Source organism: Babylonia areolata, chromosome 1 (genome assembly GCF_041734735.1).
Source record: "Babylonia areolata isolate BAREFJ2019XMU chromosome 1, ASM4173473v1, whole genome shotgun sequence".
Classification (NCBI taxonomy): domain Eukaryota; kingdom Metazoa; phylum Mollusca; class Gastropoda; order Neogastropoda; family Buccinidae; genus Babylonia; species Babylonia areolata.
In genome coordinates this window covers 41,857,305-41,920,311 of record NC_134876.1, presented here as the reverse complement: position 1 = coordinate 41,920,311, position 63,007 = coordinate 41,857,305, and the positions used below count along the sequence as shown (strand labels likewise).

Below are 63,007 nucleotides of genomic sequence, written 5' to 3'. Positions count from 1 at the left end.
GAATGAATGAATAAAGAAACGAAAGAAAACGACAGGTTTGGCATCATTATAGAATGACAGACATAAAAGCTAACACGAGGGAGGGATTTTAAGAAATTGATAACCATTCAAGAGAACAGATTACTCATGTATGTTTACGTCTTAACTTCTAGTTATGATGACATCCGTCACATATTCAGTATATACATGTATCAGGACAGGACTTCATATAAGATTTTCTTGTTGTCACTATTCATCGATATCTGTGTTGTATCGTGACATGTTCCAAATAAAATACTGTTTAAACCCAGGAGAACAGATTCCCACAAACATCCACTTGCATGTATAAAAATGGAAAATAATAAATCCAGCTTTCTGTGGCTTTACCTGAACACAAAAGCACTTGATCAGAGCTGTCCAGGGCACGAAATCCGGCTGGTGTGAAGTTGCCGTGAGCAATGTTACTGTCATCATAATGTCACGTACTCCGGCAAGCATGCCTGCGGAACTGGCCATAATAATTATAATTCTCCAAACGCTCCTGTAGCTTTCGATCGGCTTGGCAGAGCTATACGTCCGATGCCGTCCCTCTCACAGGCGCCCAATATTGTTGTTTTTGTGTTGTTTTCTAGTTTGTTTGTTTGTTTTTTAAGCCGATGATTATGGCTCGGTTGTATGACTGATCTTAGCGGCGCTGATTTTCCTATGTCTATGGAATTTCCATAAACATACGAACATTCTTAACGCCTGACAAAACTTGTAAGCGTTGCAAAGATTGTTAATGCACACCAGACCCGATCTTGTTTGGTTTTGTTTTTGAGAGGGTAGTGGTGGTATGCGCTTTTTTGGGTGATGGTGGTAGTTGTGCGTGAGTGTGTGCGTGCGCGCGTGAATGTGTGTGCGTGCGTGTGTGTGCACGCGCGGTGTGTGTGTGTGTGTGTTTGTCAGGGAGTGAGTGTGTGTGTGTGTGTTCGGGGAGGTATAAGTTGTGGGCATATAATCATACTCTGCAAAAGAATGAAGAAAGAGAGGTTGCAAAAAGGGGTGTACAAGGAAGGAAGGGGAGAAGGAAGAAAGAAAGAATAAATGAATGAATGAATGAATAAATTACACATGATTTAGCACTATTCAATCTAAAGTGGATGCCATATGAAGCATTGTTCATACGATGATGATGTAAAGATGTGGAAACAACCACTGAACACCACCGAAGTGACTCAGCAGCAGTGCAGGGTCTCCTCTGGTGTGTGGCCTCCTGGCGACCCAACATCGATGGTTCCCTGTGGACTGCCGACGCTGCAACTGCGACGGACGAACCCGGGTGTGGCCGTGTACGGGGGAATCTGAATGAGCGGCGTGGGGGTAATGCCACTGAAACGGTGCAGATGATGGGGCAGCAAAAAAAAAAAAAAAAAGATGTGGAAACAAAATGCACTGTGTACACGTTGACTGGATGTTTCCCATCTCTTTTTGGCCAATCACTGTTCACATATTATTGACTTAGGGATGTAGATACACTGCACTGTGGCTCTCTCGGCCCACTCAGTATAAGTTATTGTTATTGATGTCATTATCATCATTATTATTGACATTCTCTCTCTCTCTCTCTCTCTCTCTCTCTCTCTCTCTCTCTCTCTCTCTCTCTCTCTCTCTCTCTCTGAAGGTCAATCGTATGTTCACTTGATGAAGAATGGTTCTGTTTACAGTATTCGTAAACTCTGCATTTATATATTTAATGCCCTGAAGATACGACAGGAAATCTGTGACAACAATGATGAAAGTTAGAATTAATTTACTATGCACGAGAAGCACTTTTGTTCTACAGGTTAAGTTAGTACGTATTTTACATTTTGTTGTGGCTGAGTAATCACCATATTGTGTACTTCTGACCTCTTTCTAGGGGCCGGAGATCTGGAGATTCAAGTTTTGTTCTTGTTCTTGTTCTCTCTCTCTCTCTCTCTCTCTCTCTCTCTGAATCCCTTCTTTTCTCTTTCCCTTTCCCTGAGTGTGCGTGATTGTCTTTCCTTTGTTTTGTCGGTCAGTTCGAAATCAAAAGAATAATCGATACATGTGCAACACAAACCTTAATGTTCGTGATAATGATATGAGCTTCATTATATGTGCTATATATGTGCTACTTTTTTTTTCTTTTCTTGTTCCTGTGTTACACATGTTGTACTGTATGCAACCAAATATATATATATATGTATTTGTATTTATATTTCTCATTTTATCACAACAATATTTCTCTGTGTGAAATTCGGGCTGCTCTCCCCAGGGAGAGCGCGTCGCTACACTACAGCGCCAACCATTTTTGGGTTGTTGTTTTTTTTTGTATTTTTTCTTGCGTCCAGTTTTATTTGTTCTTCCTATCGAAGTAAATTTTTCTACAAAATGTTGCCAGGAACAACCCTTTTGTTGCCGTGGGTTCTTTTACATGCGCTAAGTGTATGCTGCACACGGGACCTCGGTTTATCGTCTCATCCGAATGACTAATTTCCAGACCACCACTCAAGGTCTAGTGGGGGCACGGGGGGGGGAGAAAATATCGGCGGCTGAGCCGTGATTCGAACCAGCGCGCTCAGATTCTCTCGCTTCCTAGGCGGACGCGTTACCTCTGGGCCATCACTCCACACACACACGTATATATATATATATATATATATATATATATATATATATATATGTGTGTGTGTGTGTGTGTGTGTGTGTGTGTGTAAAAAAGGGGGGGGGAGACAGAGATACATACAAAAAGAGAGACACACACACGCGCGCAAGCAAGCAAGCAAGCAAGTAAGCAAGCGCGTGTGTCCCTTTTCCTTTTATATCATAAATACGAGTGACTACACACAATGCCAGTGTTTATATTTGATTTATCAGACATTTTTACGAGAAGCTTGATTATGTTGACAAGACTAATAATCTTAATCTGTGCATTAATACGCTTTTGTATGACTGAGCATTAGCCTAGTGATTAGGATTCTGTTTCGTGTTGGTGTGCCGGAGACAATTGGCTCACGGAGAATTCAAGAACACTTCTGTTTCCAGTTGACAACAAGTGGAATTCGAGGAACATTTTTTTTATTGATTAGTTTACTGACCAGCGACCAGTAAACGAATGATTAAATACATCGATAAGCAAAAATAAAGAAACAATGAAATATGTAAACCAATGAGTGTGTCAATAATGTACAAATCTCTCTCTCTCTCTCTCTCTCTCTCTCTCTCTCATATTGCACTTTTATATTATTATATTTATATACATTTTTGTCATTGCATTATGATTATGTACCTTTAAATGTTTACTGTGCATTTGAGTGTATTTGAATGTCATGTGTGTACTTCTATAACCTTTTGAGTATTTTGATTTCATTTTTCTTTGCCCTGAGGGCTGGATGTAAAAAAGCATGTGTATGCTTATTCCACTTCCCTCATTTAAAAAAGCTCGTTTGTTCTCTCTCTCTCTCTCTCTCTCTCTCTCTCTCTCTCTCTCTGTCTTTGTGCATGTGTGTGTGTGTGTGTGTGTGTGTGTGTGTGTGTGTGTGTGTGTGTGTGTGTGCGCGCGTGCGTGCTCGCTCGCGTGAGTGTGTATTTCACGTTTAATTGTCAATCAGTGCGTGTCAGTACACGTTTTACGCCAGTTTCCTTTTCTGTGTGTATTTGTGTGTCGATCCATGATTATGATGTCACTGATACACTGATCATCTACACAGTGGCACTGACCTATTTATGGAGGAAGGAGGAGAAAAGAAGACCGGAGTCCTGACTTTTCAACAACCCAAGTTCACAAATAAATGTATCGTATCTTGCTGCCATCAACTGTATATGAAACGGCGTAAAATTGAAAAAGAAATTTAATTTCTATTGTTGATAGTACATAGACAATGTGTATAAGTACATACGTAAGGGTAATAATAATAATACATATTTTTTCTATGACGCGATATCCAGCGGTTGCCGTTGATGGAAGATGGAGAGAAAATAGACGAAGTTCGAAAAAAAAAGGACAACAATGAAAAATACGTTAAAAATATATTGAGACAGACAAAATGCGATTGTATCAGATGAAATAAGATAACATGGAATGGGGTGAAAGAAGAGAAAATAAATAATCAAAGTAAAAAATAATACGTGGAAATTAAAATGATAAGAATAAGTGCGACAAAACAAGTGAACGAAAACAATGCAGATTCGATCTTTTTTTATTATAAAAAAGATATATATATATATATATATATATATATATATGTCAAAAACTAAATCAAAATAACTGATCATAAACACAAATCAAAAGCAAAAGTAAACAAACAAAAACAACAAAAAAACAAAAGGGAAAAAAGTCAAGCGCCTACGCCTCCCAACTTTTCAACATTAGTAGGGTATCGTCCCTGTTGATCGTTTTATTACAAATCAGTCTAAGTCAAAAAGTTAAACCAAATTAACTGATTATAAACACGAACCAAAAACAAAAAAAAAAGCAAAAAGCTACAACAACAACGACGACGACGACAACAACAACAACAACAAAATCAAGCGCCTACGCCTCCAAGAGTTTCTTTTCAACCTCGGAAACGTACGTATCGTCCTTGTCGCCTTCAGACCTTGTCTGTATGATACAAGTCTGGAACCTGCCGGCCTGCTTCCTGGTGCCCATCGATTCTATCTGCAACCCGGTCGGACAAAATCAATACTCTGATCTTCTTTTCCGAATCCCCACCATGCAGCTCGTATTATGACTGATGGTTTGTGGTACCTGCATGGCTTAGTTTGGCGGTTGCCGTGTGTATAGGAGCAGCATGATCGATTGTTGTTGTTGACTGAACTGAGTTCGGGTGTGTTTGTTTGTTTTTGTTTGTTCGTAGATCTACTTATGTTTTGTTTCGTTCGCTCGCTTGTTCTTTCGTTTGCTTGTAAGTTAGCTGATTCGTTTGCTAGTTGCTGAATTAGTTACTAAGTCAGTTGTTGGTTTGTGTATTCAGTCATTCATTCACCCATCCATTCATCTATCTACTTATCTATTTATTAATTTTGTATGTCCTTCCTTCTCCTCTTTAATTCATCATACATTATTCTATTCATTTTCATGTCTCTGTTTATTTAAGCCTTATTTGTTCTAATGGAGAGAAGAAAAAAAGAATATTATAGTGTGCATGTGGCTTTGTGTTTTATCAGTGGTTTGTTTCTTTGTTTCTTTGTTTTTTGTTTGTTTTCCATTTGTATGTTTGGCTGGATGGTTGGTAGGTTGGTTTGTTGGTTGGTTTAAAGGCTGACATGCAGAAGTAGATAGATAGCATTCTGTGCAACTTGTTTTGTTTCAGTTGATTATTTTCCCAACAGGTTTCAAATTCACTTCTTCATTTCTTTGTCCGTTTGTTTGTCAGTTTGCGTTTTTGCTTGTTGCAGGTACACCACAAAAAAACCCCGAAAAAACAAAAACAAAAAAAAGCCAAACAAAACAAACCAAGAAAAATTAAAGAATTCCGCCACTAATGAAGAGTTGTCGCCGGCCCGTCTTTTCTTTTTTCTTTTTTTTTCTTTTTTGTTTGTTTGTTTGTTTGTTTTCCCCCTTTGCCTTTCCTTATTTCTTTCTATCTTTCTTCTTCGGTGGCTTGCTTGCTTGCTTGCATTTCATGAAGGTACCCCCCAACTCAAGCTGATGGCATTTGCTTGTCTGGCAGAGTTCTCAGTACGAAGCTTGGACAATGAAAGTCACAGAAACACCCAGTGACACAGTTAGCGCCAACAAAGAGTCGTGCAGTCATACACGCGAAAGCACTTCAGCAGCGAGACAAAAGCCTCCATTAACTCACCGTACATATCCCTTTTTGAAAAACAAAAACAAAAACAAAACAAAACAAAAAAAAACATGGGTCGATGCCGTCGACAAAAACACATCAAATCAAATCACAAAAACTGCACGCCACCCCCCCACCCCCTCCCCCCGCCCCCCTAGCCCTCCCCCCTCCTCCCTCCCCCTCCCCCCTCTGCACTGCAGTCTAATAGGATATTTCTTAGTGTTGAATTATTTTAGCTGTTTTTTTCTTTTTCATGTTTTGCTTCTGTTCCATACCCTGACGGCAATCAGTCAGGGGGAGAGAGGAGTCATGACCCGGGGTAGTCGAACTTGAACATCACATTGATTTTTTTTTTTTTTTTTTTCCTCAGTGCATGACAGCGGCATGAGCAAAAAAGGCTGTTGATAACGATGGGAAGTAGTAGTAGTAATTGTTGTAGTAGTAGTAGTAGCATGTTTAGAATGATTCGAGTTTTGCCCCCAGCATGACTTGCACGGTAACCGACGCGCCCAACGGACTTCAGCGGATGATCGATTATTGGTCAGTCTGCGCGCACTCTAAGTGTCCGCGATGCTGTTTATACACAAAATATCTACACACATATTCTCAGTTTCAAATGCTGCGTTGTACTTATATATATATATATAGGTTTGATATGATTTTGCGGTGGTTCAGTTGATACCGTAAAGGGTGTATGTGTGTGTGTGTGTGTGTGTGTGTGTCCCTTTTTGTGACATTTAGAGAGAAAAAACAAAACAAACAAAACAACACCAAAAGACGAAGACGATGCCATTTTCTCTGCCAGATGGCTGCCTTACAAATTATTGATCACAAATGATTAGTAACCTGTTCATGATTAACGAAAATTAACCACCCATGTCACATCTCATGACAAGTAAGTGCTCAACCCCCTCGTTCGCCCACCCCATCTAGCTAGAGAGCAGTGTGGGTTGTGCGGTTGGCACGAGATTTTCAGTCTGTCTCGGTCTCAGTTCAGGCTGTCACTGAACTGAGATCAGCCTCTTCCTTGTCAACGAATGACAAGATTCTGGGCTTTTCGCCCGCGACTGTCAGAGGAGGCAGCCGTGCCAGTCTTTGGCTCTCTTCAGGGCTGTTTGCCCGTCTGGACGCTTGTAGTGGGGATCAGTTTCCTCCGAGTGGTCGTGGTCTCTGTGTGCTCTGTGTGAACTTCCAGCTTTGGGGTAGTGGTACCTCTTCTGGAAGTGGTTTCAGTGTTCCCACTTTCGTGTTTATCCACGGACTTCCCTACTCTTCCACTGACCCTCCACTGTCTCCCCGGGAACCCCTCTGCCTGCCTTTGACTTCCTTGGTCCAGGCCTCCGTTGGCTGCTGCCGCCTGCCGCTGGCTTCCGTCGCCAGCGTTCTCTGGCCTGGCGCTCAGCTGTCTGGGTGTTCTGCCCTTCGTCTTCGTCGTCACTGCTCTTCGTCTTCGGCGTCACTGTTCGTGTTCGTCGTCGCTGTTCTTCGTGTTCGTCGTCACTGTTCTTCGTGTTCGTCGTCGCCGTTCTTCGTGTTCGTCGTCGCCGTTCTTCGTGTTCGTCGTCACTGTTCTTCGTGTTCGTCGTCGCCGTTCTTCGTGTTCGTCGTCGCCGTTCTTCGTGTTCGTCGTCACTGCTCTTCGTGTTCGTCGTCACTGTTCTTCGTGTTCGTCGTCGCCGTTCTTCGTGTTCGTCGTCGCCGTTCTTCGTGTTCGTCGTCGCTGTTCTTCGTCGTCGTCACTTACTGTTCGTCGTCGTCGTCACGACAGCATTAACGTTGTGCTTGTTTCCTTATCTTAAAGCTCTGTTTTTGTTGTGTGTGTGGGTTTTTTGTGTGTGTGTGTGTTATATTTATCCATTGTTATTTAAGTGTTGTTGCAGCTGGGGTTGTGGTTATTGTCTGTGGGCAAGCTAGGCTGTGTGATTAAACAAATGTATGTGAACCCCGGATTGTTGTAGTCTGTGTTTGTGTTGTCTGGGTGTTAGTGCTGGGCTGGGTGGGGGTTTCTAGTCCGCTCTCTTATAGAGCGTGACAATTTGGTGGAGATGCGGGGTACGTTAGGTTAGAGTGGGAGGGGGGTTGGGTGTAATCGTTTTGTCTGTTACATGTGTACATATCCTGTATGATATCTGATTAAAATTATGCTGTGTCACTGGAAGAATGTTTGGGTGAGGTTATGATAGACACCTTACCTGTTCAAAAAGTTAGCTGTTGTTCAGGCACTTGATTTGGCTGTTGATTTTGGCCGAGTTTGGTTGGCCTTTCTCGCACTCTGCGAGGGAGAGAAAAAAAAAAAAAATGCCCACTCGGCGACAAACGGCTGCGGCCGTCACTCCCGGGTCAAAGTCCCAGAGGGATAAGTCGAGTACCTCTACTCCTTCTCAGATAGATAAGTCAGGTTTGTCTGGATGGATACGGGGTCAACTGAAAGAGGATGACCCAGGTAATCTGTCTGATGATGGAAGAAAAGGGGACACTGTTCCTCTATCTCACCAGGATCCTTACACAAAATTCAAAGCCATGGGTGCTGACATGGGTTTGACTGGTGAGGCCCTTGCACGGTTTGTGGTCGATGCTGCTGCTAAGGAGGAAGAGCGCGCAAATAGGGAGGAAGAGCGCCGTTACAGGCGCTGGAGGGATCACAGGGAGGATGAATATAGGGAAGAGGAAAGACGGTATAGGGAGAAGAGGGATGAGGAGGATAGGCAGCGGTTTGAAAGGAAGATGGAATTAAAGCAAGAAGAGGTCGAGGCTCAAATAAGCCAACCGTTTTCCCTTGCTCCATTTGACGGGAAGGACGACTTCGACGATTTCCTGACCCATTTTGAGAGGGTAGCGCTTCTCAATAAGTGGAAGCCAAGTTCATGGGCGGCTCGCTTGGTAACCTTGTTACAAGGTCGAGCTAGGGACGCTTGTCTGCGAGTGCCTCCGGAGCGACTTCATGACTACGAGTCATTGAAAGCGGCTTTACTCCGCGAGTTTCGGCTAGATGCCCATGCGTACTGCAAGCGTTTCCGATCGATGCGGAAGCTTGCAGAAGAGACCTTTATCCAATTTCTAGAAAGGCTTAAGGTCTGTCTGTCTCGCTGGTGCACAGCTGCCGGTCGCGATTACGACAGTGCTGAGGACCTAAGGGACTTGTTCCTCCAAGAACAGTTCCTAGCTACCCTTAACCCTGACCTCGTCAGTGAGGTAAAGCGTGAAGAACCAGATAGGGTGGAGGAGGTAGCACGCATTACCTCGAAGGTTGTCGGTGCCAGGAGAGCGGGACGGATGGCTGAGGGTGAGGCACGAGCCTCCAGGAAATCCAGAGATCATGGTCTTGGTGCCAAACCTCATGCGGAGCAAAAGGCCGCATCTCTTGGACAGAGTAGTTCCGCTCTTAGCGACAGCTCAAGGGGTGTCGAGAGAACCAGAGGAGTTACCTGTTTCCTCTGCGGGAAACTTGGACATGTGGCCAAAGAGTGCCGCCAGCGGAAGAAGGTTTCCCTTGTGGCACAGCCGAGCTTTAGGCAGCAGGGTTCCCATTCCCCACCTCCATCTCTTTGCGTTAACTGTGCTGCAAAGCAGTACTCGCCACGATGTGAGGCTTTCGTCAACGGGGTTTCAGTCCCGGCTTTGCGAGACACCGGAGCTCACATGGTTGTCGTTGCACGCCATCTGGTCAGTCCAGATTCTTTCACTGGAGCGACTGTCCGTGTGGTGCTGGCCGAATCGAGATGCACCTCTGTCCTACCCATCGCCAGAGTAGATTTCCAGTCTCCTTTCGTGGAAGGCAGACTAGACGTGGCAGTAATGGAGGCTCCTGTGGAAGAGGTCCTTATTGGCAATACTGCCTGGCGCGGGAATGGCACTTCAGTGCCCGTGCCCGTTTATTCGGACGCCAGTCTTGTGGGTGCTGTGGAGACGCGGGCCCAAGCAGCTGCCAGGGCTAAAGAGTTACCTCCCTTGCCTGTCAAGGACTTCCAGATCCATGTGTCTAGACAGGACCTAGAGCATCAGCAGGATAGCGATCCTGACCTGTGTCAAGCTCGGGAGCTGGCTGTGTCTAAAGCCGTCAAAAAGACACGATCTGGAGAGGTCATGTACTTCAGGAAGCAGGGAATACTGATGCGGCGTTTCAAGGACCATCGGGGGGAAGCAACCCAAATCTGTGTTCCTAAGGAACTGCGTTCCACAGTGTTGCTTCTTGCCCATGAAGCCCCCATGTCGGGTCATCTTGGGGTTAAGCGCACGCAGGGAAGAGTTTTCCCACATTTCTACTGGCCTGGCATGTGTGCTGACATTCGGCGTTTCGTCCGTTCTTGTGACAGATGCCAGAAGACGGTAGCTAAGGGTCGAGTCCCGAAAGTGCCACTCGTCAAGATGCCCCTCATTTCAGAGCCCTTCAGTCGTGTAGCTGTCGACATTGTAGGACCTATATCCCCTTCATCTGAGTCTGGCAACAGGTACATTTTAACAATGGTCGACTATGCGACCAGGTACCCAGAAGCTGTCGCTCTCAAACACGTTTCGGCTGAAACTGTGGCCGAGGCGTTGTTCACCATGTGGACACGAACAGGTGTTCCTGCTGAGGTTTTGACTGATCGTGGTTCTCAGTTCACAGGCAGTGTCATGCAGGAAGTCTATCGCCTCCTGTCTGTGCGGGGCTTGACCACAACCCCCTACCACGCTCAGTGCAACGGGTTGGTGGAGCGTTTTAACGCTACTTTGAAGGCAATGCTGCGGAGACTATCGCACGAGAAACCTCGAGCCTGGGACCGCTGGATTCCCGCTCTGTTATTTGCCTACAGAGAAGTTCCCCAGGAGAGCACTGGCTACTCGCCTTTCGAGCTGCTCTATGGGAGAACAGTACGGGGTCCCATGCAGATCCTCAGAGAACACTGGCTCCACCCTGAGAGGCCAGAAATTCAGACTGCTGCTGAATACGTGGTAGAACTGCGAAACAGAATCGCAGAGTCCTGTACCATTGCTCAGCAAAACCTCAAAAGGGCATCAAGGCGGTACAAGGGTTATTTTGATGCCAAAGCAAAGCAAAGACAGTTCGCTGAGGGGAGCAAAGTACTTCTCCTTCGCCCCACCAAACAGAACAAACTGGAACTTGAATGGCAGGGTCCATACACTGTTCTGCGTCGTGTGGGCATCGCAGATTATTGCGTTCAGATTGGCGAGAAAGAAAAGCTGTACCACGCCAATCTGTTGAAAGAATACATTGAGCGCACTCCTCGAGGGACTGTGGCTCTGGCTGTGATTGAAGACCCAGAGGTCTGGGAAGGAACGAGGACAGTGGAACGCGACATTCCACTCATGCCCCTGGAGGCAACTGAAGGTCCGGAGGATGTTGTGCTGGCCGCTGATAACTCCTCATTGAAAGAGGCCATTCGTGAAATGACTCGAGGGTTTAGGGACGTTCTCACTGACTTGCCTGCCTGTACGAACCTCGAGACATGCACGCTCAATCTCACCTCCGACACCCCTATTAGGGCTAAGCAGTATCCACTGCCCTACTCCCAACGTGAGACGATTCAAGAGGAGGTCCAACAAATGTTGAAGATGGGCGTGATAGAGCCATCCTCGTCCCCATACTCCTCTCCTATCGTCCTCGTAAAGAAGAAAGATGGGAAGGTACGGTTTTGCGTCGATTTCCGTCGCATCAATAAGATAACCGTGTTTGATGCTGAACCAATGCCAGATGTAGAGGCACTGTTTTCCCGGTTATCAGGGAAAAAGGTGTTCTCGAAGCTAGACCTTTCAAAGGGGTACTGGCAGATCCCCATGGCGGAAGCTGATCGCCCAAAAACAGCTTTCACTACTCCTCAGGGACACTTCCAGTGGTGTGTAATGCCGTTTGGCCTCAAAACTGCTGGCGCAGTATTTTCCCGCATGATGCGGAAGTTAGTACTGCCTCTCAACAGCCCGGACGTGGACAACTTCATGGACGATGTTCTCATCTCCTCCGCTGATGAAACACGGCATCTAAGGCTCTTACGCAGCGTGTTTTCCCGGTTGCGTGATTGCAAACTGACAGCACGGCCCTCCAAATGTTTTCTCGGCCACAGGGAGTTAGACTATCTGGGTCACCATGTGGGTGCTGGGAAAATTTGGCCAGATGCAGAAAAAATGGAGAAGATCCGAGAATCACCTCGTCCCTGTACGAAACGACAGCTCCGAGGGTTTCTGGGCCTCGTGGGGTTCTACAGGAGGTTCGTTCCTCAGTTTGCGGAAATCGCTCTTCCCTTGACTGAGAAAACCAAGAGCAAGGAGCCAAACAAAGTTATCTGGGATGAGTACTGCGAGAGAGCTTTTCTGCAGCTCAAACAAATCCTCTGCAGTAGGCCAGTTTGCTGTCTCCCCGATCTGTCCAAGCCTTTCATACTGCGGACTGACGCTTCGAACGTGGGGTTGGGAGCTCTTCTGCTCCAAGATCAAGGTATGGGTGCTCAACCAGTGGCGTGTGCCAGTAAGAAATTGAGCCCAGCCGAACGCAATTACCCCACAATTGAAAAGGAATGCCTGGCTCTTGTGTGGGGTATTCAAAGGTTTGAACCCTACCTCTACGGGAAGGAGTTTGTCGTCCAGGTGGACCATGCACCGCTGCAGTATCTAGACAGGGCCAAAACGGTCAGCGGCAGACTGACGCGCTGGGCTCTACAGTTGCAGCCTTTCTCGTTCAGGGTGCAAGCCATTCCTGGCAAAGAAAACGTTGGTGCTGACTTCCTCAGTCGTCTGCCAGAGTTGGATGAAATATGATCTGAACACGGCCCAGTTTGAGTGTTAACACCTGAATGAGGCAGCTGTATACTGGCCATGTGTATCGATCTTTTAGTACCACTAATTAGTTGGTAAGGTTGGCAATTCTATAATTTGCAATTCATCCTGTTATTCCAGACTTCATAGTTTTGATGTTGTTGTTGTTGTTGTTTTCGCCTTTTCCTTACATTTAGTTTCAGGAGGGCAGTGCCTTGGCATATGTCTCTGTTTGAGAAGACATTGTGGATGATACGGCAGTGGGAATGTGTGTTATTGTGTTTGTCATTCTGTGTGACATGGTTATAATTGAGTTTCAATCTTCGTTTGAACTTGTGAGGGGGGCTGTTGTCACATCTCATGACAAGTAAGTGCTCAACCCCCTCGTTCGCCCACCCCATCTAGCTAGAGAGCAGTGTGGGTTGTGCGGTTGGCACGAGATTTTCAGTCTGTCTCGGTCTCAGTTCAGGCTGTCACTGAACTGAGATCAGCCTCTTCCTTGTCAACGAATGACAAGATTCTGGGCTTTTCGCCCGCGACTGTCAGAGGAGGCAGCCGTGCCAGTCTTTGGCTCTCTTCAGGGCTGTTTGCCCGTCTGGACGCTTGTAGTGGGGATCAGTTTCCTCCGAGTGGTCGTGGTCTCTGTGTGCTCTGTGTGAACTTCCAGCTTTGGGGTAGTGGTACCTCTTCTGGAAGTGGTTTCAGTGTTCCCACTTTCGTGTTTATCCACGGACTTCCCTACTCTTCCACTGACCCTCCACTGTCTCCCCGGGAACCCCTCTGCCTGCCTTTGACTTCCTTGGTCCAGGCCTCCGTTGGCTGCTGCCGCCTGCCGCTGGCTTCCGTCGCCAGCGTTCTCTGGCCTGGCGCTCAGCTGTCTGGGTGTTCTGCCCTTCGTCTTCGTCGTCACTGCTCTTCGTCTTCGGCGTCACTGTTCGTGTTCGTCGTCGCTGTTCTTCGTGTTCGTCGTCACTGTTCTTCGTGTTCGTCGTCGCCGTTCTTCGTGTTCGTCGTCGCCGTTCTTCGTGTTCGTCGTCACTGTTCTTCGTGTTCGTCGTCGCCGTTCTTCGTGTTCGTCGTCGCCGTTCTTCGTGTTCGTCGTCACTGCTCTTCGTGTTCGTCGTCACTGTTCTTCGTGTTCGTCGTCGCCGTTCTTCGTGTTCGTCGTCGCCGTTCTTCGTGTTCGTCGTCGCTGTTCTTCGTCGTCGTCACTTACTGTTCGTCGTCGTCGTCACGACAGCATTAACGTTGTGCTTGTTTCCTTATCTTAAAGCTCTGTTTTTGTTGTGTGTGTGGGTTTTTTGTGTGTGTGTGTGTTATATTTATCCATTGTTATTTAAGTGTTGTTGCAGCTGGGGTTGTGGTTATTGTTTGTGGGCAAGCTAGGCTGTGTGATTAAACAAATGTATGTGAACCCCGGATTGTTGTAGTCTGTGTTTGTGTTGTCTGGGTGTTAGTGCTGGGCTGGGTGGGGGTTTCTAGTCCGCTCTCTTATAGAGCGTGACAACCCATGTTTATTTTCTTTTTTATTGATATTCACAAGAAATGATCGAGGTGTTCACTTGCTGTGAACGTGTTCTAAGATACTTGACAATTTGTATTTCTTGACAGCTTGTGTAAGATCTTAAGAAATGAATGATAATACTCCATGATGATAACCAACAAGTGTATAATCCAGCTGCTTGGCTGTTTCTATCAGAGTATTTATGGTGTTTTGTTGTTGTTGTGTTTTTTTTTTGTTGTTCTTGTTTTTTGTTTGTTTGTTTGTTGTTGTTTTGTTTTTTTGTTTGGTTGGTTGGTTTTTGTTTTGTTTTTTGTTTATTTTTTTCTTCTTTATAAATGTCCATTAAGATGCTGTTGTTGTTGTAAAATGTCAACCTATCAAAATGGAATTTTAAAAATGTTTAAAAAAAAAAAAAAATTTAAGACGAAAAAAAAAAAAAAAAAAAAAAAAAAAAAAATCAGCCCATAGAGGTCACGGTGTCGCCGTGGTTGGCATCGTGAAACATGGTCCAAGGGAAACAATTGCACGGTCACGGAATTAAGTTCCTTCCGTGTTTGCGCGCTCGTGTGTGTGTGTGTGTGTGTGTGTTGGTGTGTGTATGCGTTGGTGTGTGTGTGTGTGTGTGTGTGTGGCAGTGTGTGTTGGTGTGTGGTGTGTGTGTGTGTGTGTGTGTGTGTGTGTGTGCGTGTGTGTGTGCCCGGGCAGTGTGTGTGTGTGTTTTGGTGTGTGTGTGTGTGTGTGTGTGTGTGTGTGTGTGTGTGTGTCCGAATGTGTCGGTGTGTGTCTTTGTGTCGGTGTGTTGAGGCTTTGTTATCAAACTGCTAAAAACCAGTTTACACATCACGGATCAACCATGATTGCGGCGTTGGTACTACTTGGGCTCATGACAGCGCAGTGTTGTTTTACTAACAACTATTGCCGGGTCTATGTTTGGTCGAGCAAAATGAGTGGCTCAGACAGTCGTAACTTCGGAGAGAGAGGGGACCGCATGGGAAGGGATAGTGAGTGAGGACTAGATGATACTAAGGTATGACTCACTGATGCGGTCCGGTTGCGGCACGGCTGTTATCAAGGAGCTTGTGTCTTAGCCGGCATACCATTGTCACGCGTGTGTGTGTCAGTGTGTGTGTGTGTGTGTGTGTGTGTGTGTGTGTGTGTGTGTGTGTGTGTGTGTGTCCTTTTTTTCTTTTTCTTTTTTTCAATAAAAAAGCCTCTTATTATGTAATCGGTACATCAAATAGTTTGAGATTAAACTTGGTAAGTAGGCCTACTGATCCAAGAGATCATGTAATCTTCGGTTTCCTGGACATCATATATGATTGAAGTTAAAGAGCGCATCGTGTCAACAAACTCAGTCCACAAGCGTCCGTCGTGAGTCCCAGTGTGTGTGTGTGTGTGCGTCCGTGCGTGTTTCAGTGTGTCGAGTCCGCAGTGCGGCAGGCGTGTGTGTGTGTGTGTGTGTGTGTGTGTGTGTGTGTGTGTGTTATTTTTCACAATGTGTGATGGATGTTCATCTTGTAACAGCACACATAACAGGTGGCCTATACTAGGCCTATTGGCAGACGCCCAGAAACCTGTTGCCCTCACGATGACAACGGCCGTGTGAAGCATCATTTCCTTGTGACGGAAATAACCGATAAAGACTTGGCGACTATATGTACAGCTACTATGTGATTTTAGTCTGTCGGTTGTACAGGAGCACACAACTTTTAATACAAGTTATATAGTCTGGGAAATAGATAGATAGATAGAGCTCAAACAATCAATCGATTAATCAATGAATCAATCAGTCAATATGAAGGCAAGAGAATCAATGGAAAAAAGATTCACGCAAGAAAGAGTGCTTTAACGCGCGCGCACGCGCGTACAGTGTGCACGCGCGCGCGCAAGTGTGTTTGTGTGTGTGTGTGTGTGTTCCGTGTGCGTGCGTGCGTGCGTGTGGGTGCCACGTTGTGTGGGTGTGTGTTTGTGGAGTGGAGGGTGCCGTGCGCATCGCTCATGCCTTTAGTTGTGTTTCTCTTGCAATAAGGATGGAAAACGTACAAATCAGTCGAGCTATTGAACAATGAATATGAGATCCACCAATTTTGACATCATATGCATCGATGCAATTGTTTTCTTCTTCTTCTTCTTCTTCTTCTTCTTCTTCTTCTTCTTCTGTGGTCGTTGTCAGTCTGCTGTTTTACAAGTCTTGAATGGCTTCTTCTTCTTCTTCTTCTTCTTCTTCTTCTTCTTCTTCTTCTTCTTCCGTGATTGCTGTCAGTCTGCTGTTTAAGCTCTACAAGTTGGCATGTTCCCCGGCCGTTTGTATGAGTGCAGTTTTCACGTCAGTTTATCAGTGACCGTTTTCATCAAACATGCTGGCAACAGCGCTCTTCAATTTGGTTGGACAGGGCCACAGTGAGTGTGGTTGCGTCCGTACTGGTTGTATTTGTATTTCCATTTTAAGTTATTACACGGCCCACTGAAAGTGGATTACGGGATCTGTAATGCACCGCTGGCGCTTTTTACTTGCTCTTGTGTATGCGTTTTAACAAATAGGGGAACGTAAAAGCCCGCCGGCACGAACCGGTCTTAACCAACTGACATGTCGACCAGGAAATGATTACATATAAAGTTTTTAAACTTTTTTCTTTTTTTTTTTTTTTTCAAAAACCTCCAGGTGGACGAATGGTTGATTTCAAAAACCAACTACCCTGCACCACTCTGCTATATTTAGCCACCCTCATAGCATAATAATTTTGCGAGAAAGTGAGCGGCAGAATATGAGTTACCATTTTCACTCAATGGCCGTTCAGGGCAGCACGACATACTTCGGGTTGGACACTGTGACGGCTCAACCTCCTTTTCATTCTGCATCAGTCCCTCTTCCAACTCCCTCAATCAGCCATTTCAACGTGACTTTTCCGCTTTTCTAACTTCTGCTACGTCACGGTTACGAAATCTTCTTCTTCTAACCAGCCGCCGTGGCGAAGTGGTTAGCGTCGCGGACTGACGGCTGGGAGGACGCGGGTTCGAATCCCAGCGGAGGTGGGTTTTTCGGCCCGTGGCCGGCTCCTACCCAGAGTTGAGTGTGCTGTGGGCTTAAATGGGGAGACTGGGACCACACAGTTGAGTGTCATCCACTTCAAGGATGCCTCTTTGGGTGTGTTGCTCTAAATACCTGACTAACACTGCAAGTGTCTGTATCTCTCGGGCCTGGTTAACGCCGGGATATCATTATGACAGGAAGCGTCGAGTACAGCCTTGTCACGCAGTCCCAAACCAAAATGGAGCTCCATAGCAACATCGTCGTCATCATCGTCATCCTCCTCCTCCTTCATCGTCATCAATATAAAACAAAATAGTCTCAAAGTCTGTGGCCTTTCATACCCTGCTCTCATGGTGACCTCAGTTTCGATACCCCTCCACTTCCGTGCTTGGGGTGAGTCCTGTCAATGTCGTCAGTGTCAGCAGATTCATGGGTGGCTGTTGTTTGAGGGACGTGGTGGCGGTCTCCACTCTCGGAGGGACGCTCACTCAGTCTGGCTCCGCGACTAAGCCATTATTGTCGTTAGTAGGGGGCTTAGTAGGTGGTGTCCTAAGTACGTTAAAACAGAGTGACTCAGCAGCAGTGCAGGGTCTCCTCTGGTGTGTGGCCTCCTGGCGACCTAACATCGATAGTTCCCTGTGGACTGCCGACGCTGCGACGGACGAACCCGGGTGTGGCCGTGTATGGGGGAATCTAAATGAGCGGCGTGGGAGTAATGCCATTGAAATGGGGCAGAAAAAAAATCTTCTTCTTCTTGGTTGTTGAGGGCCCCACACGGTTTCGCTGCTAATACTGTGCAGTTGATCTTCATTGAAGAAGAGGTGAAGGTGGTATTATTCCACGTACTGCTGTTCAGGGGAGAAGGCAGCGGATAGGGGGGTGGGGAGGTGTAGGGTGGGGAGGTGGCATGGTGTGGGTGGGGTGTGGAGACCCTTGACACAACAGTATCAAGTGTTTTGGCACACAGATTCTTGGAGCAGCAGTTCCATCTGTCCTAAAAAAAAAATGAAGAGCCTCTGTACTGTGTTCTGCTCAGTTGTGATAATAGAAAATAGTTGGTGGCAGTGGGAGTTTCCTTTTGAGTTTTTGGACAGTGGGCTTGACTGGTGTACATTTTGTACAGCATCGAGAGCCTGGAGGTCTTGCGTCGCTTCTCCAGAGACTCGAGGACCAGCTCAACGACTCAAGCATTTCGTTGACACTTGAGGTGTGTGCGCGTGTGTGTGTGTCTTTCTGTGTGTGCCGTCAGTGCATACAGTAGGCGCGTGTGTGTGTGTGTGTGTGTGTGTGTGTGTGTGTGTGTGTGTGTCTGTCTGTCTGTCTCAGTGTCTGTCAACATGTCTGTGTCTGCCAGTGTGAGTTTATAGTGTGTCCGTGTGTGTCCAGCCGGAGTGTGTGCATCAGTGTGTGTGTGTGCGTGCGTGCGCTCACTGCAGGCTGTGTCGGGATGTGTGCTGCGTCAGTGTGTGTGAGCGCGCGGGCGTTTGTGTGTCACGTCATATGTGTGTGTGTGTGTGTGTTTGCCAGTGTGTGTTACGGCTTTGTAAGGTTTGTAACATGTCTGTGATTGGGGATGAGTTTCATTTTATAATAGAATGTCCCAGTTATGATCAGTTACGAAACAGATATGTTCCTAAAAATATTTGTCTCCAAAATCGGTTTTTAATTTTTGTAATATGCTCAAAGGAGGCACTGGAAAAAAGTCATTTTAGCTGTAACTGAGTGAGATGATTATATTTGCAAATCAATGTTGCCTAGCTGCACTTTTGGAATCAAAAGACATTTGTGTTTTCTCAACTTTCATGTGACATTGTTGTGTATTTGGAAATATTTGTTCTGGGCATGACAAGATTATTTTGCAGTAATCCTCCATACTCCAATACTGGAGTGAAAGGATAATTAAAACTTCAAACTTGGCACTTGTGTGTGTCACGTGTGTGTGTCACGTGTGTGTGTGTGTGTCAGTGTGTGTGTGCGCGCGCGCGTGCGTGTGTGTGTGTGTGTGTATGTGTGTGCAGTGTGTGTGTCTGTGTGTGTGTATGTGTGTGTCCGAGCTGACTGACGGTCAGTGTGAGTGCCTGTGCCGGTGTGCCTGACTCGAGTTAGTGTGTGCCAGCCACCGTCGGTGTCAGCGTGTGTGTGTGTGTGTCACTCTTTCACTTTCACTGCGTTGACGGCCACAATCATCAATTTGATTTTTACGCCGTTATTGTTGGGTTGCAATGAAAGAAAAACAAGCTACAGAAAGTGACAGACCTATTAGTGAGGATGAAAACTTAGTCCTACTGTAAGTGGGTTCTCCGGCAGGCTACTATCACTTCACTTTTCGCCCTTCCGAGCGAGCCGGTCCCTTGCTGATCTAAGACAGCAGGGCCCCAAAAATAAATTTAAAAAACCCAAAAATATTAGGGTAAGAGAGGGGGTGGGGAAGAGGAGGGGGGGTAGGGGACCTATTATCTAATTAACTACTGATTTGGGGGCACCCTAGACTTAAAGGTGTCCAAGGTGTCTGCTGCTATAGCCGCGTGTGTCTGCCAGTGTGTGTGTGTGTGTGTGTGTGTGTGTGTGTGTGTGTGTGTCTGTGTGTCTGTGTGTGTGTGTGTGTGTGTCTGTGTGAAAACCGGCAAAAAACAAACAATGACTCAGGGCCGGCTGAACTGAAACCCGGCATGGTCCGCAGTACTGGCGGCTCCGTATAAATCTAGTTGTCATCCTGTGCCATTCATAGAAAGTTGATAATGATAACAAATAAAACGCGACAAACAAAAACTCGCGAACAAGCAAACAAATCAAACTTTGCTTGACATGAACGAAGAGAAATCTTTTGTGCATATAAGCTACTTGAGGAAACTCATCAGTTTTACACAGCTACTTTGTTGATGGTGTGTAAACCCACGGTTTCCGAAGACAGCGCCGACTTCCTTGTCAAAAGTGTCTGCTGCTGCAGAAGTTTTTTTCTGTTTTTTCACTGGTGTCGTGCTGTAGTCGTCTGTTGGAGAACAGTAGCGATGATTGTGACTTTTGTCTGAGGAACCAGCTCTTCGTTTTTCCTCAAAATGTGGAAGAAAGAAAATTTGCGCAAGAATTTCTTGCGCGTGAAGCAGTTTGCAGACCAGAATTTCGGAAGGTGGGTACACCCCTCGGCAAACAGTATGGGCAAGATTGAAATGAGAACTGCGAAAGGCAGTGTTTTGATGATACGGGAAAAGAGGTGGTTGTGGAACGCGCGTGCCATTTGCACGAACGCAAGTTTTGTTGTAGAAATCAAAAACACAGCAGTCAGTGTTACTCGGGCACACATGGAAACTGGTGGCTGGTAACTTCGAAAGAATCTTGAACGTGTGTGATAGATGCAGTGGATCATCCACAACATTCAGCCTCTTGATAACTCCACATTTTGAAATACTGATCAATTCTTGTACACACACACTCTCTGTCTCTGTCTCTGTCTCTCTCTCTCTCTCTCTCTCTCTCTCTCTCTCTCCTGACCATCTCTCTCTCTCTCCTGACCACCTCTAACCCCCCTATCCGACCCTCTCTCACAATACCAGTTTGTTTATGTGTCAGTGTGTACTGTCTCTGTGTGTAATTTACACATGTACACACATAAACTCGTTCATGATACATGTACATGTCTGCATACATATGTATGTGCACACACACACACACACACACACACACACACACACACACACTTACACACACACACACACACACACACACACACATGGTGAGGCTTGCACAAAGTGAGACAGTGAGTGTGACTTACACATGTCAATGGCACACACACACACACACACACACACATACGACCACCACCAAAGGAGGCAGATACCAGCAATTCAATAAGCATACAACATGATTAGCTATTACGTTAAGTTTTCAACCTGATTGAAACTAGCGAAAGCAGAACAGATTAAAATTTATAAATATGATGGTGTAAATAATTATTATACACATACACCATCAGATTTTATATGTTAGCAGATTTTATATGTGTGTGCGCATTTTTTAGCACACTGCTATGGATACAAGGTTGACAATGGATAATCTATAAAATGATACTGGACTGGGAATAAGATGTCATCAAAGTATTGATTAACTGAGTATGTAGGATATATTGCTGGGGCTATGTCCACATTATTTCCTGTCCACTCCTCTGTGTGACTGGTGTTGTGAAGATCCTAGTATTATTGTACTCATTCCATCTTGAGGGGAAAAATTGTGGAATTTGCCATTTCTTTCTTTTCAATAACTGGCTGACTTTATCTGACATAGCTTCCCCTTATTGCGACTTTTGTTTTGTATACATATTATATACATACAATGATACATGTACAAAATTTACATAGTTTTTGCAGTCTCCATGCCCTAATTTTAGAAATAATGATTTCAAAAGATGTTGGTCTGTCTGTTCAAGTTTGATTACCACCTTCCACCCTTCTCTTTCTCATCATAAAACTTGACTGTACATTTGCAAGTAGCTGTAATTGTTGCACAGAATTGGATGTTTTATGGGTTTTATTTCTGTTTGAACTCACCAGCCCCCACCCCCACCCACCCCCCCAAAAAAGGATTTTATTGTATTGCACTAAAATAAATTATTGGAAATGAAATTTGTATAAAAGAAAGAATCTACAGACAAAAGCACACCATGGCACACATAAACACACCACATAAATGGCACACATAAACACACCACACAAATACACACAGACACATGCATACTCACTCTTTGACAACCAGTTACAATCATTATGCTCGTGAGCAAAATTCAGCAGATGGTACTTGTATACACATGTTTGTAAACATGTAGTCATGTACACGTGTGTGCATGTGGGTACACAGAAATTACATTTTAACATTCATGCTCATATTTAAATGCATGCTACACAATTACATTTTTACATTTAATGATTCATACTCGTATTCTTATGCATGCCAACAGAAAAATACTAATATATATACAGGTGCATGAACACCTGCTTACATTTATTCAAATCATTAGATAGATAAATAGAATTTTATAGAACCTCACATGCAGACTGACATCCCTGCATGTATCACTACACAGAGAATCAGATTGATTTATAAACATGGAGAGATAGACAGAAAGCTCTGTACTTTCATGCAATGGATTCTTTGCTCTAGTTCCACTTTAAAGTTAAAATGTGTTCATTTACATTCTAAAACATAGGATAACTCACTCATGTAAATGATGTAATGCAGTTTTCCTTTTCTTCCTTAAACAAAAACTAGAAGCCGGAAGGAAATGAGACAGAGTAGTAAGAGCTGAGGAAATTTCATTGTTGTCCTGCTTTCACAAACTGTGGTATTGGACATCATGTCCGGACAGCACTTAAGTCTTGATATTATCATGTGTTGTGATTACCATCACTGTGACTGTAAAGATGGTGGTGAGTTAGTGATAATACATGAGAACAAGTTTGTTTCAGCTGAAAATCAAAGTGATGGAAAGCAAAGCTAGTTGGACTTGAACCCAATCTGAAGTTGGTAAATTGTGTATTCATAAATATTACTATTATTATTATGTTGCCTTTTTTTTATTTCAAAAAGAATGTAGTTTGAATGAATACAATTATTGTGAATAGATTGTCAAATAAATTCCAATGGCAAATGTGGAACTGGAAGAGCAAGATCGCAGCAAAGACCGGATTAACATCCAAAAATAAATAAATGAATAAAATAAAGGATACATGAATGGATGGGAAGGGGTGAGAAGAACAAGGAAAACCTTTTTTTTCTTTATTTGCTGTCATATATTTTATATTTGATAAAGTTTAAACACACTGTTATTTGCAATGTTGACCATAAAATTGTAGTAAGAGAGAAAGAGAGTGTGTGTTTGTGAATGCTAAATTTTAGGCCTGTCTGTAGAGCCAAGAATTCAGTGAAGACATTGCAACTTTGTGCAAAATTTTTAAGAACTTTTTCTCTGATTATAAGAACTTTTTCTCTGATAAGAACTTTTTCTCTCTATCAAAGCCAGCCAAAGGGAGATATATCAGATTGCATACCTTTTTTTCTCTGTATTGGATTGAACACTCAATAATTTTTTTAACACTCTTACTGTCTTAGGAAGGGATTGTCTGAACACATTTTGTTTATCAACATCCATGTTACAGCTTCCTCCTCAGTTCAAGTTATCATTTCCCCTGCCATGTATTTAATTTATGAATTTATATTGAATTACACAAACATAATTACATCCTTGTAACAATCATGTGCAGTGATGCACACATAAACGTAAATGTACAACAGTACTTACAATATTGTATGCATGTATAAATTATTAAATGTGTCAGAAAATGTTACACACACACACACATATATGCATACAATCCATGGTGTATACATGCTTTCAGTCCCGTGAGGTAGCCTGATGGAGAACAAGACAGGCTTTTATAGTATGCAAGTTGTAGTGGGTGAATGAGTTTAATTGTAATCACATCTGATTGGTGTTTCTCATTCACACTCTCACAGTCACATATTTGTAAAAAATAAATAAATAAATAAATAAATAAAAAATTAGCTACACTGTTGTTGGCTAGAATGGAGGGTTTTGCTCTCTTTTAATTTGGAAGGTGTGCTGAGTTTTAAGCTCTCATTATGATGGTATACATTTAAGGATATAAATAGGCCTCAAATTGTTCTCAACAGGGCATCCAATGAGTGCTGGAGTGAGATAGAAACTGGCTCCTGGCCCACAGTACTAGAAGCCTTGAAGCAGTGAAACAGGGAAGCTGGTGATTCATGTGACAAGAATGTTCTTCATTGTAGTACTAGCAGTAGTCTTCAACTTAGGGCTTTCCACTTAAAGTGGTGTATACTTTAGACAAATTACTATGTCCTGACGAATTTTGTTCTCCTGACATTCACCGCTTCCCTTTCTAGTTGAGGTAATCATTTCCTCTGCCCCATATGAACAGTTATGTGTACAGAAGCTTGTACCAATCTTCACAAGCATACATCCACGTAACCGTGCACAGATAGTGATACACATTGTGCACATGAATACTTACATCATTGTATTATCATTCAGACGTGCACATCTGTTTTTAAAGTGCTTGGCTGCCATGTGTCCCACCACCTAGTATGTCTTTTGGTTTCTGTCTTTTCCAGTCTGTCTGCATTGTACTTGTTGACACCAGTACAGTTTATGGCATTTTAATTGTTCTTTGTGTGTTTATCATTTTGTATATCATCACTTTATTATGTTTGTGTGTGTGTGTGTAGGGAGAAACATGAAATTTTGTTAGTGCAACAGCCTCAGCTGTCTTTTTGAGAGGATGTGAATTAGTGATTACTATATATATATATATATATATATATATGTCAGATGGTAATACATACGTCCCTGGTAAAGTGATAACAAAATAATTTAATAACCAAGACTGACTGATTGAAGCTAAACATTCTTGCAAATATTATACATACATCCCTGATATAGTGATAACAAAGTAATATGATAACCATGACTGACTGACTGAAGCTAAACATTCTTGCATATATGACTGGTTTTAAAAGTGGGGAAAAGAGAATCATGCTGTATCATAAAGTCATTATGACAGTGATGCCATCTGACTGATCATAGGATTGAGTAAAACCAGCTGCTGTTGTGTCGTGGTTATCATTACAATCTCCCAAAATGGGAGATGGTGTGATCACTAACGAATAGTAAATTGTGTGTGTGTCAGTGTGTCTGTGTGTGTGTGTGTTTCTCAGTCCTGATCCAGAGTTTCAATTTGCTTTGACCTCAAATGAACAAAGAAGAGATTAGGCCACACAGTTCAATCTTAGCTATCTCACATTCCATTGAAAGAGATGGTCATATCTGCTGACAGCACTGTCAGTGTCTTCAGAATACATTACAAAGGAATTAATTAAGTCTGCAATTCTGTCTTGATGTCTGAAAATAAAATCAACCTTTAATTTGTGCTGGCATCATTACTGTGAAAGTATGACCAACTTCCTTTTCAACTGTCATAAAACACACATGCACGCACACATGCATGAAATTCTGTTTCCCTTTAAGAGAGCAGAATGATGTGGCAGTGGGAAAAGAGACAGTGTGGAATGTAAATCATGACCTATGCCTGTGGCTATAGTTCTTAGAAATAGGAAATTGTTTTCAGGCTTTGTTAATATTCACTTTATGACTCATTATGTACCAGTACTTGTGCAAACCTGGGAAAGTAAAAGGAATGGCCTGTGAATGATGTGTACAATTTCTACAAGATGTGTGAGCGAGTGTGTGTATTATGTGTGTTTGTGTGGAATGGGCTTTAAATCTGTTCTCATAGTCATGAAGATGAATTATTATCTGTAATCAGTAACTCTCTCTCCCTCTCTCTCTCTCTCTCTCTCTCTCTCTCTCTCTCTCTCTCTCTGTGTCTGTCTGTCTGTCTGTCTCTCTCTCTCTCTCTCTCCCAATCTTAATGCATTGTGTATTGAAGAGAAGAAAACAGACAATGCCCTTAACATTCAAGAAATGTGAAATTTAACCGCTTTTTCATGAAAACCTCCCTTATGCTTGTATTTGTCTGTGGAAAGCTTGGTTCCCAGTAGCCCATCCATTTTGACCAGTTTTCAAAACTCACCAAACAAGCAAATCTAAATATATTATTTCATTTTCCCCCAACAGCTAATGCTTGTTTTGAGGAAGTATTCACATATTTCAGTTTGAATAAACATGTTCTTTGTTTGTTTGTTTGTTTCTCTGTGTGTCTTTTTTTTTTCTGTCTGCCTGCCTGCCTGTCTATCTCAGTCTGTCTCTCTGTGTCTCTGTCTCTGTCTCTCTTCTCTCCTCAGCTCTTTCTCTCTGTGTCACATACACCCCACCGCCCCCCTACCCCCCCCCCCCCCCCCCCCCCCAACTCACACAGACTGACACACCACACAGAGTGACACACACTCACACAAGCCCTCTCTCTCTCCCTTTCAAACACACACACACACACTCTCGCTCGCTCGCTCGCTCACTCACTCACTCACTCACACACCTCACAAACATAAAAGGCATGCACTTTTTTTGGTCCCCCAGGGCTGAAAAGTCGGAGGTGCTGAGCGAGGACCAGCAGGGCAATGAGAGGCGCATGGAGGTGGTGCGGCAGGTCACCCACAACCTCATCAAGAAGGTCAACGGCCTGCTGGAGGCACCACCTGGCACTGACCCTGAGAAACGGCTGGTCAGTGGTGAAAAACCATTGAATGATAACAACAGTAATGAAAATAGTTGGCATTTACGATGCACTCTACTGCTTCAGCACAGGTGCCCTGAGCGCTAATGATTAACATCAATATGGGTGGAAGAAAAATAATGAGGCTTTAGAAATGAACAACACAGGGCACAATGATCATAGAATAATGAGGCTTGGAGAGTTAAGTACCTTTTAGTACCTTTTATTTACCTGTCTGCTAGCTAAATTGGTAGCATAAGCAGCATTGACTTGAAATTGTGCCCCTTGTCCGCGGAGCGAGTTACCACTCTTTACTATTTATTAATACAGGGCACTATAGTTTCAGTTTCTCATGGAGGCTTCACTGCATTCGGACAAATCCATACATGTAAACACCACAACTGCTCGGCAGATGTCTGACAGCAGTCTAACTCAACATATTTGTCAGGGCTTGAGTGCACACAAATATATATAATGTAGAGAGAGAGAGATGTGTGTACCTATCTGAGTGGATTTTATTTACAGAATTTTGCCAGAGGACAACACTGTTGTTGCTGTTAGTTCTATTTCAGTGCATCAAGCACATGCTGTACACAGGACCTAGATCTGTCGTGTCAGAATCCGAATAACTAGATGCATAGTTTGATTTGCCAGTCAAACTTACAGGAAAGGGCAAGAGCAGGATTCAAACCCAGACCTTCACAGACACTGTATTGGCAAATAAGCATCTTAACCATTCTGCCATCTTAGTGTGGCTATGACAAAGAGCACACACACACACACACACACACACACTCATGCACACACACACACACACACACACACACACACGCATGCAAGCATATTTGTACAGATGTGTTATGAGGCCAGATTTTAACTGATTTAGACATATGTATTCTGTATTTCATGGTTAGGTTGCATCATGAATGTTCCTAGTAGAACAGAGTTTGCTTAGAAATGGGAATTTCCGAAAGTCTGTTGAAAATTCAGTTCCATAGAGTTTGGAGAATTCTTAATGCAGAGCAAACCATGCTGCTGAGATAGCTCATACATTTTATTACAATACATCTTCATGTTCTAGTTTGTGGTAAATTATATTACTTTTTATTAACTTTGAAATCTTTGTGTATATTTGTTTATGACTGTCTAGATCCCCCAATGGATATGTCAAAAACAAAAATTGCTAATAAATAAGATCAGATTAATAAAGATGAATACACATGCGTTTGTGCACATGCATGCGAACACACACAGATGTCTGCACATGCATACACTTTCTATATGTTGTACTTGTTCTCACTATGTCACTTGTAATTTTATATGCATTATAAAAAAAAGAACATTTTGTGTTTTTAATCGGAACACATAATGAGCAGGTGTTCAGTATCAGGAAGAAAAAAGACATGAGGAAGTTCATGTGGTCACACGAGCATGTACTGATGACACGAGACTGAAATTAAAAGTAGCTGTTTTCTCTTCCGGTCTCTGACTCTCTCTCTCTCTCTCTCTCTCTCTGTAAAATGATTCTTTTAAAATCTTCATCATGGACTGTATCTGATTATAAAGCTCTTGATATCCTCCCACTGAAAACAAAACTTCTATTTAACAAAGGTCTATTTATGTTCAAAATCATGTCTGGATTTGCTCCCCCCTCACTGAAGAATAAATTTGTAACCAACACTCATCATCATCTTCATAAAGTTATGGTACCACTTCCAAGGATCAATCTTTTTAAATCTAGTCTGTCTTATTCAGGGGGCTGTTTATGGAATGAATTATTATCATGTCTCAATGTAAACACTGTAAAAAGCATCCCTAACTTTAAAAACATATATCGTGCACTTTTATTGAAAAACATGTGATTATGTGACACATATCAATTATAAACAAAAAACATGTATAGATTGTCAATATATATACGCCTCTCTCCTCCCCTGTCAGTCTCTCTCTATGTCTCTCCACTGTCACTGTCACTATATCTGTCTGTTGTCAGCCTCCATACCTTCTTTACTCTTCCCCTTGTCCATTCTTCCTTCCACTCTCTACCATGCCCCTACCCTATTGTCCTTGTTGTTATTCATCTATCGCGATATTGTATTGTACATAAGTTCTATGTTTATGTTTGCACATGCTTATGCAATTTTGAAGTTGGTGTTGTGAATTGACTGTCGCCTTTTTTTTTGTTTTGGGGGGGTTTTTGGTTGTTGTTGTTTTTTTGTTGCTTTTTTTCCAATTATTATTTATGCCCAGAGGGCTGGATGTAAACAAGTACTTTGTGCTTACTCCTTTACCCTTGTAAAATAAAATTTAGTTCGTTCATTCGTTCGTTCTCTCCTTGTGTTGTTGCTGTATGATTGCCCCCTTCAGTAAGGGGCCTTGGCCTAAGCTGAATAAAACATTTCGCATTTGCATTCTCTCTCTCTGTTTCTGTCTGTCTGTCTCTCTGTCTCTGTCTGTCTCTCTCTCTGTCTGTCTCTCTGTCTCAGTCTCTGTCTGTCTGTCTGTCTGTCTGTCTCTATCTCTCTCTCTCTCTCTCTCTCTCTCTCTCTCATAAAGGCAATTGTATAATTTTGATTTTTACTCTTCCTGTCTCTGGCTGTCAGTCTCTCTGAATATAAGTGGCGCTTTCTGTCTCTGTTACACTAATTTGTAAAATAATGTGTGTGATTTTTTTTGTTTTGGTTACAGTATAGATTGGATTGTGTTTCTCATTCTGGTATATATCCTTCAGAAAAAGCTGCCCGAGACCCACCTGAGTCACACCCTGATTGAATCAGGAACACTGCTTGGCACAGAGACTTTGTTAGGGTATGTACACCCAGAATCATTTGAAGATTAATGTTTCTGCCTCATAGATGTGTAAGCCTTGTATCTTCTTGCATTTATGTCTGTTGCTGCAGGGCGAGCCTTTTTCGGCTGACCCCTCAGTGATCTGCTTCCTGTTTTTCTGTTGGTGATGTGAAAGATGCATGTGTGGTATTGTAATTTGTATGCTGTAGTATTTCTGTACCTTGGTCTTTCTTTAGTTTCCCTGCTTCAGTTTTACAGGAAACATTTTATTGATGCTGATTCTGAAATTTAATTGAAAGCATCAGTGTTACTCATCATTTAACGCTGTAGTGAATTTGGCCTTTGTAATCAGTGATGATAGTGAATAATATTATTATGTATAGATGGTAATGATACTGGATTGATGAGAATGGCTTTAAGTTTTGTAAGCTTGCTTGTTTTATTTTACCGAGGCTTTGGTGGGTAAAAACACTTTCGTAATGTAGCTTGCTTTATAATTTTCCATCAGTTGTTTCGTAAGTAATAATATGAAAAGAAATTATTTTATGTTTTTAACTATTTTGGGTCAGAAATTATAATGCTGTGATTTTTGTGAATAAGAAACAACACTGACGATTTGGAGATAAGAGATTCATGTCTTAAATGGGGTTATATGGATGTGTTCATTATGGATCAGAAAATGTTATTATTTTGTGAGTATTTACTAATTTAGGTATAATCTAGCAGTACTGTTTTCAGTTTCAAGGTATCAGCGCGTGTGGACTGATCCATTTACGATACACCATATCTATTTGGAAAAAAAAAAAAAAAGGACATGCCTGACCGTTTACATAAACTTAATAAGCTGGTCAGGTCTTGAGATCTTTATCCTATATTTTTTGTGAAGCATTAACATAAAACCAAATAAAATAAATGAACAAATGAAAAAGCAAACACATTAAAATATAATCTTCTGAAAGTAGAAGGTAATTGGTTGAATTAAAGATTTTTTTTTAAAATTTAAAAAAAAGAGCTACATGTACACACTCACACATGTGAAAATGTGTGCCCGTGCACATACACACATTTGCATGCATGCATGTACGCACACATACACATTTGAATTGATGATGCTGACTTTCCCTGTGTGGCCAGGAGCATATGCCAGCAGTGTGGGGAGTGTGAGGGACAGCTGGCCCGAGAGGAGCTGCAGTGTGAGCTGGACATAGAGAAGGAGGTCCTCACACCGCTGCAGGTCATTGCAGAGGTAGGCGTGCTTTGCCTTTCATTTTTGACTCACTTGTGTAAACAAAGTGAGTCTATGTTTTAACCCGGTGTTCGGTTGTCTGTGTGTGTGTCTGTGTGTCCATGGTAAACTTTAACATTGACATTTTCTCTGCAAATACTTTGTCAGTTGACACCAAATTAGGCATAAAAATAGGAAAAATTCAGTTCTTTCCAGTCATCTTGTTTAAAACAATATTGCACCTCTGGGATAGGCACAAAAAAAATTAAAAATGAAGCCTAATTATATGCAAACTGCATTTACTGTTATATTTATACTTTTTGTATTCTCTAAACTTGGCACTTTGATCTGATATTCTGACCCAACAAGAGAAGTCATTATCATTTTCTGTTCAAACAGGAACTTCTTTTGCTCAGCATGGAAGTTTTATTTATTTTGCAAACGTTTTGGTGCAGATAGTAAAGAAGGGAATTTACTCTGTAATTAATGCTAGTCTTCTCTGTGTTAGTCATACAGAGATGCCAGGTAGGCATGCTTTGCATTTCCTTTTCTTGTCATAGCGGAGAAAGGCGTGCTTTGCCTTTCTTTTTCTTCTCTTTGTTAGTCATACAGAGATGTGAAGTATGTCGCTGTGCCTTTCATTTTTTTGTCATAGCGGAGGTAGGAGTGCTTTGCCTTTTATTTTTTTGTCATAGCGGAGGTAGGTGTGCTGTGCCTTTCTTTTTTCTGTGTTAGTCATACAGAGATGCCAAGTAGGTGTGCTTTGACTTTGCTTTTCTTGTCATCATGGAGGTAGGTGTGCTTTGCCTTCATTTTTCATGTCATCGTGGAGGTAGGTGTGCTTTGCCTTTGTTTTTCTTGCCATCATGGAGATAATGTTATTTACTGAAATATAAGATATACATGTGAGTTTTTGAATTAATCTGATATTTAGATTCATCTATAAGAATGATAGCATTCGACTGTTTTTAGATTTTGTATATTATATTTATGTGTTGCAGGTTGACATTCCAAGCATAGTGAAGCTTCGGAAACAGTTGAACAAATCAACATTAGACATGGACTCTGCCAAGAATAGGTAAGTCCTCATTCAAGTTTGTCTCATCATTTTGTTATATATTCGGTAATATCTAGAGGGTTTGGGGGGGTTTGTTGTTTTTTTAATTAAATCTGTGGTTTTGAACTTTTGTTTTGCTTGTAACACAGGCCAGGCTTGCAGATATTAACACATGCACACACACATGGACACACACACACACATGCATCCATATATTTAGAAACCCTATCTTGCATGTATACATTGTGCAAGATCGTGTTTATGCATGAGCAGTGTGCTTTTGCATTACCACACAAGCATACACACATTCCCACAGGAAAACACTTTAATGACAGTGGTTCATTTTGTCAATACTGCATAGCAGTAACACCTCTCTTGTCTCTGAGTCTCTTCGGCTACTGTTTGCCTTTCTTCAATAAATATTTGTATATCGTAAAGTGCTTTTTGTGCTCCTGATCACAGCATTTTGAAATTATGCCGAGTCCCTTTCATTCATTTACCAGCCAGTATTTTTGTTTCTGGCACTGCAGTTATTGTGAGTTGCTGAGTGTATGTATTTTGAATATTCACTTCGTGTCCAGACCATCATGGCCTTTCAGACATGTGAAGATGGTGAGATGGAGAAGTGTCATGGTAGCCATCAGAAATTGTTGGGGGGAGGGGGCCTTGGGGGGGCAGCAGAATTATCAGCGATCTCTGGTGGTTACTGCCAAATATACATGAAACCATGGTGCTTTGATTTGTTTCCACACAAGATTCAGTGCTGTGTATATATATTTTTTAATTATTGTTATTAGTAGTAGTATTCTTAATATTATGATACATAAATGCCATAAATTAAGACAGTGTATCATCATTATTAGTAGTAGGTAGTAGAAGTAGTAGTAGTATCATTATTATACCTGTGCCGTTAATCTGGGCAGTGGTATGATGCTTTTTTCAAAATTGCACATTCCACAATTGCACATTATTCCTATTTGTATTTGTATTTCTTTTTATCACAACAGATTTCTCTGTGTGAAATTCGGGCTGTTCTCCCCAGCATTGCTACACTGCAGTACCACCCATTTATTTGTATTTTTTCCTGCGTGCAGTTTTATTTGGATTTTTCTGCAGAATTTTGCCGGGAACAACCTTTTTGTTGCCATGGGTTCTTTTACGTGCGCCAAGTGCATGCTGCACACAGGACCTCGGATTATCGTCTCATCCGAATGACCAGCGTCCAGACCACCCTCAAGGTTTAGTGGAGGGGGAGAAAATATCGGCAGCTGAGTCATGATTTGAACCAGAGCACTCAGATTCTCTCGGTTCCTAAGTGGACATGTTACCTCTAGGCCATCACTCCACTAGTCTAAATTAGTTTTTTTACATGAAAGATTCAGAACATCTGAATGTTGGCCACTTCCACCACTTTTCTTCCATCCTTGTCCTAACATTTTTTTGATGTTGTCGTTCTTTATGACAGATTTAACTCTGCGGTGCGGCAGTCCCACGTTCCAGGGGCCAACATGGCATCAGCAGCCGCCAAAGCTGACGCAGTGAGAGAAGAGTATGAAGAGGCCTGCAACAAAGTGGAGGCCATAAAGGTGATTCCTGAAAGTCTGTGTTGGTTAGCTTGTTCCTTTGATTCTGTGATATCTCTGGGTGTCTGGCTGCCTGGTTGCCTTGTCTCTGGTTCACTGTTTCTCTTGTTACCTTCTCTTCCTCGTTTCTGTCACACCCCCTTTCCCTCTTCCATTCCCCCTGCCCCAACTTCACTTTCCACTCCCCTTCTCTCTCATCCATCCCACTTTTTTTTTTTTCATCAGAAGTCTCAAATGATTTTCTTATACAGGAGACAACTATGCTGTTACAGTGTTAGTTCTGCATACAGCTGTACCTATGTCAGATTTTTGTTCCATCTTTTGAGGCAGAGCTGATCATGCTCATGGATTTCCTAAATGGCAGTGTAAACAGTTTGTTGTCATTTCCAGAAGTTGATGATGGTGATCATTTTTGATTATTTGTTAAATGGTTTAGAGAAGAAAGAGGATGAAGGTGAAATACATGCATGCTCAAATGAGAGTTTTTATGGTTTTTTGTTTTACATTGTAAAGAAAATCACCGAGTTAGAAAGCCATTAGCACTTATTATTTGAACTTCATGGTCTTTTTGCTTTTGATTCTAACAGATTATTGTGGATATGTGTCTGTTCACAGGACAATCTCAGCATTGAACTGTGCAACTTCATCTCCAAGGAAAACGAGCACAGCTCCAGACTAGTCGCTGTAAGATATACATCTACCTACTCTATTACTTGTCAGTGACAGTTTTTTTGTTCTTGTCATTAACTTGTGGAAGACCAGAATGATACAATACAATATGGTACAGAATTGTACAACACCTTTTAATCTTAAAGTGGCTGCATCAGTCCTGAAAAATACATTTCCAAACATCAAAGAATCATTCAGAATGCCAAATTTGATCAGTGAAACAAGACATTAATTTTCAGTTCAACAATATGTTGATTCGATAGCAAAGTTGTTATACATTTGAATATTGCTCTTCTTATATCATTCAGTGATTCATAAACCCAAGTATCCAACATTTTTTCACACTAAAAAAGGATAGAAATTGAACTGTACAGAATTATTGCCATCTCATTTTTGCATTACAGCTGTAACATTGTATTGACAAACATCAGTCATTTATGATATTGATACTGATTCTAACTGTAATTATATTCTGCCTTCAGCATTTTGTGATTCCCTTTTAGTTAGAATTTTGGATGTATTCTAGCAGACGTAGCATGCTTTTGGTAATTGATTAAGGTTTTGTGTGTATCTTTGTTCCAGTTGTTAGAGTCACAAGCAGCATATCACAAGAAAGCATTGGATATCATTGAGTCAATGATTCCAAAGATGAAGTCAACAATAGGTGAGAAAGGGAAATAAACTCTGTGTGTGTGTGTGTGTGTGTGTGTGCTTTTAAAACAAATCACAAGAAAAAATATGCATTTCCTATAGCTTTAAAGCAAGTGTCTGGATGCATGTGTGTGTGAGAAAGAGAGTGAAAGTAATGTTATTTCTTTCCTCATTATCAAGTGAATGTATGTATGTGTGATGTGTGAGTATGTGTGTGTGTGTGTGCCAGTGTGTGTGCCAGACACATGGAATGGTCAAAGCAAGAGAGCTAAGACCAGTGCCTACTAGTGATGTTTACACATGAAAATATATATGCACACATGTCTAACAGTTAATATGTTTATGAATGGGTTGTGTGTTCATGCGTCTACTTTGAAGACATTCATGAATGTGTGTGTTCATGTGTGTACTTTGAAGACATTCGTGAATGTGGTTGTCTTCATGTGTCTGCTTTGAAAACATTCATAAATGGGGTTGTGTGTTTATCTGTCTACTTTGAAGATAAACATGAACAGGGTTTTGTGTGTCGATATGTCTACTTTGAAGACGTTCGTGAATATGGTTTTGTGTCCGCGTGTGTGTTTTGAAGTCTGCTTTAAATGTGGTTGTGCGTGTTCATCTGTCTACTTTTAAGGTTCATGATATGTGCTATGTGTGTGTTTCTATTTATCTACTTTGAATGTGTTCATGAGTGTGGTAGTGTGCCCATGCATCTACTTTGAAGACATTCATGAATAGGGTTTGTGTGTGTCCATGTGTCTGCTTTGAAGACATTCATGAATAGGGGTTGTGTGTGTCCGTGTGTCTGCTTTGAAGACATTCATGAATAGGGGTTCTGTGTGTCTGCTTTGAAGACATTCATGAATGTGGCTGTATGTGTCAACTTTCAAGACATTCATGAATATGGTTGTATTTTTCAACTTGGAAGACATTCGTAAATCGGGTTGTGTGTCTGTGTGTCCACAATGAAAATGTTTATAACTGTGCTTGTGTTTCCATGTCCACTTTGGAGGCATTCATGAATGGGTTGCTTGTAACATTGCATCTGTTTTGAAGACATTCATGAGTGGGGTGGTGTGTCCATGTCTCTACTTTTTGTGAAGACGTTCATGAAAGTGGTTGTGTGTGTCTATGCTGTGCAGAGGCATCAGAGATGAAGCCAGTGTTTGGGATGTCTCTGGAAGAACACCTGCAGATGACGGGTCGGGACATCTCTCTGGTCCTGGAGGCGTGCATTCTGACCCTGCTGGAAACCGGCATTGAGGAAGAAGTGAGTGCAAAGAGTGTGCAGATGTATGCTACAGGTGTGTTTGTGTATGTACAAGAGACAGTCAGTAAATACATGCACAGGTAAATAAAAGCACAGTAGGTGAATATATACACATTTATGTGTGTTTATGCAGAAGACAGTATGTGAACGTATGGCACACATATGAAAGAGACAGTGTGTAGTTGTACACACATAGACATATGTGCAAGAGACAGCATGCAAACATAAGAATAATAAGAATAAGAATAACTTTATTATCTCCAACTGGAGAAATTTGGTCAGGTGCATTATCACAACATAGACAAGTAAACAACATGGGGACCATAACTGTAAAAGTCAACAACAGCTTTTGCGAATATTACGAAGACACAAATGTAAAAAATATCACATACACTGTTTCATACATACATCCACACACTGCAGGTAATAACTAGTATTCTTAATGTAAAAACAGAAATAATTAAGAACATTATTTTTAATATAATTATAAGCATAGCCCACTATATTGCACATTGATTATAATAGACAGATAAGATAAGAATAAAGATGAATTGTGGAAAACCACAACCAGATAATCAGCACACACCCGCACCCACCCCACATGAGTCAGTATGTAAACATATACACAGGTACATATGTGAAAGGGTATGCAAACATGCACATACGTTTGTCCTTGATGAATGTGTTTGATAATATTTGTTTTGTTTTAGTGAGTTAGAAAGTGTGTTAGTATGTTTGCGTGTGTGTCAGGTTGGTGTGTGTGTATTGTGTGAATGCACAAGCTGTATTTCAGCAAAGAATTTGGTCAGAAATTCCCATCTTAGCATGTCCTCTGTTTTTTCCTGTCTGTTCAGGGCTTGTTCAGAATAGCAGGGGGTGCGCTGAAACTGAAAAAGTTAAGGGTAAGTAACAAGGATTTCTGTTTTCTCGTGTTGTATTGAAATGATAACTTTTTTTTTTAATCCATGTTTTCATTTCTTTTCTTTTTTTTCTAGTCTTTTTTTTGTTTGTTTGTTTTTGTTATGTTTTAAACATAATGCAGAAACAGAACAAGTCAGATAAGTCTGTAGCCAAAAAAAATTAACAAAAACACAACAAAAACAAAGAAGAAAGATGTTAAAGAAAGAAAGGAGAAAACATTTGCAAAAGACAGAGAGAATATGCAAGAACATTGTAGGCCACTCGGTTGTATATTTTCCCCTCAGTGGTTGAGATTTGCATTGAATTAAACTATGCATGGAATTCAAAGAAGAAAAAGAAAAGGAAATTGCTAGGCAGTTGAAGTTTGTCAGGAATTTATATAGGTGGAATGTTTGGCAGTTGAAGTAAGGCAGCAATTTATATAGGTTGACTGCTATACTATGAAGAGAAAAAGAACAAAATAATCTCCAAGCACATGCGTGCAGAAAACAGTCTTGGGGAAAAAAATAATTTCTCAAAATGAAAACGTTTTCAGGTTTTGGTTGGGTCTTGCTAGCTTGGTCTTTAAGATAAAATCTCGTTTCTTGGAGGGACTGGGGAAGGTGCTGCATGTTATTATTTATTGTTACTTCAGATCAAAGCAGTAGCATTTTCTATGTGTTGTTTTGGGGGTCTTTCTTTGTATCCTGTTGCTAAAGGACTGCAGTAATGCTGACCCCTGATGCTTGCTTTTCAGGCCTGTTTTGATGCACACGCTGTGGACATGGAAGAATTTGCCACTGACCCTCACACTGTGGCTGGTAGGTTCTTCATTCGTTCCTTCCTTCCTTCCTTCCTTCCTTTTCTTCCTTATTCCTTCTTTTCTTCCATTCTTCCTTCCATCTTTTCCATTCCTCCTTCCTTTTTTTCCGTCCAACTTTCCTTCCTTCAATTTTTCTCCATTCTTTTTTTTCTACCTCCTTACTTTCCTCCCTTCTTTCCTTTTTTACTTTCCTCTTTTTTTCCTCCCTTGTTTCCTTCCTTCCATCTTCCTTCCTGTTTTCCATCTTTCCACCCTCATTCCATTTCTTCATCTTTTTCTCTCCTGTATTTCCATTGTTATCTGTTCCCCTATGTTTCCTTTTTCTTTTATTTGTTATTCTTCCTCCCCACTGCCCACATCAATGTCTCCCTTTCTGTTCTTTCTTCTTTTTCATCTTCTTTCTCCCTCTTTCTTTTATTTATCCATTAATTTCTTTTCAGCAGAATAATAATTCATGCGATTGAGATTCAAATGGCCTTCAGTACAACTTAGATGAAAATTTCATGTTGTTTATTGAAGAAAACTTCACACTGGATATTTCATAGACACATAGATTACCTTTTTTTTTTTTTCGTTCACTCGGAAACACGTTTTATGATGCACTCGAGCTAAATATTTGAAAGATGGGAAAGGAAAGAAAAACATAACAGTGGAGTATATGTGCCATTCATTATTATTTGTCTTATTGTTGTCCAGTATCACTAAAAGGTGACAATGAAGATTGAGAAATGCTGAGGTTGTGAAGAAGAAAAAAAAGTACTTCAGATATACAACGCATTTTCCAGGTGTCATGAAGCAATACCTGCGAGAGCTGCCTGAACCCATGCTGACCTTTGCACTCCACTCTGACTTCATGCAAGCCCTTCAGCTGTGAGTGAATGGGCTGGATTTTGTTTTGTTGTTTTTGTCTTTGTTTTGTTTTGTTCAACCCCATTGTGAGTTTTCCTGCACATTTTGACATTTACTCTACTCTTCAGTTCAGACACAGCAGGAATAGTCCCACAGGAAAAAAGGTTGAGTAGGATGAGACCCTGCAGATGCTGAAAAAAAGCTGAGCTGAAATAATTCTTTAGGGATACCCCTGCATGACACTGAATACACACAAAAACTTGCTCATTGTTCCCACATGCACACACTCACATTCATGCACTCACGCACGCATGCACACACAGACCCACACACAGACACACACACACACACACAAAGCCACCATTGCTTTTTGAAAATCAAAGTCACCATTGCTTTTTAAACAGGGGTGTTAACTACTAATTTTTATTTTTCACTAAATGAACCTCCGGTAGTTAAAATGACAATGCATTTCATGTTTCAGTGTCTGTAGCAAATGCTGACCAATTCTGTTGATTTCTAGGCCCCAGGATCAGAGGTTCAAAGCGTTGTATGCTGCTGTGAATAAGCTTCCACCTACAAACTACAAAAATGTCAGGTAAGAAATTGTTTTACTATGTCCAAACTACCACTACACTGGGTGAGAAATTAATTCATTTTTCTGTTATCAACATTTAAGAGAAAAAAAAACCCACACTTTTCCAGCATCAATGGTCCTGTGTGGTTGGCTGGGCTTTCAGCAACAAATAAAGAAACGAACAGAATTCCAAATTTGTAGATAGTATGTATGGTTCTTGGCATGTGCATCATTCATGCTTGCTGTACAGCTGACAGTGTGCATGTAATTCTGATTTTTCAGATATCTGATCAAGTTCCTGGCATTGCTGGCTGAGAAGAGTTCCATCAACAAGATGACTCCAAGCAACATTTCCATTGTCATGGGGCCAAACCTGCTGTGGGCCAAGGGAGAAACTGCGTAAGTGGTGGAGAGGGGGAAAAGAATGATATGAATATATGTTGTTGGGTTTTTTTTAAAGTTAGCTTGTTTTTTCATGAAAGCTATGAGTTGTTGGGTTTTTTTTTGTGTGTGTATGTGTGTTTTGGGAGTTTTTGTTGTTGGTGTTTTTGTTTTGTTTTGTTTTTTCAGTATAAACATTTCTTAGCAGATAAAATCAGTGAAAGTTTTTCACTGCCAATTTTCTGTGGGAAAGACACTCCCCAGCGCCAACTATCTTAGATACATTGCTAGCAGTCACAGGCTTCAGTACATGTCAAACAACACAATGGATTTGTTCACTTTAAACTGGGTGAAGGACAAAGGTTAGTCATTGTTCTATGGGCTGGAAACTCGCTGCAGCTGTCAAGCTTTGTTACAATGTGAAAATTGGTCCTTTTTAGGTGACCCCTGGATCTAAAGTCACCAATGCGTGCACTATCTCGTTGACTAAGGTTGCCTATGGCGGTAAAAGAGTTTATGAACAAAGAAAAGGTTAAATGTTACTATCATATCAGCTCCAACATGCATCACCATCTATATATCTTATCTACCGATCTTTTTTATATAGTCATTATTATTGTTTCAGACCCAACATGTTAACAGCCGGTGCAGTCAGCACCATTGTAGAAGCGTTAATCACTCATGCTGATCACTTTTTCCCAGGAGGTAAGTTTCAGGGAGGGGAGTGACTTTGTCTCCTCCATTATGTCACAAGCTTTTTTTCTGTTTTGTGTTTTGTTTTTTTGTCTGGTCTTGTTTCATACCTTCCCGCCTTGTTGTCATAGTGCTGTTTCATGCGGTTATCATGTCATTCACTGTTTTGTTAATTACTTGTCCCAGTAGGAATGAGCTTTCATGTTTTTTTAATACTTTCTAAACAGATTTGATTGGATGTTTTTGACTCTTTTTAACAGCTGATTTACGATTTTTACTATTTTTTGTTACAATCATATAGAGACAATTGCAATGTGGAAAGATAATGGTAGCATAATAGAAAATAAGCAAACTGAAGTTTGGAAGGAGTACTTTATGTACACAGAGTGAATCCACAGTGAACATATTTGCACATGGATTGTGAATAAAACAACACTGGTGTGCCTTCTTGCTTTGCATCTGCCTTACCTCGGAAAATAACACTCTTCACCAAGTTGATTACGCAGGGAATGAATTGACCTGGAATGAGTACTAACCAGTCTGTTTGGATTTAAAATGTTGCCTTGCCTGAAGTTTTCCATTCTCAGTAGTTCCCAGTCATTGACATACAAACTGTTGTTTCTCTGAACTGTTTGGTTCACTTGAGTAATTTGTTTTGAATAAGGATAGGTATTTGTACTTTTGTCTCTTGTTTTTGGTGAAAGATTGTGTGCATGTATATAACTGCCAAGCTTTTCAGTTTTTTTCATCAGTCTTTCTGTACATATGTCTTCTCTGATATATTTTTTTTCTGTTCATGCTTAATGTTTTCAGTTTGTTTTTGTTTTTTGTGGGGTTTTTTTTTTGCTGTAATTTATTTGTGTTTATGTTACCTTGAATGCAGAATTAGATTTTCATTTGACGGGGCTTGGGCGTGCCCCTCCAAGCCCATCCAGCGCTTCCCCTTCCACCAAAGAGGTGGAATCCACAGAGGACAAAGCGGATGTGTCCCAGGAAAAAGAAGAAGATTGTGAGTCTGAAGCAGTGGCTCAGCCAGAAGAGAATAGTGCCAGACAGTTGACCACCTGGGAGACTAGAGATTCTTTGAACACTTCTCAGGAAAGCACCACATTGGACCTGGAAAGCGAATCAAGCACAGAAAGTAGTTTCAAAGGATCGGGGCCAGGTGAACGAGGAATGCTGATATGTAGTGGTGATGGTGGTGTGTATACCTGGTACCACCTACTAACCGTAGTCTGAATCATATGCATATGATATTGTGTAATTCACCACAAGTATCGGGTGCCTGTCCACAATCCACTGATATGTGATGTTGGTGGTGGTTATCTAAACCCCAAACACATTGTAGCATTAGCTGTCAATCAGTAGCATGCTGGTGTAGTGTTCTCTTTGAACTTTCACTGATATCTGTGGTCCTGTAGCTTTGCAAATGGTTCTGAATGGAGGGGCTGCTACCAGAAAGAGAAAGAATGCTGTTAAAGGTATTCCCATGTTTGAAGTGTTAAGATTAGCAATCTGATATCTTTCCCCTTCTTTATCATTTGACAAAGGACAGCCAACAGGATTTATTTGCAAAGGGAAATCAGCCATTGCTTTAGCAGTACAGGTTCTCATAGCCATGGTCAAAGTTGGATATATATATAAACATATAAATAAACGGAACCGTTCTAGACAGATTGCCTGTGTTTGAAATTTTGCTGTCAAGGCTGCCGCGGTCAAAACCAAATCTGAATCAGTTTATCAGAAAATCTTTTTATTTTTACATATCATATTGCATAGCCTGACACTTTATAAAGCAAAAATTGTTTTATTGCTTTCAAGTTACGTTAAAGATTAATTTCTTTTCTGAAACTCCTTTTCGCTTTCCTGGATGATGAAACAGTTGATGTTGGGAAGCAAGCTGCAAACTGCACATCACATTTCTGAAGATGTTCATAGGTTTGCCTGGAACGGCTTTGGTCTCAGCCTGCTCACAGCTTCTGCCTTGTGTCCAAGCTTTTACGTAATATTTGCTTCTGTCTGATGTTTTTTTGTTTCTTTTGTTTCAGTTTGACTGGCTTTGTGCATGTTTGGAATATGGAAATTGGTAGTAATGCTTGTTGTGTATTTCTGCTTGTTTTTTTCTTTTAAAAAAAAAAGAAAAAAAGAATTGCTCACTTGCATCATTAGTTATATGATAACGCCATATTTACCAACATATAGGGAACATGTATATTTAGTGTCATATATCTTTGACTTGAAAAGTGTGTTATATCTGTTTGTTTGTTTTTTCTTCTCCATGATATGTTGTAAAAATATACAGTAAATAGGGTTTTTTAATCTCTTCATCTCCTACATCCACTTCTTTTCTCAAACCTCAAACATCTTTTATCAGTTTTTTTTCCTGCTCGTTTTTTTGTTTTTGTTTGTTTGTTGTTGTTTTTTTGTTGTTGTTTTTTGTTTTGTTTTTGGGTGTGTTTTTTTTGACAATGCAGTGTTGATCCTTATAAATGTCAGTGTTGTCTCTTTTCACTTTCAAAATAAACTGAAGTGCAGGAAGAAATTTGGAGTCCCCATCAGTGAAAACAATTCATTTCCTCATTGCAGAGCTCTTGGTCGTTCTCTCTCTCTCTCTCTCTCTCTCTCTCTCTCTCTCTCTCTGTGTATCCTCAGTCTCTCTGTCATTCTGTCTTTCAGATACAATTAAATGTCTGTTGATTTGATATTGTCATGGGTACTGTTTTTTAACAACCAGTGATAAGATGATATTGATCTAAAAACTTATTTTACTTGTGTTTCTCTGTTGTGCTTTGTGATATAAGCATCATCTTTCTTTTTCTTCATAAATTCTGTTGTTTTTTGGGTGTGTGTGTTTTTTGTTGTTGTTGTTTTTTTCTTTTTGCATGATGCTGTTTGTATTTGCTTTGGTTTTGGGGCCATGTTTTATACATTGTTGTATTTAGCTTTATATCAGTATGCATGGTTGTCAAGAAACTGGTGTTTTGCTCTTTATTTTGTTGCAAATTTTGCTTGTTTGTGTATGTTTTTTTTGTGGGTTTTTTTACAGACTTTTGTCTATTCGTATGTGACTTTCTTTGATGTCTGTGATTTCTGACTTTACAACAGTAAGGAATTAATCAACATCGAGCGCAATAGCCGAGTGGTTTAAGCGTTGGACTTTCAGTCTGAGGGTCCCGGGTTCGAATCTCAATGACTGCGCCTGGTGGGTAAAGGGTGGAGATTTTTCCAATCTCCCAGGTCAACATATGTGCAGACCTGCTAGTGCCTGAACCCTCTTCGTGTGTATACACACACTGAAGATCAAATATGCACGTTAAAGATCCTGTAATCCATGTCAGTGTTCGGTGGGTTATGGAGACAAGAAGATACCCAGCATGCATGAACCAGAACAGAGTCATCAGCAAACCGATGTTGGTCGTGTAAAGGAAAGAAAGAAAAACATTAAGCATCACACATACATAAGTTATAACAGGTGACTTCTGGGTTTTGAAAGGTTTAAAATCATGAAAGCATGTCAGCATTGAACCAAGAAATACAAGTGGCTTTTTTTTTTAGGAAATTCAGACACTACCACACATATTCAAAATATATTTTCTAGTTTTGTTGTGGTCTTCATATGAAAGGTAAAAAAAAGTATTACCAAAAAATGTGTTCCATGGTCCTGAAGGGATTTTGTTTTTCGAACCAAACATGAGATCAGTGGCACCAAAAGAGATTTTAAACAGTCTTTAAAATGCAGATGTACGATCTGAAACATTTTTTTGCTGTGTATGCGTTTAATGATGAGTAAAAGACAGGAACTCGGCTATGTCTGTTGTTGCACAAGGTTTCAGCTCTAAGAAAGTTTTATTGGAAGCCGCATTTGATAGTAACAGAGCTATTTAGTGGGCCTGTAGCTTGCTTATTCTACAGTTACAGGTGAGAAGAAAGTTACACAGACATCGTTTACATCTGTTAGAGCTGATCATGTAAATAAGTAGAAAGTACCATGAAATTCAAACAGAATCTAGATCTGATAAAATGAAAGTATCATAGAGAAATCTGTTGTGACAAAAGGTAATATGAAACAGTAGAATATAATATTTATGTATTTCATTTCCCTTTAAATTGATCAGATATGTGTGTTTATTGCAACAAATTTAGATGATGATTCACAGTGATATTTCTTTTCTTTTTTGTAACCTTGTGTGGCGCTTCTCTGTTTTGACATGCAGATATATGACTTTCAAGTCTGTAGGCATGATATACATTCTATTCACTGATCACTGCTCTGAAAAGATGTGTTACAAGCTGAGAAGATAAACAACACATTTTTCTTCTGACTCTGTTGTTGGTTTTTGTTTGGTCAGAAATTGATTTCAACGTATCGGGCGGGTACCCACCAGACAGCCCAGGGCAGGAGCGCCATAATAACTCCATCATGTCTGTGTCCTCTCCTTGTGTCATGACATACCCGTCTTCACTTGGCGGCAGTGTTGGTGGTGGTGGTGGGGGACAGCTGGTGCCAAACAATGCCAGCGCTGCTGCTGCTGAAAAAATCACAGCTGTTTCTCCTTCTGCAGACAGGTAAGGTCTTTCTTTGCTGTCTTGGATTATTTTGTCACCTTGCTGTTGGGTATCAGGAAACAGCAGCCATGAAACACCTGTTTTATTATTTTCATGAAGAGGTGTTTTTAAAGATAGTTTCAAAGCAGTTTCAGTCTCAAGGGGGTGTTAGAGCATGTATACAGATTCTTACACACTACACCACATCTGCAAAAAACAAAAAACAAACCAAAAAAAACCCACATATCAGAGCAAGCAATAGATTATATCTGATCAGGCCATCTCAGTCACCTTGCAGTTTCTGTTAAAAGAATAAGCAGAATGTTCTGCGAAATATGGACATGAGACTCACAGCAATTAATTCAGGAAGGTAACAGAAGCAACTTTTTTCTATCCTTTTTTTTTTTCCGTCTCTCTCTCTTTTTTTTTAATTTCCATTTGTTTTGATTATGATGTGTTGTCCCCAACATTTTCTCTTTAGTTACATGCACCTTGTGATAGTCTGGCCTGTGCACTTTTCTGCTGTATTCACTTGATGCAACCCCCACTGTTTTTGCAACCATTTTGTTCATGTTCAGCCAAGTTGGCCAGGTTTCTGGGGAGAGTCAGACAAAGCATACGTTCTTACCTCCAGACTCCAGAGACCTGGCTCAGATCTAATACTTTTGACCTGTGAAAGAAGTTAGTCATGGAACAAAGAACTGAGAACAAAGAACTGACTGCTTGTCTGCCCAAAGCACCGCAGTAAGTATCCATTATGTATGGTTGGTGTCGTGTTAGCGTGGGTCTTGTACAGTTTTCTGAGATGAGTATCTTTTTTTTTTCAGCCCTGAGGGACCTCACACAAGCCCCAAAGTGCAGAGGCGCCCAAGCAAGAAACCTGCCCCACCCCCACCCCCAGAGCGCCCCTATTCAGTGGCTGTGACGGCCAGTGTGTCCAAAGGATCAGGTAATGGTGGTCACTCCACACAGACATGGCCTCGTAAGGCTGCACTTTACTCTCCTCAACAACCTCCTTCTGATGTAGGCTCGCACAATGAGGACAAGCGTCCCTCACCCCCCGAGCGTCGGATATCAACCCATCTGGAGCGACCTCAGTGCCCTCCCCCTGAGAGACCTAGTGTCCCCCCTCCTGAGCGACCGAAGGGTCCGCCTCCTGTGTCAGCAGGGAACCAGCATCCCCCAGGGGGCTCAGGGGGCCACCATCGGTCATCGTCCACAGGGGCCATGTGCATTACCACGGAGGCAGGCCCCAATGCAGGTAGCTCCTCTAAAGACTCTTTGCAAGCGGGTGTGGGTACTTCACTAACAGCAGGGCCAGGGAACATGATACTGAGTGGTACTAGCACCCTGGGCCGACATAGCAGCATGCGACCGGCCCGGCCCAACCCCCCGCCTCCACCCCCTCCTGTCAACATGCACACTGAAGAAACCCATCTGTGATGTAGGGACATCTCTGGTCATACAGCTGTTAGGGGTTCTGTGGCTCCTCTCTGTTTTTTTAGAGTATCAGGTGGTGACTGCCTCGATAGTTCCTAGGTTAGGGCTTTCAGTTCAAAGAACTTTATTACGCAAGCTGGAGAGAATGTTGGATGTTTGCTTTTGGTTTGGGTTTTTTGTTTGGTTGTTGTTGGGTTTTGTTTTTCATTTTTATTAAAAACATTTTTGTGCCTGAGGTTGATTGGTTGGCAGACATGTAATGTGCCAGCTGTATACACCTCTCAAAAGTGCTCAAAATAAAGCCAAATTTTGGATCTCAGAGAAGCACAACAAATTATATATTTGGTATTTAGTTAAAATAACAACTTTCGCAACATTGCTTCTTCTTTTTTTCTCCAAGATTTCTTGTTTGCTTTGCTTCTACCATTTTATTCAGAAGGTTTTAATTTGAAAATTTTAGTGTGAGATATTTTAATTATTTTGTCATGATATTTATCTGAAAGATGTCATGTTCCTGTCTTACCTGTTGCCAGGGTTAGGCACATGCATATGAATTGGGAGACAAACATGATTATATTGTATTTTGAATTTTTGAGATGCTACAGAGAAGTAACAGGTGTTGGTTATGGAGGCATGGCTGTGAATATTTCTTGAAATAAAAGCAGCTGTTTGCTTCTCCTTAAAGGTAAAATACAGCTGATCTTTATACTCTCACCTTGAAAGTATATTGAAGTTACTTATTTCTCCTCTCACTTCAAAACCTTTCCACTGTCCGTGTGTCTTTCCGCTCAGAGATGTTACTGACTCACACACACACACACACACACACACACACACACACACACACACACACACACAGAAATTAGGTCACCTGTGTATTGCATTGGTCACAACCAAAACAAAAAAAAGCAACTGTGCATGCTGTCATAATTTTGTGTTTATAGAATTTAAATTGTATATATGCCATATTTGTTTCGTACCATGGTACATGTAATCCTTTCATAAACTATGTATTGTGTCAGTGGGGTGTTGTAGTTTAAAACTTTATGTTGTTCTGTGTTGAACACAAAAGACTGTGATGGAATTGCATGCTTGTATGCCTTTGATTATAAGATTATTCACTTGCTTATCTCTTTATGTTTCAATACATAAGTGCTTCCATTTTCTGTTTTGAGATCATTGGTGTGCAATGTGTTTGATAAAGATAGTATAATCAGATTTGATCCTCAAGTATCTGGGGGAGGTGTGTATGTGTAAGCATGTCACTGTGAGGTTATAAGGAAGAGATGTTTTTTTTCATATTTTTCTTCTTTACTTAATGCCTGTCTTTATTGTTTCTGTTTTCCTTGTCACTTGCTGCTAGTTTAGAACTGTAAAAAAAAAAGGAACTTCTTTTCTGTCGTACCAAACAGACAGATCTGCTTTATGAAAATGTTTACTGTGCTCATTTTGTACATAATTGACACTGCCTATGTGTATGACTTGGCTTTGGTTAGTAAATTTCAGTATTATACCTGTGTCTGTGGTGCATGCTTTGCAAGCACCTCAGAAACTTGTGAAACATTTTTTTGGTTTCATTGTTCAGCAGTCTGCTTTTAAAAGAGCAGTATTAAAAGTTGTTTATCAGAGGTTTACTCATAAATTACTGGTGGATGGGTTTGAGTTCCATTAAATCATTGTTTAACATACATAGGCTAGCCATTGTAAATGAAAGAGTTTTAGGCCTACAAGGATGAATTATGGAGCAAACCGTATATTTCCAAAAGGCCACCAAATGTTTTTTCATGATTAATGGCTGCAATTTCTTGTGCCACTCATTTCTGTTATTAATAGAATTTTTGTGCGGGGATTTATTTTCCACACTAATAGACAGGGAGTCGTATTCTATTTGAAGGTAGTGCAATTTCAGAATTTCCAAAATCCCAGGACTGTTGGGACTGGATTGCAGGTTCTTAGATACGAGTCTTTATTCTTCTGTGTGTAAAGGGAGTTCAGGCTTCAGCAGGTTAACATATACAGTCATGTTATCCGTTGAGAATCCTGATGGTTGGTTGGTTGGTGGATCAGCTACTTCAGATGTGTCAAGTCTTTCTGTGACAAAACTTTTCATTAAGTCTACTGTCATTTGTATGCCATCTTCCACATCCTACTTTCTTTCACTGCTGTTTTTTTTTTTTTTTTTTTTTTTTTTTTTTTTTTTTTTTTTTTGTAATGTGCTTCCAGCTTTTGAAGATTATGATGTTATTGTCTGCTTATTTGTTGATTTGCTTATTTGTTTGCTTAATTGTTGCTCTGTTGATGTGAGGGAAAAGGGGGTTCAGATTCGTTGGAAAACTTTCAAAGTAAAACACAGCATTACATGTGCTCAATTTCCCCATGTAAAAGAATCTCTATTAAACTAGTATTAGTACATGACCAAAACAACTGTTACATTGGTGCAAAGCTTTCACAGAGAGAGAGAGAGAGAGAGAGAATGTAGTTGTGTGTGTGTGATGTGATTTGTGAAAAAAGAAAACAGTGATAAAAAATCAAAGTGTAGTAAATGGTGAACAAGACAAAATCGAAATTACACCAAAGAGTGCTCATATTCTCTCTAGTTCTCCACAGATATGTTCAAATTTGGTCTTGTTGCTGGTTTTTTTGTGTGTTTTTTTTCTTCAGTTTTCTTCCCGTTCAAGCCATTTCATTTCACAGTACCCTTTTTACTTTCACTCTTTAGTCAAAGCTAGTGAGATTCACTGAGACAGATTCTGCAGGAGAATTGTTTTTTTCTTTCTAATTTTCTTTTCTTTTCTTTTCTTTTTCTTTTTTTTATGATTTTTTTGATGATTAATGACATCAGGACAACATTTACGATGGTTTTCAGTTTAGATTAAAAAACTTGTGAACATCACTTAGATTTTGACATCATATTCAGTATTTGTTTTTCTTTATGTGTGGGTTTTGTTTTTGTTTTTTGTTGTTGTTTTTGTTTTGTTTTTGTTTTTTTTAGGTTTAGAGAAAATGGTGCTTTTTTTTGTCTGTTGTGCAATCTTTCAAACATATTCTATCCTCTGATATTTGGCAAATATTTCCAGTCAATTACAAACCGTTCAGACAGGGCTTTCGTTGTGCAATGTGAGTGCATGTATATTTTATTGTTACATCCATGGCTTACAGTGTTTTCATTGTTGTTGCTTCCGTCATTCGATGACAGTATTTAATTTCAACATGTCTAATGCCTTTTTTTTCTTTACTTTTTAAAAAAATACATTCAAGTTTTTTCAGTATTCTTTAAAATATTTTTAAAATACACTCTGTGATGTTCTTGTATTTTCTAAAACCAAAAAAATACATTGTGTATGTGAAACACATGGTGAAAAGACATTACCTGTCTGTTCCAAACCATTGTTTGGATTATCATGCATGATTTAAAAAAAAAAAAGAAGTGTGTCAGTTGTAAGGTTGAAAGCTTTCAGACCAAGACTCAAGAGTAACTGTGGTGAGAAAACTGATTCCATGGTGCTGACACAGCTACAGAGGATATTATCCAGGTGGAATATTTCAGTAAATTCCCTATGCAAAATGGACCATGGTGCTGGTTATCTGTCTGCATCATGAAAAGTGTGTGGAGCTCATTGGACGTTGAGAATGGGCACTTAAGCAAGCATCTTTCTTCTTGTTTTTTCTTTCATTTTTAAACCCTGATGTATCCCCTACTTTGAGGTTGGATCATAAAGAAATCAGAATTAAATCTGATGAATTGTGTCTACTTGTGATGAATTAAGCATGTTGTCTTCATGCTGAGACTGAGCACAAAACCAAACTGCACATCTACAGATGTAATTTTACATGAATGGAAAATGTGTTTGTGAACATGGATCAGTATAAAGTACATTGAATAAAGTTCTTCAGACAATATTGGATATAGTTTCTCTTAAAGAAGCAATTAAAGTATCTTTTAAAGTACACAGTGTACTCAGACGTCAGGTGTGTGTTGTTTCTCTGAAACGAAAATTTTCTGTCAGGTTATAATGAATTGAATGATTTGTTGTTGGTAAAACGTGCACATATTTTTGTACATGTGAAATCATGTCACTTGTTTAAAACAGATTAGCCATACAGCTGTTTTAGTCATCCTTTGTTTTGTTGTTCTCTTCTTTTTCTCTCTCTCATGTTATCCTCCTAGTCATTGTATCACTGTTTTTGTTTCACATACATCCTCAATTAGTCATATGGTATTTACTCTAGTTTACTGAATGATACAAAGAACTTTTGTTATTTTGTTTGATTGATTATTTAAGAAACATAATTTAAGAATTTTCTTTTCCTCCATATATGGGCAGATTTACTTTTACAATTTTCATTATGATCAGTGTAAGTTAGCTCTGTTAAGAGCAAGAAAGAATGCATTATCCATATATGACCTGTTTTTGTTTTTTATTTTTGACGAAAATCACTTACAGTTACAACATTCAGTAACTGTTGCTTCTCCATCCAGAACCAGCAAAAGGCTAACTGCCGATAGAACAAAACGGTAAAGTACTACACTTCCTTGCTGTCTTTGTAACCAACGCACTGCAGTAGGTTTTTCTTTCTGTTTGCTGTGGATTTGCTTCCCACCTGCCCCCATGTGCCATCGGGGCTGGTGGATCTTCACAGGCTTCTTTCAGATTTGTTGGAACACACGGTGTGTGTGGCTGCTGATCACATGCTGGCTTGGGACTCTTTGTCCGGTTTGGGTTTGTTTGTTAGTGTTGTCCAAAAGCAGGGCCTGTAAATCCCAGCTGCTGAAACTATTGGAATGCAAGAGAATGGTGGGGGGAATATACAACGTTTGTTGAAAGGTCATGTGGGGTCTGTGTTGAACTGGTAGCAGGTTGGGCATGTTTGAAGTGGAACCTCAGTAACCCTGTGGGCATGATTACATCTTTTCCAAACTCTGCTCTTACAGTGTCTTCGCTCACAGAGCGATGGTCCAACTGGACTTTCTTCTTCTCTAGTTTGTTAGAGGCCCAGATGGACAGAGCAGCACCTGGCCAGGAAGCAAGAGGTCCCACAATCAAGTCCTGCATGCAAGGACTGGGATTTTTGTTCTACCCCAACCACTTGACATTGAGTGATGATCTGGATGCCAGTCCTACAGTTAAGACATTGAACTAAAGTCCAGTTGTAAAATATCCCATGGCAGCAAAAACATTTCTCCCTGATGAAAACTGGATGAAAACCCCACTTAAACAGACAAACAGATAAAAATTATGTGTGGTGTTGCACTGTAGCAGTGCATATTTTTCCTGGGTTTGCTGGAAATTCCCACAGAGATCTGACTTGAAGAAATTGCAGTGTGTGAGAAAGCACACACTTGACATGACAAGAAAGTATTACAATATGTGAAAGCCAACACTTATGCACACACATGTCTTCACAGATGCCTGTGCTTGCTTGCACATTAATTTGTCTCCATGAGATATCAGTTGTGATTAATGTGGCATAAAGAGAAGCAACTAACAGATTCACATATGTTTCAGAGTGAACTGAACCAGTACACAGACAAGCTTTTGCTATGGCAGAGAAGTTACATATCCATCGTGATGAACAGAGTGGTGACAGAAAAAGTGTAAAAATTTCATCAAAAACAAGTTGTGTTGAATGTTACCGATGAGCTGGCTTGTCTGTGAATACTTTTACCTGTAAGATGGACCAGACAGATTGACATGTTCAGCATTAATCATTGTTATGGCTACAAAAACAGCATCCCTCAACCTATTTCAGTTAATATGAATGAGTGAATGTTTTTCTAATTCCATTTTAAAATTGAGACTTTTGTTTTTTTCTAAATTGAGTTATTAAGTGGTTAATGAGGTTCCACTCAATATTTTCCATATGTACACTGCTACCTTCTTTGTTTTTTGGTTGGGAAGATTACCGTGTTACTAGTCTTGGCCATATTGATTTGATGACATGTGGCAGCTTTGAAAAGTGCGGGTCCTTCATATACAGCATGGTCATACTGGTCTTGTCAAGGCATGGTGATGGCTACGCACAAACTTGGCTGAAAATGAAGCAGGTCTCTTTTTTTTTTTTCTCTCTTTTTTTTTTTTTTTTTTCATAAAGCATGAAGTGATGAATTATGTACATTGAACAAATCTGAAAGCTCACAATTGTGTGCAGAAAAAAAAGGTATTGTAATGTTTGATGATATGAACATGTTTTTAGTGTCAGAATCATGGGGTCAGATCATCACATCCATACACCAATCTGAACAGCAGGTATATTATCATTATTATAATGATTAACCTGTTGATGAGTTTACAGTGAAATGCATAAATTTCCACTCCACTTAATTTGAAATTTTGTTCCTTTCATTGTTGATATGTTCACTGTAGAGAAAGGGTTGGAGATAGGTTTGGTCAATTTGTGCCTGAACGTCAGTCACAGAATTTTCCCCTGCCATTGGTAGGAAGCTGGTGTTGCTTATGTTTGCAAAGCATTTATTTGTAGTACAATCCTGCATCGAGGTTCATCAGTGTGTGTACATATCCCTACCTGTGAAGCCAGATCATGCTAAAAAATAGTATTCTGGTATATATTTGTACATATTTTGATATTGCACCCATTCTGTTTGGTGTATGTATCGCATGGAACATAAATGAAGCACGTGTGTAGTATAATGCATGAGCTGTGTGTAGTATTCACTGTTCATTTTTGCTTCAAGTCTGTGAATGCTATCAGGTATGAATGCTGCAATATTGCCTGTTTTACTTTGTAAGCCATATTATGTTGATGAATGCTGTATATTGGTTGTAATAAATGCCACCTGTTTTCTTTCAAGAGTATATGTGTGATTCTTTGTCTCATTTTATGGTTTGCTCTTACCTTCTATGTTTTGAGGGTTTTATTTCCAACCCAATGTCTATACCTTGTCATTATTTCTGTCAGTGCTGTACATTCATATTTGATTTATTCATAAGCAGACACTTGGAGTTGAACATTTTCAATCAACATGCACAAAAACAAACAAAGAAGCATTGTGTGTTTTGAAATGTTGTCAGCGTGTCAATATCATGTGTGTGTACATTAATGAGTATACTTTTATGTGTTTGCAAGTGAAAACAAGATGTGTGCACACATTCACAGTTGTTTGTGGACATATTCCATCAGTAGGACATTGTTTCTGAATGTGACACAGACATTGGCATATATTTGTAAGATCGCAAACTTTCATGAAAAGTATTCCTGTGGAAGGGCAGAAAATTGTGACAGGATAATTAATGTCAGTGACAAGAGAGACTATTCTGATTCACCCTTCAAAAGTTTTAAAAGAATAATCTGAATTAATTCTGTATAACTTATATCTGATGTCTGTCTATATCTCTGATTTCATGAATAGTTAATTTTGTAGCTCTTTGAAATGAAAAAATGAAATAGTTATCTGTCAAACTTGATACTTAAAATACTCCAACTTTAAAACCGGCTCGTTCAAGTTTGTTTGGAGCGCTTTGGAAACTGTAGAAGAGATTTTGCTGTCTGCTTTTTTTGTGTGCATGTTTTACCAATTTTCCCCACCATTCTCCCTCTTCCCAAATGTCCACTCTTCACTCAACTCCCAAAATGCTGCTTGCCTCCATTTTGCTTCTTCCCGATCTTTCTTCTCAGAATGTTCAACAACAACAAAAAAAAAAAAACAAACAAACAGGCACCTTACTTCATGTCCGCTTTTAGGTGAATGTTATCGCTTGTTTATCTCTTATCAGTATTGTCAAGTAAACATGCTGAGAAAACACTTTTTGTACACGTACCTTTTGAGAATCCACAGATGCTTGCACAGCCACCCCATGTGCACACATAAAAAAAATTATATGTACACACTTTGAAGCTTTAGAGTAGGTTCTTTCACTTTCAGGTTAAAAAATATAACCTATTTTCTGCCAAGATTCTTTCAGATTTTTGTATTATTTATTATAAGAAAAAATATTTTTGTCTTTATGTGTTGCAAGTGCTTTTCCCCAGGATACTCACCCAGGCCTTACCCGTGCACCTGTTATTTAGGAAACCTTGGCAGAGTATTGACCTTGGTATCATTGTGATGAATGAAAACAAACAAAATTATATGATCACCTGTTGGGGAACAGTGGCAGTTTGATTACCTCATTCTTGTCAGATGAACACATGCTTATGCTAAAGTATGCATGCACACTTACAGTATTGATGTTTACACAGCATACACAGCTGAGTACACACATAAATAGAGTAATACAGATATGCCCAGACAGGTGTGTTAGGTACATTATGTGCCAAAACAATCTTTTCCGCAATATTGAATAATTCACTGTGACTAACCATTCATAAAAATGAAGTAGTAAGTGTATGCTGGCTGAACGTGTTTTGGTTTTGGGGTTTTTTGGGGTTTTTGTCTTTTTCTTATAAATAATAATGACAGAAAGAATGTGTCTGAACTAAAATGTTAATGTAACAGCTGCATTACAAATGTTGCCTTTACATTCAAGAAGGGGATTTGTTTCTATAGACAATTTGTTCATTTTTACTGTTGATTTATCGAAAATACAGTGCCATTCAAACTTTTTATTTTTTCATTCTTTGATCAGTGTGATCAGACTATCATGTGAATATACAGTTTAAATCAAACAATGGTCTTCCAGATATGATGTGCCATTTGTGCAGTTAATTGTTGTCAGGCCCAGAAATTCCTAGGTTTAGGTTGATCAACACTTGGTCATGTTTTAAAAATTTGTTTTACATATCAAAAGTGTATTCAACTTCTACAACTGTTAAGTTGACACACGTCAGAATAGTCACAATATTGAAAGAAATAATCTTTGGGTCAAAATGTTATATGCCCCAGCAAGAAAGTGTCACCATTTAAAAAATTCAGAAGTAATAAAACACTTCTCTCAAGGAAGTGTAGTGAACATTGATTGACTTTTTATTTTGGTAGTAGGTGAGTGCCAAAGGCAAACTTCCGAATGGACAAACGGAAGCTCATATGTATTCTAATCAACATTCTTGTGCAGGAAGTGATCGTCCCAAAAGATAAAGTATATCAGTGGGCTGAAGAAAATCAGAAGTGACTGCCCTGGGTTATTCAACAGTTTGATGCAGGGCTTCTATTTAAGCAGCAGAGAACAAGTAGAGGAAGTGATCATTGTTGTCCACAAACTACAAGATCTAAACTTACAGGTTATCTGCTGTATGGTAGACTGAAATTTTATGAATGCAGTGCTGAGGAATTGATTTCCATCTTTGGTCTCTGAGGACATTGTTGGGTTAAGGGTTGAGATTCTTTTTCTTTGTCCTACGACAACATGTGTGTCATGCTGACATTTGTGGACATGTCAGTGCCTTAATCCCCTTCAAGCAGAATGCACTTGGAGAATATCAGATGCAACTGTTAATGATACTGCAATTAATGTTGGCATCAGCTGGATAATGAAAAGACCACATTTTTCCAACCCTGAAAGAGATGATGGTAGTATCTATAAAATCTCTTCTTAAAGACTTTGGAACATGGGAGTTGCAGCCCAGAAGCCAGCTTGAACATTTTATTGTGAGGCATCCGTGGAACAACTCAGTTTCACTTGTACAAACTTTAACACGCCCACACACACTTAGCGCCTGGTCGGACAGACGATGTCAGGTAAGCTCTCAGTGCCTGACCTTTACGTTGGGGTTTATGTGGACCAGGCATCTGCTGCCAGTCTCCCATGAGACACACTGTATGGTCCATTTTTCTCATGATTGTTACCTCATGACCTAGTAAATGTGGTTTACTAATAGCATATAATGGCCTGGTGTGCGTGTTGTGGTGCCTCTATCAGTGAAACTCGAGTGCTATGAGACTTCAAACCCAAGATGACATCAAGACTCACCATTTTTATCCAGACTACAAACATTCAAAGTAAACAGTGGATGTGCCTTGGTTCCCACTATTACACATCATGGACACATCAGCCTAACTTCTGCTCTATGATAAAATAAGACTTAGAGGAAAGTTATGACATATACATATTCATTAGATATGCCGGTTTAGTGCTTTTTATATGATTTTAATGACATTGTCAACAAAAACCAACTTTTCACCCCTGCCTTTGCTGAAGATGGGTAAAGACCTTGGGTGGTGCCCCTCCACCCCAACGTACCCCCCACACTTCCTTCCTCCAACTCTCTACTCTTTTATCCTTGTGCAACAAAAATGACATTGAACAATTGCGTATTATAAGTTATGCTCATGTCCCTCAACACTATTTCTATTCTCTTTCAGTCACGAAGAAGGTTTACACAGCGTATGTATGAGTGAGATTGTAGACGCACAAGTACTCCTTCGCCAAGACCATCGATCAATCTGCACAACATGAAGCTGTGTAGAGACTTGGGGACACCATGGCTGAGCTGTGGTGGTGTGCTGAGACTGTTGCGTTTGTTACGTATTGTAGAACCATGACACTAGTTTCAACAAATGTGAACGTCATTGGTGACTGATCATCTGAAGGTTTAAACCACATGCCTTCAAAATATATTATTGGGTTGTTGTTTTTTTTATCTCCATGTTAAGAGTACCTTTGAACAAAATATACTCAGTTATATGAGATCTTGTGCATGCTTTTTGTTTGTTTGTTTGTTCTCTGTTTGGTATTTCTTTTTTTTTTTTTTTTTTTTTTTTGATAAGTGACAATCTTGGTAGAGAACATACAGTAATGTATTTTTAAACACATATACACAGTTTAAACCTGGCAACATATCTTAAGATTTTCACATTCTCGTTTTTGGGCACATTATATTTAGTGCATAAGTTGCACATTTTTGCTTTTAGTCCGGCCGACCGCACAGGGCCATATCAGGACTGTCAGACCATACAAACGCTCAACTGCATTGACACAAAACTGTCACAGCTACATAAAAAAAAACACCACGACAAACCCACGAAACACAGTTCATGACACATTATCCAAGCCATTTAGCTCCCTAGGGCAAATAAGACTAGGTGTGTTGAGGACATCAGTCCTTCCGCTTCATTCATCATTCCCAGATTACAGAAAAATCACTGAAAAAATATATTAAAAAATACTTCAAAGCCAAGCAAAACACACATTTAAAAAAGGCCATGTAGACAAATAACACTGCAGAATAGACAGCTAGTGCCCATCCCAGTGTTTACAATTTCACTACCAAGTCGCCATAGCAAAACAGCACAGATAGTACATCATAAACTGTGGAAAAGAGTGTCTGCGGAAAAGTGTCAAGGCTTGCACAAAAAAAGAAAGGGGGATGGACTGGGAATGCAGATAAGGATGACAACAGTGAAGGAAGAAAAAAAGGCTGAAACAGAGCAATAGAAAAGAGGAAATTTCTAGCACAGAATTTCCTGAAGGCAGGGATTCTGTTTATACTGAAAGACCCCCGGCATCTGAGGAGGGATAGCAAGTAAGTGACTATGGTCCTGAATAATGGGAAATTATGGTTGGCTGGAACAATTAAGTGATGTGGTCCTGGAAGTGGTTTATGTTCATGCACCTGTAGAGGAAAATCCACAGCATGGACATAACGAATGAAGATTTTGAAATGGTCATATCTATCTATCTCTCTCTCTCTCTATATATATATATATATGTATACATATATATATAAACCAAGTTTTGGAAAAGTTATGACCAGCAGGTGGTACAGTGAGTGAAAACTGCAAATGAGGAAATTGTGTCTGGACTCTTCCAAATAAGAATACATGATAATGAATTATTTTCTGCAGTGAAACTGTTCTCACTGTAGCCATCAGTCCTATCTCAGAGCAAGGAACAATGATGGAGTTACGGAATTGGTAATCGTAATGTACTGAGGATGGGACTCTGTTCTTAATTGGTTTTTTTATTTTGAATTGACATAAAAGTTTTGCAAACCCAAGTCGGAGACCATATATTGAATAGATCCTGATGAATCTGGATCAACATGCTCTTGGAAAATGTGTTGGTTGGATTTCTTTGTGAGCCTTCTCTTCTCACTGGCGATGGTGTGACAACCGTCATGTGAAAACAACAATGACAAAAAGGGATTGAAATCAATGACCCAGTTCACATTTTCTCCATTCAAAACAAAGAAGACTTGTCTCATGCTTGCACACAAACACACACACACACACACAAATTGTGTTAGAGACACATAACTAACAAAGAAATGTGCACAGTGACTGCACTAGAACTTGCTTACTGTTCTTCAGTTTTACACATACATCATCATCATGTGTCTGTGGTGTTGCAATACTCATTCTTTCTCATAGTAAGGGTAGGATGAAAACAGGACTTTGTGTTGTTATTTCTTTCCATCAATTTAAAAAAGAAAAAAAAAAATATATATATATATCAGTTTCTTTTCACTCTTCATAGTCTGTGTTCAATGAACAGGCCAAGGGCTTAAGTGTCAGGAAAAAAAAAACTTTAACAGTGCCAACATCAAGCCAGTATTATTGCTGGCTTTTTCTCTTAGGGTTTTATCTACATCAGTAAATTGATACACAATGCAGGTGCTGGAACTGTTTTCAAATTTTGAACCGTGCATGTTATTGTTTGGAAGTAAGAAATTGGGAAAGAAACAAACCCCAGACTACTTGGTTTGAATCAGATGAACCAGTATAAACCTTTTTACTGGCAGATAACTGTCCTGATATTAAATCATGGCAGAGAAGTAAGACCTATTGGCTTGTGCCCTAAAGCTGTCCAGGACTCGAGTCTTAGTTTTGTGGAGGTTTTAGTGTTTGAGGGAGTGAGTCCTATGTTAACTCATGTCTATAGTGAGACTTTTATTGTTATTGCATTACCATCGTCAATCAATCGTACATTGTGTGGACAAACTAATTATCTGCATTCTTTCAACTTTCACCAAGTTTCTGTATGGAAACGGTCCCCAGCACCAAATATTTTGGACATGATACTCTCAGTCACATGCTTCGGTTCATGTCAAAACAACACATTGAACATGTTATTTTATACTAGGCCAGGGAGCAAAGTTTAATCATTGGGCTATTGGCTGGAACTGGCTGCAGATGCCAAACTTTGTTACAATGTGAAAAATGGTCTTTTTAACATGACCCCTCAAAGTCAACTAAAGTTGCCTGTGGCGGTGCACTGCCTAGCCAACTTAAGTCACCTATGGTGGTGAAAGAGGTTGTCTTTTTAATTTGTTAGAGGATTTTTTTTTTTTTTTTTTTTTTTTTTTGGTATAATTCCAGTCATGTCTGATTATGTCACCATACACAGAAGAGTGGATACAAAATTTTGAAAAACAAAAACTGTGTGTGTGTCTTGTTTATGTATAATAATGATGCCAGTTGTAATCAAATATGGGAGTGTAACTGCAATTTTTTTTAATTTCAGATACAGATCTGCAATGTACATTACTTGAATGAGATATCTCTCTCTCTCTCTCTCTCTCTTTGTCTAAATGACTGAAATCGACATGAACTGTTTGGGATTTATTGTGAAACTGGGAAAATATCTCCCACATACAACTTTGTTTACATGAAGATATAAAAATACATGAATATTTCCCTGTGGTCATTTTAGTCGTGTACATAATGGGAATATTTAAAATCATGGACTTGCTGTGCAAATGACTTGTTGTGAACATTACTGAGGAGTGGACTATACACCTTCCATTCAAATGCTGTAAATATTCTTTAAAGTAATGAACTTAAAAGAAGAAAAGCATGGGAACTACAAAAAGTAGTCAGTTTCATCATGTGTTCTTCAAGTTTGGTTTCATTTCATTTAGAATCATTCTCATACAGTTCTTGGGAAACCTTTTTTAGGATTTGTATATGTGACTCCTAACTGGGCTTGTTAAGTTTACACTCAATCAGTTTCAGTTTCAGTAGCTCAAGGAGGCGTCACTGCGTTCGGACAAAACCATATACGCTACACCACATCTGCCAAGCAGATGCCTGACCAGCAGCGTAACCCAACGCGCTTAGTCAGGCCTTGAGAACACACACACACACACACACACACACACAAAAAAAAAAAAAAAAAAAAAAAAAAAAAAAAAAAAAAAACCAACGGGGGAATAAATAATAGATAAGCTTGCATAAATAAATAAATAAATAAATAAATAAATAAATAATAATTATAATATAGAAAAAGGTAGTAGTAATAATATTAGTAATACTAATAAAATGATAATAATAAAACATAAATAAATAAATAAATAAGACAACAATGGTGATAAATAAGCAAATAAATGTAAAATATGAAGACACACATTCACACATACACCCACACATGCATAACAGAAATGCACCAGACATGCAGTTTCACATATATGAAAGCACAGTCAAATACATATAAACGTACATGAGCTCCAACACACACACACACACACGCATTACCGTGCACCTCCTCTACCCCCCTCCTCCACACACTCATTTCTAGTCTAAGTATCGCAGCTTCCACGGCACACACACACACACACACACACACACAAACACACACTCACAGAGATGAACACTTACTTGTACAAGCACATATGAAAGCACAGTCAAATACATATAAACGTACATGAGCTCCAACACACACATACACACACACACACACACACATTACCTTGCACCTCCTCTACCCCCTCCTCCACACACTTATTTCTAGTCTACGTATCGCAGCTTCCACGGCACACACACACACACAAACACACACTCACAGAGATGAACACTTACTTGTACAAGCACACACACATACGCCCATATCTCCCACCCCCAACCCCACACACGTACATACAAAGATATATATATATATATATATATATATATATATATATATATATATATATACACGTTCCAATATCCTGTTGCTCCCACAGTGTAGGCATGCATACACTCACATACCTCATCCTCTACCCCACCTCCCCCCGCACTCCCACCTCCCCTCACACACACACACACACACGTACACATATCTCTCCTGACACTTGTGTGCAATTTCACTCTCGCGCATTCACAAACGCACTCAAAAGCACAGACCCACACATACACACAAACACACACAGCCGCCACTGACTGGCCGCAAGAGGGATGGGAAAAGATCTCTGATGCCAAGAACGTGGCATCTAGTGTGTTGCTCGGTCTATTGTATTTGGAAAGGCCCACAGAGACTCTGTTCCGTTTTGAAGAAATTTGCGCAACTCAAGTGAAACAGAACCTATAGAATGTGACATTCTAGCAGGCTGGTATTATATCTTCAGCACAGGTAATGCCACAAAATAAAAATGTTTATATATTCACTCGTCATAGCATTCAATCATAGAGTGAACTTTATAGAAAATTTTTGTCATTTATCTAGAAGGAAATTTTGACACTGCATTTCAATCAAAATCTATCTCATTATGAAACTTGCATTGAGAATGAACAATCTTTAGTTTATATCTTTAATTCACCAGCTGCCATAGCCAAATAGGTCAGCATCAGTTGATGAGGATCTTAGTTCCTGCAGGGACAGAACTTTTTGGATGGTGGCCCATTCTTAAACATGGTTAAGTGTGCTATGGGTTCAAATGGGAAGCATGAAGCCACAAGAGTTAAGTCATCCACTTTAGAGATGTGTCTCTGAAAGGTCTCACATTTCCAAACCAACACAGAATTTGTCTGTATCTCTCTGGTATACACTTAATGCCAGGGTATTTCATAAAATAAGAATAGTTCAGCCATACCACTTATGGTTCAACTACATCACCTTCTTCAAAATTTCAGAAACGATTTTGTGACCTCTCCTACCATGCATGTATGATGACCTTACTTATTGTTGTTTTTTTCCTCTCCACCTCCATGCCTGTGTTGAGTTTGTGTAAAACTGCAAGGTCTGGTCAGCACATTGGGTTTTGGCAAAGATCAGGCTTTTTATTTTTGTTTTGTTTTGTTTATTTGTTGTTGTTGTTTTGTTGTTGTTGTTGTTTTGGTTTTTTTGGGGGGGGCGGGGGGGGGGGTTACAGCAGATGTGGTGTAGCATGTATAGATCAGTCTGCACACTTTGACACCTTGAAACTGAAAGTGGAATCAAACAGGCACAACTGAGCACCACCAAAATGATTTAAGCAATGGTGCAGTCTTGTCTTGTGTGCAGCCTTATGACAACATCTGTAAGATTGCTGTGGACCACAGATCCTGGGATTGTGACAGAATGTGCCTACTTGTGGCTGTGAAAGGAGGATGCAGGATGAGAGGTGTGCGAGTAATGCAGACGGATGGGGGGAAATAAATTTCTTATATCACCACAATGATAAGTTCAAAGATTATTGCCTGTGTGTGTGTACATGAAAGAGAGAGAAAGAGGGACCATGTGTGCATGAGTAGCTAATTTAGATTTCTATAAGTTATGACCGATTAACAGTGTGCACATGCATGTACAATCAAAAGCTCTGTGCTACTTATTTTTGTTGTTGCTGTCAGTGAATTGATTTTACAGTTGTAGTCTGACATTTGTCATCATCTGAAAGTTCACACTATCAAAGGAAAGATGTGAAACTGAAGAGTACTTTGCCATGATCGATTGTAAGGAAGTTATTCAGTGAATGTTTGCCAACACCATTGCATCAGTTTTTATCACATGAAGCCGTACCAATGATCACATTTATTTTCAAAACTTAATAATGTTACACCCAGAATTTCACCAGAAAAGAAAAGCGCCACTTAAATTATACTACATTTGTGTACAAAGATATATTAAGTATGTAAAGGAAAAAAAATGGTTGAGTATCAGATGTGGTATAATAAATTTTGCATGATATGTCCTGTCTGAAAATGCATATTTTTATGAGTGTGTGTGTGTCTGTATATGTGTGTGTGTGTGTGTGTGTGTGTGTGTGTGTATACACACTCATGCGCACATAACAATGAGAGCCCTCTTTAAATGTCATGATTTGTAATCCTGTTGGGTTTATCATTTTGGTAATATACTACCATTAAAATGTACTTATATTAATCTTCGCTGGCTGTCGCTTTTGACTACACACACAAGCCCATGTGGGTCGTCCACGACCCATACCTTTTGGAGACAAAAACCTGTATATTCCTCCAAAGCTTGTGTGGGTCGTGCACGACCCATAATTTGTAAAGAGACAAAAACCTGTACATTCCTCCAAAACTTATAACAAAATATAGAAAAGGAAAACATATCGTAACAACTGATTACACACACATGCACTCGCACACGCACACACAGACTCACACAAACACTTACACTCAGAAGAAACATGCTCACGCATTCACATACACGCACATACACACACACACACGCACACAACTGATCACACACACAAACGCATAACACCACA

General features: G+C 40.3%; 3 protein-coding genes across 15 annotated transcripts in view; 2 read left to right on the top strand and 1 right to left on the bottom strand.

The window, feature by feature from the left end:
* Positions 1 to 9,413: 9,413 nt before the first annotated feature.
* On the top strand, positions 9,414 to 12,524 carry LOC143281938 (uncharacterized). Its single transcript, XM_076587291.1, has one exon. It carries the CDS (start codon positions 9,414 to 9,416, stop codon positions 12,522 to 12,524), a length of 3,111 nt encoding a protein of 1,036 aa, XP_076443406.1.
* Positions 12,525 to 19,973: 7,449 nt separating this feature from the next.
* LOC143283092 (rho GTPase-activating protein 44-like) lies at positions 19,974 to 60,443 on the top strand. Of its 11 annotated transcripts, none has more exons than XM_076589253.1 (20): positions 19,974 to 20,183; positions 26,121 to 26,265; positions 28,988 to 29,064; positions 30,181 to 30,292; positions 31,273 to 31,349; positions 32,794 to 32,914; positions 33,527 to 33,595; positions 34,163 to 34,244; positions 35,374 to 35,501; positions 36,356 to 36,403; positions 37,159 to 37,222; positions 38,010 to 38,094; positions 38,594 to 38,668; positions 38,930 to 39,046; positions 39,654 to 39,733; positions 40,605 to 40,886; positions 44,071 to 44,287; positions 45,094 to 45,215; positions 50,187 to 50,222; positions 55,965 to 60,443. In XM_076589253.1, the coding sequence occupies exons 1-19, from the start codon at positions 20,113 to 20,115 to the stop codon at positions 50,201 to 50,203; spliced, it is 1,989 nt and encodes a 662-aa protein (XP_076445368.1). In that variant the 5' UTR covers positions 19,974 to 20,112; the 3' UTR covers positions 50,204 to 50,222; positions 55,965 to 60,443. The 11 variants fall into 11 exon arrangements, 10 of the variants coding, with proteins under 10 accessions (XP_076445368.1, XP_076445330.1, XP_076445310.1 ...); XM_076589215.1 differs by having other exon boundaries at positions 45,094 to 45,527; XM_076589195.1 differs by having other exon boundaries at positions 45,094 to 45,527; positions 50,152 to 50,222.
* A 1,207-nt stretch (positions 60,444 to 61,650) lies between these two features.
* Positions 61,651 to 63,007, bottom strand: part of LOC143283085 (exosome complex component RRP46-like) — a 17,876-nt gene continuing 16,519 nt past the window's right edge. For all 3 annotated transcript variants that reach the window (XM_076589129.1, XM_076589139.1, XM_076589148.1), the window contains one exon: positions 61,651 to 63,007. This exon is cut by the window's right edge and continues 3,080 nt beyond it. The gene's annotated coding sequence lies outside the window, so the exon portion shown is untranslated.

Excerpts from the sequence above, each read along its gene's own strand:
- LOC143281938 (XM_076587291.1), top strand. The coding sequence starts at position 9,414 with ATGGTTGTCGTTGCACGCCATCTGGTCAGTCCAGATTCTTTCACTGGA.
- LOC143283092 (XM_076589164.1), top strand. The coding sequence starts at position 20,113 with ATGTGGAAGAAAGAAAATTTGCGCAAGAATTTCTTGCGCGTGAAGCAG. Across the intron at positions 33,596-34,162 it reads ACAGCTCCAGACTAGTCGCT|TTGTTAGAGTCACAAGCAGC; the intron begins GTAAGATATACA and ends TCTTTGTTCCAG. Across the intron at positions 37,223-38,009 it reads TGACCCTCACACTGTGGCTG|GTGTCATGAAGCAATACCTG; the intron begins GTAGGTTCTTCA and ends CGCATTTTCCAG.